Below are 72,089 nucleotides of genomic sequence, written 5' to 3' on the forward strand. Positions count from 1 at the left end.
AAACCAAAAACAAACAAACAAAAAAATTAGAACACAGAATTTAGTCAGTAAAAGTCCCTATAACATCTTTAAACCCACTAAAATGTGTTTATTTGGGATATCAAGCCACCACCATCATTATCAACAAATGTGTAATTTTAACCTTTACACACAGGGAAAGGAATCTTCCCAAAGAAACAAATAGATTTTTGGGCAAATCATTCTGTGTTATAACAGAAAGCCTGGGAGAGTTACGGAAGCATTCTATTTAATAAAAATGATTAAATATAAACAATGGGTCATCGTGGAAGATGTCCAATTTTCAAATATCAGGAAATACCAATTAAGTTAGACCAGTAGGTGACATCTAAACAGGTTCATAATAATAAACAGAGAGGTTAGGCAGAGCCATAAATAGAGAGTGAAAGTGAATAGAGTTTGGAGAAGAGCAGGAAAGCAAAGAATATGTCCAGAACATAATCAAATCACTTGTGTAATAGGAAGAATTAGAGGGGTTAGGTAAATGTATTAATGACAGATGCTGACTTGAATGGAGAATCTAGTCACAGAAAAACATTGCTGGGTATTTTTTTTGGGGGGGGGGATGAGGAGCTAATCTCAGAAACAAAAAAAGGCTATTTTTATAAATTAGATGTTTCATTTAGGACTGTACACAAAACAGAAACACAGAAGTATAACCACTGACTAACACACTTCGTGGCTGCATATGAAAAACACCTGTAAAAATTAAAACATTTTACTTCTTGGTTCAGTGAGTTGAGTACATAATATTTCAGACAGTATATTACACATTGGAAGCCAAGCACATTGCCAACTCCAGCGAAGTCAACCATGAAAACATGCTATTTCAGTAATTAGGTACGAATATTAAATTTGAAGCAAAATTAGTATTTTTGATGGGGAATTATACAAAATGCTAGTCACAGAAGATTTTTTTAAAGTCCTCATCTTTTAGAAACTTAATGCCTCAGCATCTTTTTATGTATAACTTTGCTTTGGAAACAACAAACTTGCCACTGATGGCAGGATTGAGAGTATGCTTAGCATATTAAAACTATTTTAAAGTATGAAGCGATTCCTGAGTTTTATAACTAAAGCTCCTCACTAAAATCTTACATTGAGAATATGGTTCTTATTATGTCTGATGAAGGTGAGGTACTATAAGGTAGAGGTTGTCAAAGCAATCAGCACTTAAAGTGGATTTTATATGTAGTTCTTCCATAAACTGAATGCTCTAAGTGACAATTTTGGAAGACACTGTTAAGAAGGGGACTATAGTTCATGAAGTTCATGCAACTTAGGTCCACAGATTCATCTGGAAATACTGGCTGTGAGGTCAGATGTCTCTTCTGGTGCAAGTGATTTGTCAGTAGACTGGTAGGTCACCCATTGTAGGTCAAAAGAGTTCAGTTCATTTGAGCCAATGACTGTACCCTTGGCTTATTCAATACCAAGCATGACAAAGAGGAATAAAGTGTAGTTTCCTCAAGGGCCAAAAATTTCTCAGAAAAAATTGCCTCACACATAGAAAAATAAAAGATGTAATTATAATTCCAATCTTGTTAACACATAAAGTGAAGGTGCTGTTTTTTAAAAAATAATTAAAGAGCAGTTTATGGAGTTATGTGAAACACAGAGAGGATTTTACAAAACAAAGCCAAACCCAAAAATCTCAAGAGTCTCTAAGTGTTAACCTTGTTGTTCTAGCTTGCCCATATCTTGTGTCATTAGACTGGGCGGGAATAATCCAGTGTGGTCATTTGAAACATTGTTACCTGTACTGGATAGTTTTATGTCAACTTAATAAAAGCTAGAGACATCTGAGAGAAGGAGACCTCTGATGGGGAAATTACTTCTGTGTATGTTATTGATTGTTAAATAAAGTACTTGCTTGGCCAATGAGACAGCAAGTTAGGCAGGACTGGAAGTCAAAGAGGATTCTGGGAAATGTAGTAGAGATATGGTTATCCAGGCAGGAAGTGACATAGCAAAGAGTCTGATATCTAAGCGAGAAAACAGGAAGTTTCTCTCTTTTCCCCTCCCTAGTACAAGTTTCTGTGTATTCATTTGGGCCCTAACTCAGGCAGGTGGCTGGCGTAAAGCTCACACGTGGCAGTGGGGCTCAGCGGCTTTTGGCAGAAAGATTTATCGTAACAGACCTCAATGTAAAATATGCCTCTATAAGATCAGGGTGTGGGGTAGCCTTTTCTTCAATAGTAATTGGTGTGTGTGTGGGGGGGACAAACCCCTTGATGATGATGTCACCCCTGGAATAATAATAGTCCTTGATGCTATGAGAAAGGAGGTGAACAAGCCACACGCAGCAAAACAGTAAAAAGCATCCCTCCCTGGCCTCTGCATCATCCCCTGCATCCTGGCAAGTTTGCCACTCCACATGGTACATCATGAATGCAGGTAGTAAGGCCGTGGGACTTGATTAATTAACCCAGTCTAAAGGTATAAGTAGCCTTCGCTTGGCTTAATGCATGCTCATGATGGGCTGTTATGTTTGGTCTTAACAATAGGGGATCAGCTCTGCTATTTTACAGCTAATAGATCTGTAGGAAAAAAAAAACTTATCTGGTGTTAGTCTATGTGAAGAATACTGTGATGGGGGATTTCCTCTTGTATGCTGTGAATACATGTTTCTCTTATTGGCTGAGGAATAAAGCTATTTTGGCAAATGGACAGGCAGGATGTAGCCAGCAGGAAGTATGGGCAGGCCTACCAGGAGAGGAGAATTCTGGGAAGAGGAATGCAGAGAGTGATTTGCCAGGGAGATGCCATATAGTCCCTAAGAAAGCAAGAAACTCTGGCATCACAGGTAAGCAAGACCATGTGGAGACACACAGATTAATAGAAATGGGTTAATAATTAAGAGAGCCCTAACCAATAAGAAGCCATAGCAATAAGCTGAACAGTTTATAATTTCTATAAGCCTCTATGTGTTTATTTGGGACTGAACAGCTCCATCACCAGTAGGGACAGAAACTTCCATCTACAATGGTGGGAGCTTGAAACCAGGGTTGCTCTGTGTAACCTTGTAATGTGAAAAACAGAAAGTTCTCATTGCCAACAACCATGGATCCTCAAGTAATGTCCACCCTTTTGATACCATGATACACTTTATTATCTTTAAGATGAGAAACTATGCCCATGACAAGATTGTTTTAGGACACAGATACAATGTTAGTCTGGCAGACAAAAAAGAATATAGGATATAGTGAAAAATCAAAAATGCTTTCACTGTTGTTAGCTTTTAGAATAAATAAGTGGGAACGTGGGCCAGGTATGGATTTGCAATTGGAATAATTTTGAGGTGAGGCTTGTTTTCTGTGAGAAGATAGTAGAATAGTTTGATACGTATCTCTATCTATCTATCTATCTATCTATCTATCTTTACTTGTTTGTAATAATGGTGTTTCTAACAAATATATTGAGCCAGTTTAATCTATAAATCTATGTATATCTATAAATTTAATCTATAAATTTAATTATAAATCTATAAATCTATAAAATCTATGTTTAATTTTACCTGTATCTGACTCCCTTACAATACCCTGCATAGGCCATTTAGAAGGAAGTTCTTTTGGTAATTCTGTATGAGGTGAAAGTCATTTCCATATAAATGATACACATTACATGTGCATTTAGTGAGTTAATCCAGGTTGAAACTGTCCACAGGGGTTCGCAATGCTATAAGAAGAACAGATGAACAAAATCTTTGAGTATCAGCTCTCACTTCTCGGAGCTAACATGAAATGAGAAAGTCGATTGCTTCATTTTGATCTCTGTAGAAACCTTTGGCTGAAATGCCCATTTGTGCACTATCTGTGCCCTGTATCTAGCCTACTGAACTGACCCACAAAGCAGGTGTATTCTCAGTGTGATGCCCAGGGGCCCTCAACTTCCATTGTATTGAATTGGGATGCTCCTGGGGTATCTTCACAGTCTCCAAACACTAAACAATGAAAATGAAATCTTTACATGGCCACAAATTTAATAACAATGAAAATAAGAGAGTCTATAGAAAACCACCCATATGATGTCATTCTATGATGTCAGAATTCCCCCAGGCAACTAACCAACAAGAGAGACCCTGATAAATCAATGTAAGACTTGACCATTCTCATAGTTGTGATACATGAAATGTAGATAGCATGGACGAGGATTTCTGACAATATTTCCAAACAATCTAGTCATTGAATGTTAACTCTTCCTTCTCGTAATATATCTCAGAAGACAGAAGCTATAACCTCGATGATAAAAGGGCACACTCAGGATGAAGTGACTCATGACAGTTTCTTGCACTGCTGCAAGGATGACGTGAGTAGGCCCTTCTGTCATGAGAACACTTGCTGTCCAGGTGCTCACATGTGATTCATACTTGAGAACCTCTGCCACCATCCATTTTAGGATGTACATGTTCTTGGCACCTCCAAAATCCATCCCTCTCATGTGTTAGCAGTTCTCATGTATGGCAGTAATGCTGCCATACAAGACCACCAACAGATAATTGACAGCTCAGCTTAGAGGAATATGAAAGCAGGATCTGATGACATCTTAAATGATAAACATTTCTGGAAGTTTCTTAAATGGGTATTTGAACTTTAAAACTAGTCACGGGCTTAGAAGTCATTGTCCCTCAAAGAGTAAATCCTTGTTGAATTATAATTTCCTGTTTACCATGTCTTTTAAAAACTTACAAACTATTTTTAAAAGTTTGTATTCAGTGTCAATGTCTTTTTATTGTTTTGCTCTCTTTTTAGAGCATTGATTTCAAGGACAACTTATGTTACATCAGCAACATATGGAAGTTTGATCCATAACAAATAAAATATAAATATCAATTGACTTTAAGTTACATAAGATATTATCTATAAATTCCATTTGTTGGTGTGTGTGTATGCGAGTGTGCATACTATGTAAAATATGTAGTACATTTTTGTGTGTAGTATATATAAGTACTAAATACATGTAAACAAATGTGACCTTAAGCTTTCACATCTATAAATAAATTCTTAGATATGTCCTTGAGGTCACTTTAAATTGCCTTAGAAGCATGACAGAGACAAGAGGTTCAAATTTTAAAATATGTTTAAAATTAAAAAATTCAAAAGTAAAGTAATTGATAAGGTGACCTCCACAAAAGTTGAGAATATTTCAGGCTTCACTAAGATACCAGAAACTTACTTTCATTCCCACTACAGTAAACCTCAGTAGGAACTCAGTAGCAACTAAGCATGGCATCACAGTTGGGCTTGACCAGTCATAACCACACTGCTACAGAAGAAATTTTCAGAGTGAAAAGCTTTCTTGTCAAGTGAATCAATGTGACTTTTCTTTTCCTCATTACCATGTCACCATCATGGACATTAGCAACTATTGCTTATTGTGAGCTCATTGTGGATACATGAAGGAATGACTTATTTCCCACCATATTTTCTCAACAAAATATCCTCAAGGATGTTAGGAAGCTGTTTTATGCAAGAGCTAAGAGCCATACATAAGCATCTACATTTGATCTTTCACAGAGTATCAATTTATACTCTACCTTGGGTACTCTACATCATACTCTAGGTGACTTGGATTCTAACCTTTCACATGGCCTGACAAAAACATGATTTTTTTTTAACGTCTCATTCATTTAAGTAAATAGTGAAGCCAATATATTGATTCTATTCCTATTCCTTTTGTAAACTGGGAAATAACTAAAAACAATGGTAGCATTCCAAAATTAAAATTAGTAATGTTTCCAGAATTTATAAATATGAGCAAAATGACATCATCATAGCTGACATTATGCTTGCATGTGTAATATTTTCACTGAGTCAGATAAACAGAAATTAGAATAGAAACATACTCTGTTCTCAAATATGTAACAGAAGAGCTTCTTTTAATTGAGCCAGAAGTCTTGGAAGTAAGTTATTTAAAAGTGTGCTCCTATTAACCTAGACTGTTTTCCCTGAATTTGATTTTACACTGCTTAAACTCACAACCTTGATCTACCCATCCTTTATTTATTGTGAACACTCAAAATGTAACACGGATATGATTTTCTGCCTTCTTGTTTAGGTGAATAAAAACAAAATAAAAGTTATATCCAAGGAGAAGGAAGGTATATTTAAGACAAGTTGGGTTTGAATCATAGGCTTGGGCTATTTGGTGGTTTGTGCACCAGGAGAAGGGATGGGAAATGAGTCAGCATACAGAGCAAAAGCTAAATATGTTGATCCCAAGATGCATTTAAGGCAATGCCTTCAGTTATCTGTTTGCTCACTATTTGTGTAATTTTTAAGTAGTGTTGATTTCTATTGATCCCATGAGGTGGTGTGGTCCCTTTTATTTATAGGCTATAAAAGAGTATGAGCAAAAGAATTGTTCTTCTTTAAGGTTGGCATAATGCAGCTGTGAATCCTGTTGATCCTGAGATTTTATTTCCCTGGAAATTCTATAATTGCTCTGATCTCATTGCCTGTCGACAATCTGTTCAATTGTTCTATGTCCTCTTTGCTATGTCTAGAAATTTATTCATTTCTTCCTGGTTTTCTGATTATTGAAATACAGATTTTCCAAACATCTCTTAACCTTTCTTTTCTTTCAATGGAATTGTTTCTGGCACTTTTAAAAACTGATTTTGTTTTATTAACTTTGAATAATTTGGCTAATGATTTGCCACTCTTGTTTTACCCATCCAAAGAATAAAACACTTTCTTCTTCAGGGTTTTATGTCATTCCTCATTAATAATCTGAGGTCTGAATTTTAGCATTTATTTTCTTCCAACAATGTGGAGTCCAGTTTGTTCTCATTTTTCCAAGACAATGAAGTGTAATACATCATTAGGTTATTTGTCATATATGACTTTGTTTTAAGCTGTATTATTCCCCATGCATGAATGTGTTTGCATGTGTGAACTTTTGTATTTGTATAAGCATATGTGCTGCAGGTGTCCACAGAGACCAGAAGAGGGTTCCTGATATCCTGAAGTTGGAATTACATGTTGTAGCAAGTTATCTGAACTGAACCCAGACCCTCTGGAAGTTCATAAAGCATTCTTAACCAATGAGCCATCTCTCCAGCCCATTGTTCTTTTATGCCATAGTCATTCATAGGTATAAACTTTTATGTTATGTATGTCTCCAATGAATCTCTCATAGTCTGGTAAATGGAATTTCTGTTTTCAGTGTATTCTAGAACTTTAAAATGTCTCTCATATGTCTAAAACAATCCACTGATCATTCAAAAGCACTAAAATTTTTCATAGTTTTATATTCTCTTTAGGTGCTCTTACTACTGATTTCTGCTGCAATTTCATTATGGTCAATGCTCCCCCTTTTTCCTTTGAAGAGTTGTTTATGTCCTGAAATACTACCTGTTTTGGAGAAAGTTCCAAGGACAATTTCTCTGAAGGATATAATTCCTACTTAACAACAGAGGTAAGAAAGAAGCAACAGCAGGGCAGAACTAAACCAGATCTCTAAATATAGGAAGGGAAATCTGGAAATAGCAGCTACATCCAATAAGGACTAAAAGAAGATGAGACAGATATGTAGACTAAACAGTGAGTTTATAAATAGAGGGGGAGAAGAAAAAAGGGGCGTAACAAGATATGAGGACAAGCAACATTTTCTGGTAAATCAGTAGAAATATAGGGAGCTATTGTCTCAACTTCATGGTGGCATTCTCCTAGCAAGAAGGAGACTGGGTCCAAGTCTCAGCACTTCAAAAAGTGCCTTGTTCAGTTGTTTGTTGGAAGACACCATTTTCATTTGTTGATTTAAAAAGCAATTTCACCACCAATACTTACTAATTATTGTACATGAGTAAGCAAAGCAGAAAAGAAAATGTTTCAGATTATTCATTGCCAAGTGACTGCTTTTGACTACTGCCAAGAAATTAGTATAAAACAGTATAAAATGGGGGTGGAGTGTGAATACTGTCTCGTTATCTCTACGGCCTTTTCAAACATTTTATAGTGAAAATGCATATATGTATTTCTTTCATAAAAGAACAATGAACATTAGTTTCCAAAGCTGCTACTTTAAAACCTCTGGTCTGCCAGTGACATGAAGACTTTTCAATCTGTAAGTTGCTGAGGTTAAATCTAATATATGGCTGGCATGAGGTTTGCTGACTAAAACCTGATGATGTCTGGATACAGACCAAGACTCATTTATGAAAAGAACAGCTTTCATAAAGATTAGAGAATAGGCTCTAACTTTTCCTTTCTACTGTTGCTAGAAAAAAGAAGTGAATCGGGTAATAGAGAAGTCTTTCAAGAAAATATTTTCAAAGTCATTTTTCCAATTAAGATTTCAGGTGTCAAGTTATCCCACAGCCCCTTCACTCTCCCTTTTTGCCAGTGGAAAGGGAATTGTTCTTTGGTTCCTGTAGCAACGAGTAGATGCCTTCCTTCTCCAAACAGAGACATTTGTCCTTCTGTTGAAAAGATAAAGAGGCATGGCAGTAAGCTAGAGTATGCATTCAAGAGCATTCCATGCAACTTCCTAACTTCAGTATCAGATACCTTACCATTTAATTAAAGGAGAGCATAATGGGTCACAAAATTTGCATTTTCTAGCTCTCAGCAAATATGGAGACAGGCACTGGGAAGGAAATGGGTCATTTTAATTGTCAGGTTCATAGGCAGCCTCACCCCTGGCTCATCAGCGAGGACTATGCAGATCTGTCTGGGTACTTTGGCTCAGGCTTCTACTCTCTTCAGTTGCACAGGGTTTGACTAAAGCTCCGACCTCGCTTGCCAAGACTGAGCTCTCTGTGCCCCATGTAACTTATTTTCCAGCAGAGATACAACTTTTGATTCACTAATATTGTGGAAATGAATTTACTTTTACTTTTACTGAGTAAATGGTATTAAAAAAAAACAACTTCTACTTAGATGTTTTGACATGATTAATGAAATAGGCTCTACTCTACACAACATAGGGAATCTTTCAAATAGTGCCATTAAGGGGAGTGTGTCAAGCCGTGCTACAAGGTGAGTGGTGCTCACGATCCAGAAATAGAGGATAAAAGTAAGCCATGGGTGTGGATATAGGACTGTGCCTTTGCTTCTAAACCACTCAAAAAAAAAAAGCTGCATGTTAGACTAGAAGGGGAAGTAATAGCTCTCTGGAAACTTATGCCAGGCACTTAGAGCACTCAACGGAATGGCTCCGAGTCTCTCAATCTGTCAGGGAAAATAAATAAATAAAATGGCAGTCAAGAGCAGAACCCAAGCCACTCATGGGTAATCCTCTATAAGTGTGGTTAAATTGAAATTAATACCTTCAAAATTCTCATGCCACCTGCCATGATGTCTCATGGCACAGCTTAGAAGTTAAATATTTTTATTATTTTTTTATTTTCCAGCAATAATCCCAACTATGTATCAGAAGGCATCATGAAGATAGATGGGTAAGGACATTGAAAGAGAATGTTTCAGGCTTTCCCTGCCTCCCTGTCCACAGGTTGACTTTCCTGTTCACAGTCTGTCATCCCACAACATATCACACTGGATGCTCCATTTTTTTATATCCTTCTCTCTCTTAAATACTCTGAACACCTCTTCACTGTGGTTCTTTACAACACCTGATTCAAATGATCTGCTCTGCTCATCTGCCTCCCCTGTGGGTCTATAAAACTCCAAACAAGGAGAAAAGGAATTTGATTATCCATTTTCACAAACCGAAGCTAAATATCATAAAATATCTAGAGACACCATCTTCAACATTGTATAAAAATTGTAAAAGATATCTCTGGGCATTGTACATGTAAGTTAGTTTCAACATCTTCTCCGTTCTCCCCATTATCAATTAGAAAAACTAACTAAAATAAATCTTGTTTGCAAAAATGCCCACATTCAGTGGCTGCACACACACTAGTTAGAAGCTATAATCTACCTGCTCTGAAGGTAAAATGCACAAATGGCAATGCTGTGTTTTGGTAAAGGACATCCATTGGTACTACTGGCTGCCTTTGTTATATCAGAGCTTACACAGGAGGCAACTCAAATACCCCTTTCGGTTCACCTGTAGAGTTGAAATGGGAATAGAGTTCTAAGATCCACAAACTCAATGTGTGTGCTTGGTGTTTATTAACTTTCAGATAGATGATAGACAGATGATAGATCCCAAAGTAACAAGAAAAATTCTTTTAAGACCTCTAACACATTATAACTGCTTGAGATGACAAGCTTTATAGTAGAACTTTCCTGGTATTATAGTTACCTAATTTGCCCATATAGAGATGAAAGGAACTATGATAATGTCCCAGGAGAGCGGTGTGTCTTCCCTTGTGCTTGGGTCAAGAAAGTGTGTGGGATGTAATATACATTTCCAAGTAAACATATATCCTATTATGCTTTTTAGAAAAGTCACACAGGACTTGAATTAGAAGTTTGGGAAATATAGAAATCTAAGCAAATTAACAACTTTATTAACTATAAAAGTTAATACATAAATAGAAATGTAGTAATTTGTATAGATAAACCATGAGTTTCTTCAAATAATTTAGAAACTATTTTCCAGATCTCATTCACAGATTACACTAGGGCCTATGAGCTTCCTAGCTGTGAACCTCTGATCTGGTCCTCAGAACCTGACACAGATTCCCTCCCCCTAACCCTGTTAGATCTCATTCTCAGATCTACATAGTAATCAGTTGGTTACCCTATAATCCCCTTGACAGTATTAACACATGGCAAGTTGATTTTTGTAACAAGCAAACTTAAGCTGTTATTTATTTATTTAGTAGTAGTTACTCAAACATTTTACAGTTTATTCATCATATTAACCCTTATTTTTTAGGTAGTCTATCTTTTGACTGATATTTTTAACATTAAAGGTAGCTTACAATTGGGGTATAAATCAAGGAACATACTTGAAAACGTCATCACATGATGGACAGGTATGCTAAATTCATACTCAAAATTGTTCAGGCCACGCAAATAGTGCTACTTTGAATGAACTTCATTGATGCTTTGTGATTGCACATTTTCAGAATAAACTGTGTCCCTCAAGCTCTGATATCCATATGTACTTGTAGGTGTGCTGAACAGTATGTTCTGCCTCAACACTTGGAACAAGGCTGTAGTCTCTAGTTCCCTAATGATATGTGTGAGGTAAATTTCAATACCCAAGTAGGGTGTGAGGTTCAGGGATGTGAAGTCAGAGTTCAAAAAAAAAAAAGTTTGGCAATCCTATGATTCCACAGTTGGCTCTAAATGATTTGTTATTGCTTTTTTGTTTGTTTGATAATCTCATACATGCATATAACATGTGTTGAAAAAAATCCCCTACAAATCTTCCCAAATCCCTTCACTACTCCCTCCAAATTTCATGATCTTTAAAATTTTTTTCTCAGTCTAGATAATGCTGCCACAGTGTAGGGCCGTCTTCTGCAGAATGGGTAGCTTGGCAAGGGACACATCCCTGAAGAAAACTGACTCCCCCTCTTGCAATTGCCATCAATTACAATAGCAGCTCCTTGGTTAAGGGGTGGGTTTTAGTGCCCCCTTTCCCCACTCATGCCAGCATTTTCTCTGGCTTAATCTTGCCCATGTTTTGTGCAAGCTGTCAAATTACAACTGCCTATATTTAGAGGATCTGTAGAGTTGTCCAATTTACATTAGTCCAAAGATTTGCTTGAAAAGACATGTTTTTAAAATCTAGTATCAGGATGCTGCTTGTCTGGTTGAGAATATCATTCAGAACATCTAATCTGTCACAGGACCTGTCATTGCTATTCTCCCTAACTATATAATTCCCTGCATGACTGATAGATACTGCTTTGATTACAGACTGACAATCAATGGACAAGAGAAGAAGATCTCAAAGAGAAGTCTACTTACCACCCAGCAGGTCTTTTCTAAGTTGGTTTATGATGTGTTCCTATGAAACTTTAAATGGTCACAATATCTGAAAGCACAGCTCCTCTTAAAAATAGTCCCATGCTGTGTTGTCTTTTAAAAGAGGGGACTATTCTGAATACTCCTCCATCTGCCCACATTCCTTAGTCTAGGTAAGTTGAAAACATTATGCAATAGGCCTATCAATATTCCTTTAAATGCCAGTATTTCTTTCTTCCTGAATATCCATTCATTCTGAAACATCTCACAGAGGGGAATCCAAAGAATGCAGAAGGAATTGTGAGTGACTGTGAAAATCTGTCCTGTTTTGGTAGAAACTTGGAAAACCAGATATAGACTGCTGAAAATGAATAACCTTCCTGGTCTTGGTAATATGTCTCCAGGCATACTAAGATACAGAAATGGTCAAGGGGAAGTTTAGATGTGATCTGCCTCTCTGAAGCTGCACAATTAACTCCTGAGTTCTCTCTGCCTGCAGGACTGTGTTCTTCTCATTAAGTGAGGTGATTATGACACTACCATGAGTTCTGGTAAGAGATTTGACACCACCTCATAAAAGGTGCCTGAGAGGACAAAACTCAGTATTTTACAGGCAGGAAGCATCTTTCCAGGGCACATCTTTTTTGATGGGATTTGTCAACATCCTCAGCTTCTCTGGTTTTGGTATCCCTAACCACATCTATAGGGGGAGTCACTCATGAGAGTTATCCAGTAGAGATGTCAACTCCATTTTGATTTTTAAAATGAGAGTATTCTATGTGAATGCATTCAAGGAGAGGGCTTCATGTATGGGAGAGAGTGCTCGTAGAAGTTCAGTTACCAACAAGGCAAAGACATTAAGTGCTTTACACACATAAAGTTTATGTCTATATTACTTTAACAGTGTTATTGTTGTATTGATGAACTATCCCTCCAGATCCATAGTATTTTTGTTCTTTAGATCTGATTTTTTTATTTGTCCATGGGCATTATGTGCTGATATAGTGTTAATTTCTGTTCATACAAAAAATGAATGGCTCCTTTAATAAATAAAGAACTGAATGTCAAATAAGATGCTACATTTGTAGATTAAAAACCTCCCAATTTGAATATCTTTAATTTGATGTATTTGTGTGTATGAGGTTTGGAACAACATTTATAAATAGACAAGATGAATTAGAATTCACACAGGACTGGAAAATTAGAATATTAAGGGTGACTTTTTCCACCTTCTTCGGTGTTCATGTGAGTGACCTGTGCCAAGACATTAGAATTCCCGTCAGCTTGAGAAAAACTAGTGTGAGCTCTCCTGATAGCATGGGAGCCTGAGGCAAGCCCACACAGCACTCTAAACACAGACAGCTTCTTTTTGTACTCCATTTAACACTTCATTTATATGCGCAAACTCTTTTTAGTCTGCAGGGCTACCATTCTAGAACTTGCCGTATCTAGACAATGGAATAGGAGTAAATACTCATGAGTGGTAATAACGGGCGAATCTGAGCATCACTGTTTAAGATAGATGTGGGGCATTCTGCCTGTGAAAATTGACTTATTTTAAGAAGTAAGATTAGAGCTTTGCATCCTGAGGCTGTGCAAGTAGAGGCTTTTTAAACTCCAGCAACATCACTCTGAGAGCACCCAAGGTTCACAGACACACCGTCAGATTGATCGGAATGTAAGGTCAGTGGAGAAGAAAGTGTGGGAGTGGCGCGTGCAACCCATGCTGTAGACACAAATTCTCTTCCGTTGAAGGAATCTGACTGGAGTCTTGCATTTCATTGCTGCTGGATAGAACCTTCAGGTGTGGTGGGTTAGTATTCTCACCGTTTCTTAAATTCTCACTTCCAAACTGTGTCTATAACAACCTATGCCGCTAAGTGGGGTTCTTACTTGTAGGGCTTCATGCTTGCTTCCGGGCTCTTAGACTGCCAGCATGAAATTCTGTAGCTAGTGCACTTGCTCTATTTCCTATTCTGGGCTCTTTTGTTTTTGTTTTGTATTTTTTTAAAAGTTGTACAAAAAAATCCATTGAGACACATTGTTCCTTTTAGTTCTGAGTCGAGAGACAAAAGAAAGGAGAGAGGGCAAAACCCTTGAGCAACCATGCTGAGATTCTCCTGATCCTTGAAGTCTCTCCCAGCCCTGTGGCCCAAAGCTATGTTCTTCCTAGTTATTGACCCAAAAGCATGGTTTCTACAAGACCCAATTTTCAATTGAGAGAACACACAGTTTGATGTTCTGCCTACTGCACCATTTTCCAAAAATTAAGGTAAATGCTCATCCACCTCCAAAATTTCAAACAAAATAACAGAATTTGTTTATATGGGTCAGTTAATTATGCTTCATTTCTATTTTTAAAAATTCAAACAAAAGACAGGCAAGGTAGATAAACCCAACAGGAATAATTCATCAGACAATGCCAAGGCTCCATGTTCCAGACAGAACCAATTAGTCTTTTGGGGGGCAGTGGTCAAGATTGGCATGTATGTGGCATCTGATGACTCCTCACCAGGCACATGATGAAAATAATACTGAAGAAGAAGCTGCCAATTCCATCTCTACCAGAGAAGTGGAGGTACAATACTTTTAACAGAATGCTCTTTCTCTCTTGATGAAGTCCAGCAAGGCACACTCACCTAGAGAAACTAAAGCTAAGATTTACTTTATCATTCGGCAGTTAAATTCACATTTATAAATTATCCTTTCAGGACCTCCTCGGGGTTCTGCTTCAATTCAAAATTAAACCATGTCGCATCAAATATTAATGAGAAAAGTTAGATCCATTTATATTTTATGCTGAAATGTAGCCAATTCTTCCACACTGATAACACAATTAGTGAAGTAATTTCGAGGTGCATAATGGATTTTTAAAAGTTAACTTATCTGTAACAGGCTCTGGGCAGATGTTAGGGAAGAAATGGGTGGTGGTTATCCTGTATTGCATTTTTAAAAACTGAATGGAACCCTGAGAGTATAATGCTAACACACACACACACACACACACACACACACACACACACACACACACACAGTTTTTCCAATTTTGAAAATTTCTCTAAAATCTCAACCATAGCTTTATTTCTTGTCCTAAATGACCTGGAAGTTGCTCATGACTTAGAGACTGATTGGTGATGAAAAGAAAATGTTCAACAACAACATCAGGGGGAAAATTAGAATAACCCATTTGGTTATCTTTACTTTTTTCCTATTGCCCTGTGTTGTATATTATGTGTTCACTACAGAAACCACTTTCCATAAAGTGATACTCCTCATTTCAGCTACTCAAACCATGAATCTTTGCTCACCTTTCAGGTCTTTCTGCCCCCACCCCACTCCTTGTACTTCCTCCCTCTAAAACCCACGGACCCTTCATCTATACTCCAAAGAGGTTATAACACCACCCACTCAATTCCATTTAACCTTACACCCCCTCCACCGGACAGCAGCCCGGCAGCATGAAGCAATCACCTTCTTAGACACCAGAATCCTTTCTTATCCTTTCTTTGTTCAGTGTCTCAGCCCATTCCTGCTTGTTATCCACTATGCAGAATACTCTTTTGGCTAAATGAAGAGTTGTTTTTTTTTTTTTTCTGATTTTCCCAACTTACTTTTTTTTTCAGAGACTATCTTTGCCAAACTCTATATTTCACTTATCACTAATATACCCCTTTATAGTTCTTAGTTAATGATCTGGAAGGTAGAATAAAATAAAAGAGGCCTGTTTTAGTTGCTAAGTAGAAAAGAAAATAATTCATACCTATCCTTTTTCAAAGATAGAAAGCAACACAAATATAATTGATATGATCATACCTGATGTGTGTTGCTTCTATATTTGATCAGTTACATATGAAAATCAAGATAAATCTCTTCATAAATTACTTTGTATCATATTTCAGTATTAAGCTGAAGTTTTGGCTCTGAATTCCCATAAAGTTCTCTTGTGACACCCAGAGATACCTAATGATGTTATGTGGGTCATAATAAAATCCCACACATATCTCACTCAGTATAGGGTGTGCTCCATGGCTTTCTGATCAAAACATTTAGCTCTCTCATGACTTCTGTGTTTCACAGTACTTCTCAGACTTGTAATAGAGAGGTGAAAGGTTCCAGAGAATACTTCCAAGGCTTCCAGGTGAGCAGTTCAAGAGAGTCATGCCATGGTCCATTGGACTATGGACAGACAGGACACTCGATTTCCTTTTGAGAGGAACTATACTGAGAGTGAATTCTCCACAGGAAATAAAGACAAATTTTACCATGAGTAGTGACCATTCCCAGTTTATTATATTTCAAAGACATTCATGGAGAAAGAGAGAGAGGGTGGGAGGGAGAGAGAGAGAGAGAGAGAGAGAGAGAGAGAGAGAGAGAGAGAAAGAGAGAGAGAGAGAGAGAGAGAAGGACATCATTCAGAATCCCTGATGTTCCCTTCAAAGGAATGAGATGTGATCCTGAGGGTAGAGTTTGCACAGGAAATGCATAATGGGATTCTTTGCTTTTGACCTCTGCAAGGCTCTTCTACCTATTGTTTTTTCTATTTCTCATGATATACCAGTAGTCCAAGCCCACCAGTCACCCATTTCCATCTTTACCATAGGAAAACACTTAGGTCATTCACCTGGAGTATTTTCACCTCTGAAATGCCTTTTAATTTTAGACTTTACTGCTCCTATTTTGCTTTGCATATCCCAAGTCAATTAGCTGCCTTTTGGTCAGGAAAGCAAGACAGATTATTATCATGGGCAGGCAAAGCAGCTTAGAAATGGATGCTAAAAGACAGGTGATATTTCTTTAGGCACACTGTGTGGTTCAACGTTTGGGTTTTCCTTAATATTCACTGAGAATCAGCATTTAGAAAACAGAACAGAAATGGTCAGTAGATGGTGCAGACAACAAGAAAAGTTGGAATTGGATAACATAGAGGAAGGGTGGTTCCTTCAAACACTAATACAGAATAAGTTAAGCATCACATACTATCCAGTGTTTCCCTAATATCTCAGCAATTTATACACCTTTCCTATACTTAGTTATTTACCATAGGTACACATTTGTAGTGACCAAACTAAACAAGCTAACAAAAAGGGGATTAAACAGTATTTTAATATACACATATCACATAATGCTTTTTTTTTCTAAGCTATTCTTCGACATGCATGTATTTTTATTCTAGACATTGTGGAGACAGTTTATGCTAGTAAACAATTTTACAACATCATTTTCATGCTATTGTTTATCTGAAAGTGTGCCACCATATTTAAATCTAATTCCCCTTTGTTATTGCAGTATGTCCTTGGTCAACTCACTTCCTAAACTTATACACACCACTTTGTACTCAATTTTGCATGCTAATTGCTATATATTCCCTGATACATGTGTGTAGCAGAGATTCCTGGGTAAAATGGAATGTGATGTGACATATAGTAAATATTTACTGAAGACATTTTTTTTAATGAGCAAACCAATAAGGGAGTAATTGATCTGCTGCCTCCAAGGATATCAACTCCAACCTCTAAATCGCAACAATAGTGTGGCGCAGCCACAAAGCAGGCATTATTTCAGGATGGTAGGAGTCTGGGGCAGAAGTGTTAGCCATGCAGCCTGGTGAACTATGACTCATTATCTTTATGTCTGAGCCAAATATCTTCATTGACTGAGAGGCTTTGGTGAAGCACATACTGACACTTAGCCTAACCTTCTGTACCACACAGATGTGGGGCTGGGGTGGTTCTTTCATGTATTGTCTCCATTTCTGCATTATCCAAAGCTATAAAGACAACAGCAGTGGAGAAGAATTCTGCAGTATAAACTTGAAAATCTGAAGAGCCACAGGAAGCTCTTAAACAGACATCTTGATTTAATTTTTAACTCTCACTCTTGGTTTATTTATTAAAACTGTACTGAAATGAAGTTCTATGTGGAAAATGATTATAGAAAAGCCATATCATGGCATGACTACATCTTCCAAAAGAACATGTTTCTTAAGTAATTGCTTGGTCCAGTAATTGTTATCGTCTGTTCTTTTTCACAGTATTTGAACAGGGGGAAATGATGCTATTTGTTAGTTTATGTATTTATGCTTGCTTGTACATAGTTAACTTTCAAAAGTAAAGAGAGACTTGTTGATTTCTGAAATGATCATCTATGAGGTTCTCTCTCTGTATAATTTTGGCGTTCATTAGATATTTATTACGTGAAAACTATGTTGGTATTTCTGCAGTCACCAAGAGAGCAACGATAAATTAAGAAGGGAAGTTTGAAAGCTTATGCTTACAGAGTAGAACTTGAAAACCTTACCTAGGCAAGCTTCCCTTTGTCCTCTGATGAACTGAGCCATCAGTCACAGTTCAGATCTTTCACACTCACTCTTTATATGGAAAAGTTTGATGCAGCCCATTTCCCCATCTATGATGAAGAATAGTTCTCCCTGCCTCCTTCCACTATCCCAAGTTTCATTACATATTTCTTATCATGCATTTGTATGAACCAAGTGCAGATTTAATAGGCTTACTATTTTAGGACCCATTTGTTAAACCTTCAATTTTCTTTTAAGGTCTCAAATCATTCCCACGATTTAAAACTAGCCCTATCATTACTCCCTTAGTATTTGCCTAAAATAGTACATTCATTTATTTCATATTTGGAACTGGAAGGCATTTTTGTCCTCCATTAGTAGAGATGCATGGTGGTAATATATAAAAGCTATTGATTAGAACATTTTATTTCACAGTGTGAAATAAGAGAGGGTCTTCTTGGAGAAAGGAGGCTTCACTTACCATCTGTTCCAAGTTGACTCAGCAAGTCTATGCTCCACTGGCCTCATAGACAAGCAACGTAAAATGTGTTTGCACATGTATGAGAACTCTTTTGTGTGTCTGTCTATGTATACATATTAATATTTACTAAATATTTCATGCTGGATGATGATGGAAGAAGCAATTATATCAACAGATCCACAGTGTTTGGTATATGAACTAATAAATAGTACCTCCAAAATAAAATGTTTGTATTCTGGATAACGGTTTAAGGAAACAAATGTGTCAAGACTATCTAGGGGTAAGGGGAATACTCAATTCAGTGAAGTACTTAAGTTGTAACTATGTGAACCTGAGTTAAGCCTTTAGAATCTACGTGGAAGCTTCTAGAATAATAGAATATACTTATAATCATTGCTCTGAGGATATGGAGGCAGTAGATTCCTTGAGTTCACTGGCTACCCAGCCTAGCCTACTAGGTGGGCTAGAGTCCAGTGAGTGTTGATGTTTCAAAATAGATGTAGAGAGAACTTCAGGAATGACAATCTATGTTGATCTCTGTGCTTCACATGTACTCACATGCATATATCTTCACATAAGTGTGTACCACAGAAAAACACATACATACCATTATATTTGAAGAATTAGAAAATATGCAAGAAATATTGAGTTTTAAATAGAAGGTGGAAATGACAATCCTAGCTAGCTATCTTTTTATGTTATTATAGAGAATACTAAGTTTGGAGTTTGTCAAAAGCTGAAGTGATATTCCTTTGGAATTTTTATTAAAAAAATTGTCCTTAGGAGAGGGGAGCAGGTCTGTGGAAAACACATGCCCTGCATATGGGGGGTTCCTGCAGTCCAATCGGAGCATTAAACAAAAAAATTATAATAAAACAGCAATGTTAGACCTTTCTCCCTTTCAAATAAATCTATCTTTAAGTATTGGGGGTTTTATGTAAGCTGCTATCTTGAAGTCTAGAGGCTGGCAATCCTCACGCTTCTATTATGTAGGACAGGAGTGAGGATAACTCTGAATCAGAGTTACCTGAAAGACACCCATCTCTAACATGCCTCTCCCTTTTACATGAATAAACATGTAGCTGGTATTTTCCAGGACACGGATCCCTTTCAGTTTGCTGAGTAAAACCAGAGATGTGATAAATGGAATCACTGAAGAAATATAGTAAGACTAGGTGCATAGAAATGTTACAAAAATGTTCAGTCCTTTCATTTTGCCACGGGGCAGGCCAGTGACAAGCATGTTACTTAAACATAGTTTGAATGTATTGGTTCTCTCTTATTTTTGTCAGACTGGTGTTGAAATGCCCATTCTTACCTACTTAAGTATTCTCTCCACAGAATACTTATTATTTTAAGTAAAATGGAAAATTGAAACTCTTTTTAAAAGAAGCACACAATACTTATTATGACACATTTGTAAGTGTTTTTTCCCCACATTCTCACCCCAGACACCAACAGTGCACCTCCTACTTTTTAATGCTAATGAGTGAGAGAATCCATACAGTGATGTGCAGAAATTTAGGGCAGGTTCCTCCAGATCTACCTTGGGAAGCAATCAAAGCCCAGATTGTCGCCCCAGGTTCTGATCAACCCATCTATGTCTGCGTTCCCCATACCCGGTTGCTCTAGCCTCAGAGTTAACCACAGCAGCTCACAAACTCTAGGAATTACTTTAGATGGTTAGTTCTTACAGTATAGCAGGACATCAGTGAGAGGAAAGGGGAACACATGACAGAATAGGGTGAGGACCACAGACAATGTGGGGGTGACCGGTCCATTCAGGGGTGTCCCAAATACCCACTCTGCACTATCATACACCCACCAGCCCTCATCACATAGGGGCTTATGAAGGTTTTATTACATTGTAAAATTGGTCAACTCATTGACCCCTGGTGACTGATACCCAGGCTTCAGCACCCCCACCACCTCCCTTCTGAAAGCCAGAACTCTCTTATCACATAGTTGGTCATTTTGTTCCCTATCCTCCACTCTGCAGGGTTTCTCTCAACAGTCAATTCAGAAATGGCTAAACGGGGGCTTACTGTGAACAGAAAATTGTATTACTTTTACTGTATTTGTTCAGAAATGAAAAGGCATTGAAAAAATATTGTATCAGGAACCACAAACTAATATAAAGAAAAATGTGTGCTGTCAGTCTGATTGTTCAGCAAAGTACAATATTTGGAAAGTCTTCTCACAGGACGTGAGGTTAGAGACCACACATATCTTCATTGCCTCACAAAAGCGTCCACACATTTGTTTTCAATATTTTTTTTCAGAAATGGACCTGAGTTTTAATGTAGTGTTCAAAATTAATATATATTCGTATTTACGTAGAGTTCCATGAATTTTGAGCAAACATCCTACTGAAATGAGTTAGTCATTTATCATCCTCAAGACTCATCAAGACTGTCTCCTGGGAATGCTCTGAGATCATGTGCTCTGAGCACATCCTCAAATAACCAACGATTCTTAGTGTGGTGGGAAAAGACGAACAGATCTGGGCTGGGGGCCCCTACACGCTAAAAATGGAAAAGAAATACCTTCATTTATAAGGTGTCATGGAGGGACAGTTTTGGTAGGACCATGGGTGGTGCAGAATGCCAGGAAACTCAGCACCCACTGTACACTTAAGTGTAAACTCTGACACCAGTTTAAGTGGTTTCAATGTACAACCAATCTTTAGTCTAGGTTGGACATTTTATAATTTATTCCTATGTTTAAAATAGACAGTTGTTTCTTCCTGATGATCTAAGCTGTGTAGTAACCTCTTCAGGTCTTAGCAAAATGGAAGCAACATGGGAACCCTCAGTCTCCTTGGTGATGAATAAATTGATAGCCTGAAACACAATTAATGCACCCTACCACAGTAGCTTTAACTCACAGTTTTTACCTATCAGTGTGCAGGTTAGTGAGGCAATTCCAACCAACCTCTCCCTTATGTCTTTTTCCTCAAATTACACCCATTATAAATGGTGTCCTTCTTCAGGTGAATCAATGAGCTGAGTTCCTGGCTAGCAAGACAGTGGGTGGGCAAGTAATTGGAGGTAGTACAGAAATGAATCCTGGAGTTCTGCACTTGCTGGTCCAATCTTTATCTGGCAGTAATTGGAATTTCATTAGCAGATTTCAAGCCTTTGTCAAATCTCTGAGATTCCTTATTATTCTAAAGGAAAGAAGCTATCACCCTGGTGGCCTTAGCTCAACAATAGAGCTCAGATGTAGAACCCTGTGGAGGCAAACAGGTCTGCAGATGCTCCATCATCTAGGCAAGCCTTCAATTTAGAGCAGACTGACTAGCAATAGGTAAGGACGCTATCAAGCCTTTCACACAAAGAATCATCTGCACAGAATGTACCCTGGGAACATAAGTCATGATATTGAAAAGTTAAAGATACCTCCCAGGCAGAATGTGAAGTCGTGAAATTCAGTTACAATGTAACAATATTTTGTACCCAAATGCATGCATGCTAACCCATTACCTATCAACAAACTCCATAGCTATGATTCTCACTAACTTGACACAAACATTCTTACTACATTGAAAAATTCTCCTGTGTTAACTTGCTATGGAAAAGTCTGAGATTATATTTTAAATACTTTGGCTTTCTAGTCACAATTTGACTTCCAGTTGTCTCTGAAATATTTTGTTATAGCCACTGAAATGGCAGCCCAGACTGAACACTTTTCTACCCCAAAGTGTGTCTTCTTAGCATACACAGCACAATCCAAGGAGTCTTGCAGATAAATTCAGCCTTTTCCAGAGAACAATGATACCTGATGAGTAAGGAGAATTGAAGCAATAAGAGTGCAGGGTTGAAACACTGAGCCCTTCATTAACAACAGCCTGATAGTGGCTTAAGTTTATCGTCAAACTGCCCAAACTTAGTCTAGGGTCCTCGTGCCCATCCGTTCGAGTTAAATACTAGAGTGGTTCATAAACTTTGCTCTCTCACTGTTGCCCCATTGTTCAGCAGAGCCACCCACAGACACACTGGGCAAGATGCACTCATTAAAGGAAAGCATCCGGAACACACTGTTAAAATCCAGCAGAGCAGGGAACACATGTGTCTTGTTTTCTGTCTGGCAACACACCTAGTGCAAGTCACAGAGACAGCTGACACTATGGGGATTCAAAATCTAATTTTGTAATAAAGTAGCCAGTGGTTTTCCAGGATGGCAGCATGGTTTGATATTCCCCAAAGCCACCTTTAAGCAAGTTACCTTCTCTGCATTCTTGCCTGCGTTCAGGGTTCATTGCTACTCATCTCAGGCATCCTTACAGGGATGGCAGTATCATCACAAATTTAACTATATTTATTACCTTTTAAAATATCAGTGGAGTTCAACATCTTCCACCTGCGCAGTAGCCTAGCTTTTCAGTAAAGTGCCTGTTTCCTGTCTTTCTCCCATGTTATAACACAATTTTATTTTTTGACATTATTTAAAGCCTTTTCCCATATGATATATTTTACCAGATTCCTTTCCTTAACCTGGCATCTCCCAGATCTTTCCCAATTTCCCTACAACACCATTTTTTATATTTCTGAAGAATCAGTCAAACCAAACCAAAAATATAAAGCAATAAAACCAAAAAAATCAAAACCAAGACAAAACTAAAATAACAGAAAGCATACATGCTACTGGAGGAGGAAAGAAATAATCTATATCAAAGTAGGCATGAATCTTCAGGATATACTGGTGTAATAGTGGCACATATGTTACAGGAGTAACCCACCAATTTCTGATTAGACTAAGGTCCATTTGATGAAATGGAACCCATGCCTGACTCTGCTAAAGTGGGCAAGGATCTGAGACTAGATAGGTCATAGGCTTAGGGGAAAGTGTAATACTATTATTCTGTTAAAAGAACAGAGCAATAAAATAACCTCTAATGATAGATCACTATACCTATCATCAGAGAAGTTTCTCCTGATAAGAGACTAATGCAGATGGGAACTGACACAGAGACACAACAGCTGGACAGTGTTCAGAAAGTGGGAGGTTGAGAACTCAGTTCTAAATGTAATGCCTGGATACTATGTAGAAGAGAAGGCAGAAACTATGTAAGAGCCAGAAATACTAAATGGAACCAAGGACTTTTTCACTGTTTTGTGTTCAGAAATATTTTATTAGATGACAGCATTCTGGAGATGCTGAGATTCAGAAATATTTTCTCATAATCTGTAGGGTTTTTCTTCTTTCCTTCATTTCTGCAGGATCTTTTGTATAGCAAAGACTTTTATTTCATTTATTTAATTCATGTGTATGAGTTTTGCCTGAACGTTTGTATGCGCATCACATTTATACAGTACCAGAGGCGGTCAGAAGAGGGCGTGGGATCTTCTGGGACTGGAGTTGCTAAAAGTTGTGAGCTGCCATGTGGGTGCTGGTAACAACTGAATGTGAGTCCCATAGACAGAGAAACCCGTTTTCTTAAGTGCTGATTAATCTCTTCAGCCCCCCGTGCAAAGACTTTTAATCTTGGTGAAGTCCAATAATCAACATTCCTTTGGTAACTTTATCTTAAACAAATTAACTACATTTACTTCATGTGTATGGGTGTTTTGCCTACATGTATGTCTGTGATCTTGTACACAGTGTCCTTGGAGGCAAGAAGATGGCACCAAATACAGAGGGACTAGAATTGGAGTTGTATGCTGCCATGGGGGTGTTGCATACTGAACCTGGCTCCTCTGGAAGAGGAACCAATAATGCTCTTAACTGGGAGCCATCTCTCCATCCCGACCATAGATTCAGCTTTTGATGTGTGATTCAGCTTTTTTGATGTTGCTGTGTGATGTGTAAGATCCAGGAGACTCTTTTTTTTCTTCTTTTTTATATTATATTTACACATTTTAGTCTATAATCAATTTTTCATTTTTGAATAATGTATGGTCTTGCTAAATTTTTGTGTTGTTTAAACCCATCATGAGTTTATGACAGACTATATTTCTCCACTGAGTTCCTCTTATACTTTTTCTCCAAAGCAGTTTGTAAGGCTATGTGGAAATGTTTGAGCTCCTTATTCTGTTTCATTGATCCAAGCTTCTGTCCTTCTGCCAAAGCTACTGTATCGATCATTGTAACTGGACAACTAGCCTTGAAGCCAGGTGGACTGGCATCTCGTATTTTATTCTCTTTCAAAGTTCTGCAAGCTTTTGTGCTTTCATTGACATTCCACATCAATTTTAGGAGGGGACTGCCTAGAATTTGCTCGAAATTTAATTGAACCTGAATATACATTTGTTTTTTCATGAGAATTATGTTAATGATTTAATCAATTGTGGAACATTAACCTAATCACAATGCTGACCTTTCCAGTCTGTGTTCACAGTGTGTCCCTCTATTTAGGATTTATATAATTTCTTTTATCAAATGTGTACAATTTATTCTTCTTGATTCCTATTGCCCTCCCTTGAAATCTCCCCATCTCCACCACTAGCTTCCTGGCTTTTATGAGCACTCAACGTAAGTAAACATATCTGAAGATTCAAAGCTCACAAGCCATAGATGAGAGAAAAGGAAGAGACAAATAATAATTTGGGCTTGAAGCCAGAGAAGAAGATGGAGTATGGGAAAGGATAATTCAAAATATCAATTTATGAAAATGTCATATGGAAACCTACTATAGTAGAAGCTTCAGAAAATGCATATCCATATATAAAAAGGGGGTTTAAATTTAGTTACCCTATAACAGGGACATTGCCATCTGTAGGCACCATACACCGTCAAGTAAAAAGTTCAGGGTTAGTATGAGTTACCTCACATTGATTTGTTGGTCAGTGTGGTTTTACAGATGACTCCCCACCAAATACCATCATAGACTATTGCCGTTGTTCTTGGTTATCTCACAGAATTTGGCAATAAGACCTTTTGATATAGATACAATATGCATATGTCACTGAACATGGAGCTCTTCAGTTGTCACTCACCCTAAAGCTTCACCCCAACGGGCTAACTTCCATTTGACTGGTATGTTCTATGTATAGGAGAAGGGATTAAAAAAAATCACCGAAAGCCTCTTGACCCCTGAGAGCTACAATAATGACTGGCCTGGCAAGATATGCTCATTGATTTAATTGTGGCACAAATGTTATGGCAGCAAACAATAACTTTCTAAATATATGTAAAGCCTACTCCACAAGATGGGAACCAAGCTTGGTACCATTATCTGAGCCAAGAACCTGTAGCTGCCTAGGACATAGGTTCTATAGGAGAACCTAGTGCTATTATTCTGCAAAACACAGTAAAAACTGCTTTCCATGTTCTTAGCTTTCTCTCCATAAATTAGTAAAGTTCTCAGTCCTCCTCAGAGTTGATTCATTTTACAGCAGGTGAAGATCACTTGGAGAAGAGCAATCAGTCAGTGTGTAGAGGAAAAGAGACCCTGCAGTGCTAAAGTCTAAATGAGACATTTACATTACACTCATTTTTCCAGGCCCAGAAGCGGGGGGGGGGGGGGCTGTATAATAGCATTTGTCATGTGGAGGGGACATCCTGAGACACATCTAAGAGATGAAATCTCAAAGCAAACTTCCTGATCCTCTTACTTTTCAATGATATTGCTCCCTCTCTGCTAGGATCCCTGAGACTTAGTTCAAGGAGTTGTATTGTAGATGTATCAGTTGTGTTTGAACACCAAGTGGTCACTTGTCTGTATTTACACCAAGAAATATGCTAACAAGGAATGGGAATGTAGTCTCAACTTTAGACAAGAAATTACAAGTAACTAAGGAATGTTGAGAGTAGGATATCTCCTCTCCAGGGAAGAGCCCCATATTGGTTATTCAATACCAAATGGTTAGTCCTGAAAACCTTCACATACAAATAACATGATACAAGTGAATAAGATCACATTTATGTTTTTAGGAATAATATATATATATATATATGCATATATATTTTGTGTATGTATATATTACAATTAAAGGAATAGAAACAATTTGAGAGATCAAGAAAGGGTTCATGGGGAATGTCAAAGGGAAGAAAAAATGGTGTCATTCTACTTCAAAAATTAAAAATACATATTTTTAAAATGATAATTTAAAAAAATTCATATCCATAGTCATCGCAGCATAGTTGCACACTTGACGTCACAGTGGCTGTGACTACATACACAGGAGCTGCACAAAATCACGTCAGCTCAAATCCCAACATGGATTCACTAAAAAGGGCTCACCTCTGTCTGAGGAGGTATCAACAGTTCATGGACACTAGAAGAGGGAGATCAGCTTTCTTTAAGGATGTAGGCCCTGAGAAAATATTCATGTTGGATGGCCACACAGTCACTCACATAGAGGCAACACTAAAGTGGACTCAGTGGGCATTAAGTAGACAAGCAGAGAGAAAGAAACAGAAGCAGAGATACACACAGAGAGAGACACAGGGACAGAGAGAGACAAAGAGAGAGTACATGAAGTTGGGAGGGAGAAGTTGCTGAAGATGTATGGGAGAAATTGAAGCAGGTGTGAATTTGACTAAAATATATTGATTATATACATGTATAAAAATTTGATATTTTTAAAATCAAAGCAATAAGAACTAAATAAAATTGCAGTTTTAATATAAGATGTTTTATTATATATACAAGAACTCAATAAGTGCTGTGCCTTGCACCAGAAGAGGGTGTGATGCTTCTTTCTATTCTAATAATTTACTTGTGTAGCACAGAGCATAGCCTCTATGATAAAAGTCTAGATATGTTCTCTATTTTCATTTGTAAGGCTCTTTGGTATCTTACTTTATGGCTATAGACCATTAATGTTAAATTCTGCAAGACAATATAATGTACACATTCAACTGTTTTTCTTCAAATATTCCACATTTTGATAAAGTCCTGAATATAAATTTGTAACATCCTAAGCAAGAGGGAGGGGTTTTTCATTGAGTCACAGGCCTGGTCAGGAAATTATAGGCAACTGCTGGCTGCTAAAAGAATTAGCCTCTCCTAAAGATGAGCAGCACTGTCATTGTCAATGCAGTGTAGTCCATCCTGAAAACCATACCCACATAAACAACAAAAGTGGACTAGCAGATTTTAACCATAATAATGAAGGAAGAAGACTTAAGAGTAGAGGGGTGTGAGAAGAATTGGATACAGGGGACTTGGGAGGAGCTGGATGGATGGAAGTGGAGGAGGAAGTGATATAATTATACTTTAATTAAAATGTACAATAAATAGAATTTTAAAAGTAAAACGAGTGTAAAAGTTGAGATCTGATTTCGGGTTATTTTAAAAACAAAGTCTCCCTAACTTCTTCCACAAGCCTAAAGAATGTAGAGCAGCATCAAAGTCTCTCCACTTCCAGCAGCCACTCTGAGCTGCTCCTGGGCTCATTCAGTGAGCACAGCAACACAGAGGTTTTGTGTTAGATTGCCATAGCCTGAGCTAGTGTGGATGAATACCTTGCTCACTGCTCAAATCCACACAATTCGCTCTCCTTTTCTCCATATTTGATTTCAATTGCAACGTTTTGGATTAAGCGAAGCATGGGTACTGAGGGTCTACCAACAGAGGTAGTGAAGAATTGCCTCAGACCAACTGATACATTCCTTCAAGGCAGGGACATCTGCTGGGAAAGACAGTGAAAGGCAGAATACTACTACCCTCATCCAAGAGTGAGGATCTGAAGCCAACTATGGCCTCTGGGCACAGGAATCCTTTGTGGCATTATAAAAGAGAGACAAAAGAAGCAAAATTAGTGGACTGCATGAGATGAATTCCTGCCTCCCAAGGGTCCAACAAAATGTCTGGTTCGAGAGCCGCAATGAGCATGAACCGGGGTGAACCAGTTCCGTTCCCTGCAGACCAGCTTTGAGTAAGGCACGGCACTCTCAGAACACCAATACCCGGTTCACAGAGTAATGAAACACATTCAGGGATAAGCTTTTGGCAGCCCTACAAATGTACTTTGAGAATTTAAAATGCTGTGGGAATTTAAAAGGAATGAGACTACCTGTCATGTCCACGTTATTCCTTTAGATGAACACTCCCATGGGCAAAAGCACTATACATGTAATTCCCAATAGAAGGCACAATAAGGGTTATCTTTCAATACAAAAATTATTTAGCCTTCTGATAATATTTTTGAAATACTGTTAAGTTTATGAGCAACTTTACAAACTTAAATAATGTTAAATATAAATGATAGATCAAACTATTGAGAGAATAGTGGAAACAAAATTTATCGGTGTCCAAGACCAGATGGGAATTTCCCAACATAATAAATCTAAATCAAAGATCAACCCTTCCCCTCCCTCACTGTCATATTTCACCTGAACTTGACAGGATAATATATTTTGTGTTAAAGTACCATTTTTTCAAAAAATATTGTTAGCGATTTTTACATTCATTATAATTCTAGATTTTTTTTTAAGAAATTAGGGTATGCTTGACCAATCACACTTGGTATGTTCCTCCTGAGAAATAGACTCTAAAAATAAATGCAATGTCAATAAAAACTTGAATTGCCAAGTTCAGCAATAGTTATAGCATCGAGATCTAAGAAAAGAGATCTTACCACTTAATTACAGTTAATAAAATATCAAGCATCTCAGTACAGAAGTAGACAGAAACCTCAGCACACAAGTAGAATCACATGTGTAGATACTTTCTGGGGCATTTTCAAGGAGGAGTGGCAGGAAGCAAAGAGGCTGCAGGAACACAGTGGTTAAAAACTACTATAAAATGAAGGAAAACACTTCTGAAAGGTGGAGAAGATGAAGATTATGGAATACATGCCAGAGAAACAGTGGGATGCAAGGAGAAATATTCAGTGTGCACAGTTAGAAACTTATTTACCTTTTAGCATCCTAAAGCAAAAAGTGAAAGACTGTGAATATTGGGAATTAAGGATGTTTTATTCCTTTAATTAAAAATATAGTGGTACACTCAAAATTGCATATATTCAATGTTTGTGTGTAAATCAAACATGAAAACCCAGTCTTCAAATAGCTGTGGCTTGTAGTATAAAGTTTATTTTTAGATTTTTTACATTCTTACTGAAACATCAGATACTTATGAATTTGTAGACAGGCTGTTTCATATTTTATATCCCTTGTTTACTCTCAGAGAATCATTTTTTTCTTTCCCCAAATCAAAGTTAATTTTGATACATGCTTTCAAAATAATAGATTGATTTCGTTTCTGCTTCAATTTATTACTTTGTAACTTTTTAAAAATCATGATGTTACTGGGGATTTTCCATTTCTCCTGTGAGCACTTGTTTCTTAATCTATTCTGTACTGTCAACTAAATGAATATCAGTTTATTTTTCTCAGAGACTATAGAATTCCGAGTATTAATTGTAGTAAATGTTGCCATTTTACTCTATAGTAATGAAAATACAAAAAATAAAGAAAAATTAGCAATGTTGTGAGTTCAAAAATATCAATTTGTTTCTAAATAACTCAGTCAAAAAAGAGTGTTTTAAATTATTTATAAAATTTTATTTAATATCTTGTGTTACCTGCTCTGAGTTATGATTTAATATTAGTCCCTGTTTGATGAAGTGCATTAGAAGGAACGATTATTTTAAGCAACTAAGATTATCTCCGTGAGTCAGGACACAGTAAACACTTGGCCATATCAAATTAATTTCAATAAATAAACCATAATTGAGCAGATAATACTGAGTATTATTCTAGCTCAATGTATAAGGAATAAAGCAACTATCTCCTGTTTGTGTCTTTGTTTAATGATGTTTTGCTGAGTTTTGAGATGGGATCTCATACAGTCCAGCCTGTCCTTGAGCTTGCTCTATAGCTGAGCAAGACCTTCAAATTATTATCCATCTACCTCTGCTTCCTTTGAGTTAGGATTTCAAGAGTGCACTAAAAAAAACACTTGTTTTTTATATGATTCTGGGGTTTGAACTCAGGGCCTCATGCATGCTAGACAATTATTCTACCAACATGCCTCCACTTCCTTGATGGTACCTATGTAAACATTGTGTTTGATGAGAAATATCTCCTATAGACTCTTATATTTGGACACATGATCCACAGTTGGTTGGACTGTTGAGGAAGTTCTTAAAGCTTCAGGAGGTGGATACTTGCCAGAGTAAGTACATCATGGTGACGGAGGCAGTATGAGTTTATAGCCTCATTCCACTTCCTGTTTGCCTGTTCTGGATCTATGTGGATAAAAATATGACCACCTAGTTTCCTGTTCTTATTGCCATACCTTCCTCACTGTGTTGAACTATATCTCTCTGGGACCATAAACTAAAATCCTTTCTGAGATAAGTTGCTTTTGGTCATGGTATTGTATCATAGTAACAGAAAAATAACTAATACAGAAGTTGTTAACAGGAAAAAGAGATTTTTCCATGAAAAAAAATGACCATATTGGGCATTATTTTTGTTGTTGTTGTTTTATTTTGTTTTTTGAGAAATCTTGATGTCTTTGGAACTTAGAAAAACCATTGATTACTATAATAAGCACTTAGCCGTTTGTTCTGGTAGGAACAAAGCAATACAAACAGTGAAGACCTGGTTCAAGACATTGCAGAGGCGAATACAGACTCTGTTAACAGGTAGGCTGCAATCCATTCATCTGATGATTTTGAATATGATCTCGCTATAGCCTGCCCACATCCTGGTAATTTATGTGAGGCTAACTTTGAAAGACATGAATTAATTTATTTGGTAGAATGATCAAGTATTTTCTTCATGAAACATGACTCGGGTTCCATGAGTGGATAACAGTTGAGCATAAAAGGAGACTTATGGAGCAATCAAAGTGCAATCTCTATCATGGAGCCCTGACATCATTCCTACTACTATAACTGCTTTGCAGAGGGTTGGGCATGAGGCGAAAAAAAGTTGTGAAAGCAATGATTCTGAGGAAGGAAGAGGATGACGTGTAAACACATTCTATGTGTGGGTCTGTATCAGAATAAGGATCACAGTGTCAAAATTTGATAAGGCTCTTTTATTATATCAAATAATTATAGGTTAGGTATCTCAATTTCCCTTCAACCTCAAACACTGGTACATTCTTCCCTACACTAAATATTCCAGTTTTCAGTACTTCTCCCTCGATGACAAAAGAAACAACGTTCTCTAGAATAACAAGATATAATCATATTTAATTTTAAACTATATTGCCTTTTGGAAAACTTGAACAGTAAAGGCACAATGATGAAGGTTTCTGTGGATATTTGTATTATATTAAAATATAATTACAAATGATCAAAGCATTTAAAAACTTGTTCTGAATATTTTTTTTGAGACAGGGTTTCTCTGTGTAGCTTTGGAGCCTATCCTGGCACTCACTCTGTAGACCAGGCTGGCCTCAAACTCACAGAGATCCGTCTGTCTCTGCCTCCCAAGTGCTGGGATTAAAGGCATGCTCCACTAACACCCGGCTGTTCTTAATATTTTGAACTCAGTGAAATGTTCGACTTGCAAGTCAGTTTACATGATAAGCAATATTTTTTTTCTATCTCAGGGAGTGAATGAAAGTCACAAAGCAATTTAGATGGGACCATAAGCATCAACCTAGATAAAAAAAAAACTGCTTAAGTTTGAGAGGAACAGAAGGAGCTGTATATTTCACACTCAAGTGTATCTACCTTTTTTTTTTTTAAGAACCCAATGAGTGATCACAGGTTAAATACTCACTTTTAGAAATGGGTGCACTTTTAGATATTTCTTTGTAAATAATCAATTTTAATGTAGTCCAGTTTCATAATACCTTCAGGCTATAATGGTAAACAAAAACTTATTCAAGATTTTATATATGCTCATGTTAAGAGTCAAATTGCCATAGTTGGTAAAGACATACCATGGAACAAGACCTTATTACAATGGGGGGAATAAATTTAAGAGTCAATGTTTTGGAGGAAATCATTAGGGTGAAAAGGCTTATGTCCTTTGCCTGGTGGTGCTTTTTCTCTGCGAGAATGCTCCTGTTCACTCTAGAGCATCATCATGAGCACACAGTGATTTGCTCAGCCTTTCAGAGAACTAGCTTCTCTTGCAGGAGGCCTAGGGTCAGTCCCCAACAACCCCTGATCCTCTGGCTCATACAATCTTTACACTCCCTTGTCTGCAACGACCTCTTAGCCTTTGTTGTGGGAGTTGTATTGTAGCTATATTGTCTGTGACTGGGTTCAAAAACTTTGCATTTTCATTGGCTGTGGTTTTCTGTAATGGAGTCTATCTGTTGCGAGCAGTAGTTTCTTTGATAAGAAAAACTTATTTCTGGGTATAGAGACAAATACAGAATTAGTTAAGAGTTATAGAGGTTTAGTAAAGTGTTGTTTGTAGGTTCTCTTCCAGTGTTCATGACTTCACTAAGTCTGAATAATTGGCTTGGTCTCCAGTACCAGGCATGATTTCCCTCTTGTTGAATAGGTCTTAGTTCAATTACAGAGCTGCTGGTCACTGCCAAGGTATATGTACCACTACTGATCCCTTAAGGTTATCCTGCTGTGCTGCTCATTGTGGCCCTTTGGTGTCATAAATGGTAGGACTCTTGGTTGTTTATCTCCTTTGGAACATCCCATGTTCCCTTATGGTGCCATGAAAATTATTCCCCAGGTAGGAGGATTTCAGGTCAGTTTCAGCGCAAGGGTCTCTGGGCCCTCCCTGTGTCTGAAATGCCTGGTGTCTTTGGCTTACCTTTAAACTTTGGGAGACAAACAAGGATAACAGGGCTTGTCATGTTTTGCTACATAAAGAAGTCAGATAACCCCCCCCCACATGCACGCACACACCAAGTTTGGTTTTCAAACAACTTTATAAGGTAAAAAATCAAAGTTGTACACTAACTGGTGAATGACGAAAGTAAACCATTAATTTATGTAATTCCATTTTCAACACACTTTGGTCTGTGTTCTGCTCAATTCCAATCTAATAGCACAAGGCTAGTCTTATCTTAAGGTGCTCTTGAGAAGAAGTCTCCCAGAGACTGGTCACATCAGTGTATTTATGACAATGGTTCCACCTTGCAGGGCTTTGTTATGTGTTGCTTAGTAACATAAATGTAACCCACTTCCTGCTTTGATTCTAAAATTAATTCTAGGGTATTCTAATGGACAGCTTCTCAAGGCATTTGCCTCATGAGGACAGAAGTTCAAGGTGAGCTATTGAGTCTTAATCTGTCATCCTGGTTAACACACACATACACACACACACACACACACACACACACACACACACACACACTAGCATGCACACATGAACACATACGTCCTACATACAGTTCAGCATGAAGAAAGATGAGTGGCTATATATCTTCAGTACCTAACACACAGTGATATTATTTATCTCTTGTATTATTTTTATTTTATATGTGTGGGTATTTTGTGACACATATGTGCCTAGTGCCCTCAAAGACTAGAAGAAAGCATTAGATTCCCTAGGACTAGAGTCAGGGGTAGTTGCAAGCCACCAGTTAGGTACTAGGAATTGAACCTGTGTCCCACCCCCCCACCAAAAAAATAAAACCCAGAAAGTGTTATTATCTGCTGATCCACCTTTCCAGCCCCAACATTGAACATTTTGAGTAAATGAAATGTATCAGATTTATTTTCTATCCTTCTTGTCACTCAACCCTATATACGAGTCTAAGCTTTGAACGTCATTTGACAAAAATGTCCAATATATTAGGTGGCACATGATGATACAGAATAACTTACTGCCTCTGGGGAAATAGAACCCTATTCAGAGAAAAGCAATGCTGCTTCTTATACTTCATGAACAGGGGAGCAACAGACCATTACACACGGTGTAATTTGTTCATTGTGAGATGCATCTGTTGTCAGCCCCTATTAGAGGAAACTTTTGTATTAATTGTGTTTTTCATGTTGCTCTAGGGCAAGCTGTTGAAAAGAAGTGACTATAAATAAGGCATTAGTAAAAAACCTATTTGTATCATACTTTAAAATACCAAAGGAAGCTGTTAGTTGCCTTTCCAGCTAGCAACTAAATGCATGTCTCCCAGTGTTTCCATGTTGTAGTTAAAGGTAAGAATTTCTTATATGCCCAATAGTAGAGGACATTAGTTATATAAAGCAAGGAAGACCTATTCCAGGTTTTAAAATTTTTATTACATGTATGCATGTGTGTACTTATGTATGTGTGCCTGTGTGTGTAGACATGTGCAAGTGTGCAAGCATGTACATGCCTTGGCACATATGTAGAGGTCAGAAGACAACTTTTGGGAGTCAGTTTTATTCTACCACATACATGACAGGGATTGAACTTAGATCTTCAGGCTTAGTGGCAAGTGGCTTTACCAACTAAGATATCACACTACCCACCATAAATGCTGTCCTTACAAAGAAAGAAAAGGTTTGTCTAAGAAACTCTAGAACCTTGAGAAGAACAGTGAATTCTCCCAATCACCTGGCATGTCTCCAGCCCATCCAGATATCCCTACATCTGCATTTCCTGGCTTAGTCAGTGTATCTCTTGTTACTTTTTATATCGCAGAGTTCTTTGGGGGATTACCACTTACCACCCATGTGAAATAGGTTTTCTCCTTGACTTCAGTATAGGTATTACTGCCACATATCAAACTCTCATTAATATTTGCTAAAAACCAGAGATGATAATGCAATGCTAGAGAAACCACACAGAGTCCTGTCTCATTATTCATTTGCTGTCTACCTTTAGTGACTGTCAAAAAAAACACAGAAGTTATGTATTTAACTGTATACACCCCTAAATCTTACTCAGTGACATTAAAAGTAAAATTACCACAACATTGGAATATGGTTTCCTGAAATGATTTCAATAATTGGGCATGATAGCATAAAGTATAGGTGCTTCTTCTGTAAAATTCTGTAATTTATGAGGAATATTTATAAACTATTACATATATTTGGATATTTATAAATCATTACATGTATTAGATTTTATTTATAGATCAGAAAATGAATATGGTTGTGTAGTCAATAGCTTTTGACATTCATACACATATAATCCAATTAGAATATGTATATTTACAGATATGTAAGTGATCTGACATACATATTACAATTTTTAAAGTTTATGATTATCTGTCAATACATAAGGTTACATCTAAGTTTCTAAAGCTTTCTCAGACAAAATTAGAAATAAATATTTTTCATATAATCAAGGAATATTATTTTATTAGTAATTGGTTGATCTTGTTCAGCATACTGTGGGTTGAAAATTATGAAATTAAGTCAGTCTTGTTACTTTTAATGTAGCGAACCTCAAGTCTTTGCCGAGCCTACCATGGATATATTCCAGACACTCATTAGCCTACAACTAAGAAAACGACCTAGCACAGAACTATTCTTATTATATGATTTTAGCTATATTCTGTGATTTTATTAAATATAGGATATTTTAATACAATAGAGATGACAGAGATCATGATAGACAAACATACTAAGAGATGTCACTTGCTGTCAAGGTAGCCATTTCTTTCCAGGGAATATCACATAGCACTTTACTAGGCTAGACAAGGGCAGAATGCAAACTTTGATGTTGAGTTCTTATAAATGTTGTATAGCATTATCCTATAAATTGAAAATGTGAATCCTGAGGGAAGGCTCCTTAAGATCTAGAAAGTCAATAACTCACAAGTTGCAGAAAGTCCCTGAAACTTACAGGATTCATAAATTGCCTCTCTTCCTAAGGTTATATTAGCAGTGATGACTGCTGAGAAAATGAATCTCTGACCTACTAATCCATTGGTAAGTAGTGAAGTCAGCTCTAGGAGTGTAGCTTTCATAAATAGATACCATTGTAGGTGTTTTAGGGATGTAACTACTTTTGAGTCATCCATGCACCTGTAAATAATCCTTCATTCACATTCATGGAAGTAACCCTAATATATTTATTGGTCCACCAAGCTGGACATCCTTGTAATCCTTATTTGGTTTGTCGTTGTGGCTCTGTCTGACTTATGTAGACATTTGGTCAAGTCTCTCCAAGAAAAGTTAATCCAACACGAATGCATTTGACTTTCTAATCACCATAAAAGCAGTTTGAGCAACTACTATAAGTTCAATTTATCTCCATAAATCAAAGACTTGGCTACTTCAAAAAAAATTCCAATTTGGGTCAAAACATAACAACTTTTGTAAAATTGCTGCAAGTACAAAAGCATAAAATATAACAATCACAAAACTAATCAGATATGATATTTTAAAGACTTTGATTTTTAAAATTTATTTGTTTAATTTAGAAGCATCTTATTTTACATATCAATCCCAGTTTCCTCTCCCTTCCATCCTCACATGCCCTCCACCGACCCCCTATCCTACCCCCCATCCACTCCCCAGGGCGAGTGAGGCCTTCCATGGGATATCATGATGAAATACTTGGATTTCAAAAATCTTAACAAATATGTGAAACTACACAAATCTGAGGTACCATGTGATGTACAGGATATGTCATGTTTAAACCAGCCTGCCTCCTCAAATATTTATCATTGATTTATGAAGAAGATTTTCCAAAAATATGTTTCTAGTAAAAAGCTATTATATTTATATTAAATGTTCTCAAGAGGGAGGCTTAACAATGTGATAGATAGGCAATGTCACACTAATCCTAAGTAGGCCATGCAGTGGTGGATCGCCAGCCTCCTGGCAACCACACCCCTTAGGATCCCAGTGTTCATTCCTTCTGGATTTTGGCCTTCATGCCTGGCTTCATATGCACAAACCTATTCACCAAACTTGCCATTTCAGAACAGCAATTTACGGAGAAGAAAAACATCTAGACTTACAAATGTAGTACTTCTCCGTAGGAAGGGACCCAGCAAAATGTGCATGGAGAGATGATGTTTGTAATTAGCACCACTCACACAGCACCCCAAACTGAAGTGCACTCCGTAAAAGAGCATGTGCTGGGAACAACTGACCTTTCTCCGGAACTTGAAAGTTGTGCAAGAATAGAGCACTTGGAGAAATAAGCACACGCTGTAAATAAATAAGGTTGCTATGGTGATTGCCAAAATGCTAAATAAAATCTAGGGCACTTATCTAATTCAACGAAGAGTACTTGTCAAATAAGCCAACAGAGCCTGTGATGCAGAGACTGATCATCTCAACAGAGTGGAAATGTAGAATCATGCCGAAATTATTTTCATACTGCTATAAAACACATAAATCATAAATCTCTCAATAAAAATTCTAGATCCACAGATATTTATGACTGTACTTTTCTTGTTCATTACAGCATCATGGATTCTAATGTCAGTTACAGAATATTAGGAATACTCTATGGATCTTTAAATGCTAGTATAGGAGGAGAAAACATTCAAAAATCTAGGACAGCTTTTCTTCAGCCTATTCACACTTTGACTCTGTGTTTTGGTTCCCATAGGAAGGAGACACATGTGGAGTCAGAAATTGGAGATGGGTTTATATTTTTGGTTCCTACAGGACAGAGATGTACTTGGAATACAGGGAAATAGGATCTGTTTTGTTGCTTCAGTTTAAATGTCTAATAGATTTCCCTGAATTTTGGTTTATTTCTCTGTAGTAAAGAGACATTGATATGTTGATCATAACAATAATTAAAAAACTGAAAAAGTTACAAATATACTTTTAAATATCTCTAAGCTGTATATTTGCAATTCTGGCAACATTCAAGAAATAATAACTACTTATGCTATTATTTACATGTTTATATTCTCTTGCTGGTCTTTTCCTAAGCATTAAAATCAAACACAAATCTCACTACCTTCTAAATTTCCTTCCTTGACACACAAACTGGCTGTCTTCAAAACTGCCCTAGCTTTTCTTATGATACGACAGCCAAACCCATCAAGATCTTCCTCAAAGAGGAACCCCACTGACAGGTAGTTATAAAAACACAGGAAAATGAAGAGAGGAAGAAATCAAAGAGGTTCTCCCTAATTTCAACATCTTTGAAGGAAGAATCCTTTTTTAAGAGTAAGTATTTTAGAAATTAAAGCTCTATGATATGTTCTTGTGGCTCTGCAAAGAAATGTTAACGCACCATGATCAACACAAGCAATGGTTCAACAGATGCAATGAAGAGAGACTCACTATTTAACATGGATTTTCTATTCTCCTTTGGGTTATTTCATATCAGTTATCTGCAATCACTACCATACCTTTACAAAAGCTCTAAATAATTTAACTTTGAAGCTCTTCATAATTTATGCATGCCTGTTTTCTTATAAAATGCGGTGGTAGCTGTTTGGGGAGACATCACTTGTACTTGCAACTGTCTAGAAGTGGGAACTGCAATAAGGATATATTGTGGGAACATGCACAGGGCCTGCACAGGTCTGTGTCACACAGCACTTAACAGAAGTGAATACAAGTCCCCATTCCTAACCCAGAAGCTATCTCCAGTTGATAACAGCTCATAAAGGGGAAGGTATTTTTCTCCATTAGAGTCTCACAGAGTATACAAACCCCAAGTCCAGCAGTAGATGACCAACACAAAATTATCTCAATTGTACTGTGAAAGTTTGTTTTGTTTTGTTTTCTTGTGTTTCATCTTTCTCACATGGTGTTTTGTGTGAGCATTTTTCCGCTAATCTTTTGCTTATATAACATGGTCTCTGATTTTGTTTTATGGACATGTTGTATGTGTGTCTCAGCATCTATAGGTATTTCTTGTGCTTCTTCTTTGGTTCTTTTTATTTTCTATTTGTTTGCTGGCTTGTTTTGACCTATTCTTGCTTGCTAGTTTTTATTTTATCTTATTTTAATTATTATTATTTTTATATTTTATATTCTAATGAGAGAAAAAGAGTGTGTGTTGGATGGGCTTGGGAGGTAGGAAGAATCTGGAAAGAGTGTAGAAGAGGATACCATCATCAGAATATATTGTCTGAAACAAAAAACGATTTTCAGTGACATAGGGAGACACTGTAGCCCTGCCTCCTAGTAGCCCAGATAGGTGTGCCAAAACATGCCCATGAGGGCGTGATGAGGGTAAGTCTAAGGTAACGTAGGAAGGCTTCTTAAGGGACCACGGACACATGGGCCTTCCCTTCTTCTTGCCCTTCTCCCTCCTCCCTCCTCTCTCCTCCTCGCTCTGGCCTGGCTGCCTTGCTGCCCTGGCACGTTTTGGCCTGCACTTGGCTGGTGTATCCAAATAAAGAAACCTTGGCCCTATTGACTGCTGATTGGTCACTCCAGACATGGCGCCCAACGTGGGGCACGAACCCACGACCCTGAGATTAAGAGTCTCATGCTCTACTGACTGAGCTAGCCGGGCTACTCCACACAGTGAAAAAGAAAAGAAAATGTGCATGAACTAAAAATATACTTCATTTCACATGGGTATTTAAAAATTATAAAGATAAGCATGTAAAGAAAACTTACTCAGTATTTTTCCAATGAAATTGAGGGAAGGAACATTTACTGAAATCCCTACAACGTACATGCAGAAAAATAACTTTAAATTAGGAAAATTATTTAGAGTTTGGTATTAGTAGTATATGGTATTTGGGCATATACACAAACACCAAAGCAATCATCAAAAATTTAAATGAAATCAACAACTTTGATGTGTCAGGTTACAGAGGTAATTATAATCACCCATGCCACATCCAACATCTATAAAACACAAATCACTGAAGATAATGTATGTGGGAAAGATATCCTAACCCCATCCTAGGGCCTTTTGGCATCTAATGGCTGATGAGGGAAGGAAAGGAAATTTACTCTGGAAATATGACTATTGGTAGATGGTCAGTAGATGGTCCCACATTTTACACATATAATTAGCACTGATAATAAGAAAAACAGTGGGGACATGAAGTTGGAGGGGACATGAGTTGCTGGTATCAGATCAGAGTTTTACCAAGGTGGTGCTGAGTGTGTAAGATTAAAAATATATTGTATATTTGTTGAAATTTTTAAAGAATAAACATTTATTGAACTGAGGTGAAATCCAGTTGCAGAGAAGTAGGACTGATGAGCAAAGGGGTCCAGACCAGGCGGGCGAAACCCACAGAAACAGCTGACCTCAACAAGGGAGAGCTCTTGTTCCACAGACTGATAGCTGGGAAACCAGGATGGGACTGATCCAGACCCCCTGAATGTGGGTGTCAGTGAGGTGACCTTGGAAATCTATGGGGCCTCTTGTAGTCGATCAGTACTTATCGCTAGCATAGGGACAGACTTTAGGAGCCCATCCCACATGGAGGGATACTCCCTGAGCCTAGACACAAGGGGGTGGGCCTAGGCCCTGTCCCAAAGGATAAGATATATTCTGAAGACCCCTACAGAAGGCCTCACCATCCCTGGGGAGCAGAAAGGGTATGGGATAGGTAGGGTGTCAATCGGGGGACAGGGGAGGAGGGGAGGGAGAGGGACCTGGGACTGACATGTAAAATGATCTTCTTTCTAATTAAAATAAAAATAAAATAAATATAACCAATTAAAAAGCTCTATAAAGCCAAAAGAATAAACATGAATTGAAATATAACATGAACAAATTTAAATGCAAAACCTTTTACAATAAAGATAATTTTATGAATAAATACAAAATAATAATATGGAGTAATGATTCTAATTAAAGTTTTCCAGACCACTATTTGGACACCTAGCAAATCTTCATGGAAGAGAACTAAAGCAATCAAAAATAAACACAAAGATTCATCAAGTTCAAGGATTTGGAAGATGTTGTATTGACATTAAATATGAGCATAAGACATAAGGAAACTATTGATCAAGTTGGCAAAACTATTAGTTTGGAAAAGAGGCAAAGCTGAAGCTAAAATATACATGAAAATCTAATTACATGAGGATCCCAAAGTATCTTACAGTTAGACAAGGAACACAAAACTGCTATTTGTAAAATGTAGGTAAATACTTTTGCATGTGTTGTACACATGTGAAAAAAGTATATAAGAAACGATGGAAACAAAGAATTATTTTAAACACCAATTTATAGGTACTGATTAGGGCAAGGTTTGGATTAGAGAGAAGGTGATGGAAAACATTTTTTTAAAGTTTATGCTAGGTCAAATTAATTCATACTGTAGAAACTTAACTGCCCTTGATCTAAAACTATGAACATAAACCCACCTGCGATGGACTGAGTTACTAAATGTAGAATACAAAGTAATGTAGGTTTTAAAGTTATTCTATGATATATAGTTTGACCTTAGAGCAGAAAAATAATTTTTAAACAGCTTGAATAAACCTACTATCCATAAAATATTACATTTAGAGCCAAGCCTATTATTTTTCAAATGATGAAAAAATTAAGAGCAAAAATGAATGCACAAGGTTCAAAGGGAAGACATGTAACACACAGGTGCCTGGCAGATCCATATTTCAAGAAAATTAAGATTCTTCAGATCAATAAGAACAGCAAAGAAAATTGAAAAGAGTCAAGTTAATTGGTAAAGCATTTCACGGATAGAGTGTGTGAATCTTCAATAATAAATATATTAAATGTGACTCACCTCATTAATAGCCAATGAAATAAAACTGTGACCATAATTAAATGCCACCACACATGAAAAGTCTAAAATTGGTTCATCAGTATAGACGTGACGATTGTATGACTAAATTCTCAGATGAGCCTGGGGACAGTGTTACATGATTACAGCCACTTCATAAAATGGCCAATCACTTACCAGGGAAGTTGAACATATACACTAACCAAGACCTAGTAATCTGTACTTCCAGATATATGTCCAACAAAGTCATGTGCTAATGATGACCAAAAATATGAATGATGCAAGTCTCCAAACTGAGACAACTCAACTACCAACAGAAGTACGAGGATTAAATTAAGTGGAGCACTGTTATATAATTTAAAGACATGTTGGGATACACTTAAAGAAAGATAGAATTGTAAATACTAGGAGGCTAAATATGACAAGCATGATAGAATAGGCAATATGTAAAATAGAATGTTCTATATGCTTCTGTATATGGTTTGTGGGAGGAAAAAATACTAAGAAGGCATGTTCAGTTTCTACATGGAAAAATATAAACCAGGATCTGTTTTCCTTGGAAGTGAAGGCACCTGTGTTCTGTAGATAAAGAGACAATGATGGAGAGATAGAGGGAGGGGCTTGGAGAGCAAGGCACTGCCAGGTCATCATGCTTTTTCTAGAAGAGTAGTCAGTGCTCTTAAACCACTGAGCCATTTCTCCAGCCCCATGGCTCAACATTTAATGGTACTTGATTCACTTACAAAGGACCTGGGTTTGGTTCCCAGCACCCAAAAAGGCAGCTAACAGACATCTGAAACTCCAGTTCCAGGAGATCTGATGCCTTCTTTTATTCTCTTTGGGTGCTAAGTGTTTGTAACACAAACAGAAAACACACACACACACACACACACACACACACACACACACACACACACACACATATTCAGGAAAAACAATTATATATATATATATATATATATATATATATATATATATAATTATTTAAGCAATATATTTATATGTTTTATATATATATTTAAGCAATATATCTATAAAAATTTTTAAGCAACTTGAAGTATATATATATATATATATATATATATATATATATACTTCAAAAAGAAAAAGAAGAAAAAGAAAAGCATGAAATAATGCATTTTATCTGATGTGTGATTTCAAGAGTGACACAAAGTAATTAGTTGGTATTTCCTACGAAGAAATTTTATTATCTTATTCAATTCCTGTCATAATTAATTTTGTGCTTAGAGATCACAGTGATCCAGGAATATACGGAGCATTTTTAAATTTCAAGGACATTTAGTTCCTTCAATGTATCAAAAGATGGTATTCATTAGTGAGGTGGGGAGTTGCTGAGATGGCTCTGTGAGTAAGAATTTGCTGCATACTCATTAGATAAAAACCAGGAATGTTGCAAGCCCACTCTGTATGAGGCTGAGACAGAAGCATCTTCAGGGATTGGTGGTCATCAGCCTAGCTCCAGATTCAGTGAGAGACACTTTGCCAATGAAATACTGGGGAGAGTGATAGAGCAGGAGACCAACCTACTCTATCTGGAGTCTGGAGTCTGTGCATGTACAGAGGTGAACACCCAAACACACTCACACACACACACACACACACACACACACACACACACACACACACACACACACACACACACACACACTGGGAATGCATAACTAGGTCAACAAAACATGAATGTCAAGTGCATGGTTTACAATGAAGGCAGAATAAAGTGCAAGTTTTATCTTCCACCAAGGTCTTAGTAAAAGAAGAATTAAAGGAAGTGAGTGAGCATTTTGGTTTGGATACAACCTGTTATAGGCACACGGCAGAATTCCTGGGTCTCGGTGCAGCCGAAATCATAGTAGGACTCTTTTCAATACTGAAATACTCCTTGATCCCTTCAAGAATTTTTTTTAGGAATATAGGCATGTATAAAAACACAAAAAGGTATGAATGATACCTTGAATAGCCAAGACATTCACTCTATCTAAAGAGGGGGAGGGGAAGGCATTTAGAGAAATAATTAGCTGCAAAACTGCATTGTGTTTAGGAAGCAAATAGAGAGGCTAGTAAGTAATTTGCTTCGAAAAGTTCTTTTGCTCTATTCATATTTGTTACTCTCCAATGACATGAAAAACTGGAGAACATGAAGGTCTCACAGAGTTTTACAATAATTAGGAATGTATCATTCCACAAATCAATTGCAAAGAATATATAATTAAATAGGAATATGTACTAATCACATATATGTCTGTTAGACATAAAGAGAGAGGGGGTAAGGAAGAGAGAGAGGGGGAGGGAGGGAATGAGAATCTGAAAGCATTATAACTTAGAGTAACTTAATACATGGGCCCTCCATAATGCAGTTTCTATATTATGTTTCTTTTCAAGGCATCACACCTCTTTATTTCTCTATAATGAGACCTCTCAACTATTCTAAACTAGAACTCTGCACCCTTGTTAAACAACATCTGATTCCCTTATTCATTCACATGTAAGTTATTGTACTTATTAAACTCCAAGAGTTAACAATAAAAGGCCCTTTGACTTGATATTAGCATTCAAGGTTCCTCAGAGAGCCAAAATGTTAAAAATAAGCTTTTGTTTGCTTAAGAAACAGTGGGTGTCCGCCTCACCTCTGGCATTATTACAAGGCTTCTCTGATGAAATCTGCATACACAAAGCTGCTTTAACAAATAGAACAGTGCCCACAAAACACTTGACTGTCACAAGGGAGGACTGGGTTTTCTGGCAGTACTAACTGATCTTATTCTTTTCTTGATGAGATAAATGATCTACTTGCCTTTTATACCTCTTGCATGCATTTTCACTAAGTGCTAAAGAGATTCAAGATGGTTAAATACTAACACATTATTTAGAAATTGTAGTTGTTAGCCCTGGATAATGACACACACTGCAGTACCAGCATCCAGATAACTGAGGCAGAAAAATCAAGAGTTCAATTTTATCTCCAGCTACAAAAGGAGTTTCAGGCCAACCAGAAATACATGAGACCCCTGACTCAAAAATTTAAAAAGCCTCAAATGAAACAAAAAGGGAGTAATTACAGCTATTGTGTTACATGGAAATTGGATAGTTCCATCTAATTACAGTAGAAATTGCAGTATTTCCCTGAAAATAATCTCAGAAGAGCATTCTAGAAATTGCACATATGTGTCTCATGCATACAGTGTGCCAAAAGAGGACAAGGAGACTTCTATTTTGGACCAGATGATCAAGTCTTTTATAGAGTGAATTAACAAGTGAGGATGTCTAAGTAGTTTTGTAAATTCAATCTGACAATTTCCTCAATTTCAGCCTTGTTGGTTTTTGAAATGTTGGACATTCTGTATGGACTCGGGAGGTTTGAAGGAAGAAAACTCTCTCCATCCTGTTATGCCCTTCAGTGTTAATTATGCCTTCAGTGTTCCCCATCACTTTAGGACAGTTAGGGGTGTTTGAGAAATCCCTCTTCAGCTATGATAAAGACTGATGTGAAGACATTTGCAGGGAACTGCATGCAACTGGGAGTGTAATGGTGAGTGAGGTAAGCCACACTCTGAAAGATGATTAAATAGCACACATTCTGTCTCATAAGTGGAATCTGAATTTCACTGTGTCACTATGTTGACTCCTCATGGGAGCCCTTACCCATGAGGAGGAGTGGACTAGGGGTGGGCTGGGGGGAAGGAGGCATGGGAGAGAGAACTGTGGTTGGAACATAAAATGAAATCAAAAATTAAAAAACAAAAAAAAGAAAGAACAGGTAAAATCAAATAAATTTTAATGTGTTTATATGATTAACTCCACATTCATAGGTATATTTTCATGAACATGTATATATGGTGTGTGTGTGTGTGTGTGTGTGTGCATCATGCAGTTAAATAGGAGACCATGACCATGGAACAACAGATTTTAAGGAAGGAGGTATAAGAGGATAATAAAAAAACATGAGAAATGAAAGCAGAATGGGGAGCCTATGGTGGAGGCACTTGGCAATCACAGAGAAGGGGGCATGTAAGGGGGGTGCAGTGGAAATGGGGACTGGCACCTGGGAAGGGGAACAAATGAGTGAAATGTATAGTGGAACTGACTTATGCAATAATGTAATAATCTGCAGGTTTTTATCATGCAAGCTAATAAGGCAAAGATTCTTTGCTCAAAGGGAAAATGGTAGCAGTGGCCAGACATTTCTACATCTGTTGTCTGTCTCTGCATCTTCCACAAAATTAGTTTTTTAAACTTCCTTTGGCTGGATCAAGACATCATTATTAGCATCTTCAAACAGTAATTTGCCAAAATACAGCATACATGATTCAGAGTAACATTTTGGGCTATTTCCTACTACTGATAAATTTAGGCTCTGCACATAGCATGAACCACCTGCCATGGATCTTTCTCAGCCATAACTTTCTTTTCTGAAGGAGACCAACCCTTATCCTAACCAGTTCACTTGAATAATCAAACATTTCACAAGTTACTATAATGTTACTGAAGAAATGACAAATACATTTTTTTAAGAAAAGGAAAAATGTATATATTTGCACATGGACAAAAACTCCTTTCCTTTTGTAGCTCCTCAAATTAAGAAGACAGCTTTGGAACTCCTGACAGGGGACATGTGGCCAGAAATAAGAATCAGTAAAGGTGGAGACTGCTGCACAAGGGGCCCACTGACAAGTCCCCGAGGTGGATGACGTCACTGACAAATTAACATTAGAGGTCTGCAGAAAGAAGATGCAGTTACACAATCTCCTTCATTCTACAGTACACCTACCCTCAAAGAGTGGGATTTGCAAAGATGTCATAACCTCTTGATACTCATCATAACATTTTTTTAAAATCAGAGGCATTATTGGGTTAACATGATAATCTCCAGTTCTGTTCATTTTCTCATACATGTCACAATTTCATGTTTTGTGATGGCTAAACAAAATTCAATTCTATATATATTATATTTTCTTTATCCATTCATCAGTTGAATGATCTCTACATAGGGCTCCATTTCCTGGCTATTGAGAATAGTGAAGAGATAAACATGGATGCAAAGGCATCTCTGGTGTACAATGATTAAGAGTCCAGTAGGTATATACTCAGACTCAGAAAACCAAGCAATCTCAGCCTTTCCTGTTATACATAACTAAGAATGGAATGTATATATTTGTGTGAGAGGAGAGGATGAAGGGAACATACAGTTAGATGGTCAATGAGGTGGGAAGAATATTGGGCAAGGGGATGGATAAGAACAATGTAATACAGATATTCGGGAAACTGCTATAAGGAAACTCAATAATTTGGATACTAACTACTATTTGAGAAAAACAAAAGAAAAATTTAGAGTCGATATTATTAGTAAGATGAAAGATGCGGCCAGGCATTGGTGGCACACGCCTTTAATCCCAGCACTCAGAAGACAGAGGCAGGTGGATCTCTGTGAGTTTGAGACCAGCCTGGTCTACAAGAGCTAGTTCCAGGACAGCCTCCACAGCCACAGAGAAACCCTGTCTCAAAAAACAAACAAACAAAAACAACAAAAAAGATGAAAGATGAGAAATCACACACGGTTATCAGCACAGCTTTATTTACATGGATTTTTTAAGTGATCGATACTAATGGTTGGAGAATATAAGAAGAAAATGGAAACTCATAGGTAAATGAATTTTACTATGTGAACCCTGAGAAGGATTGCACTATATCTGGCTGCCATTCAGTTTCTGTGGGGAAGATGAACTTTCAAAGTTTCATGTAATTGTAAATGAAATGAAGCCGGGTTACTGGTGGATACCCTTAATCCCATCACTTAGGAGGCAGAGGCAGGCTGATGCTTGTGAGTTCGAGGCCATGCTGGGTCTACAGTGAGCTCCAGGACAGGGAGGGCTACAATGAAAGATACAAGAGAAAAACAGAAGGAAAGAAAAAATAAACAGATTGAAAAGATAGGCAGTGCTTGTCCTCACATACTGTCAATCATTTGTAAATAGCAGTAGGGTTTGTAGGTTATTTAGGAGACTTGACCATTACACTTGCTGCTCATCTAACTAACATGGGGTTTTGATTAATGGGAGCAGTAATAATGAAAAGACGTAGGTGTTTTATTTCAAAAGCAAGCATCCTGATTATGCTGTTCATTAAATAATATTTTCTCCTCACTTATTAAGACTAAAATTAGACCCTTGTTACTTTAATAATTAAGCCAAATCCAGACAGCAAATAAAACTCTTTGATTTTTAGGGTAAAATGGAAAGGCTCACAAGGTTAATGCAGGGAAATGGTAGGTGTCAATCCCAGTGAGGAACACAGTGGACTGATGCCAAACACACTGATGCTGCAACCACAGATCCTTAATGCACTGACAGGATAGAGGATGAGAGAGACAGGAGATATTTTTAATGAACCAATAAACACAGACAAAGAAGAAAATAATTACCCTGCATTTTCTATATAGTACTCTGCATAGTGGTTGTTAGTAGAACTCACTTATTAAAAACCATGTGCTCACTAATTATTCAATAACTAAGGCAATTAGAACATTGTGAACTTTCGCTTGTCAAGGAACAACTTCATGACAACACACGACATGGGAATGATGCAGACGTTTGGAAGGAATATAGGCTACAGACAATGTCTGAACCCAGTTTTACTTTTTCCAGGGTAAGAGACAGTCAATAGATTCTGAGTCTCCCAGGACCAATAACAAGCACCATAGAAATAGGCTTTCAGGAAATAATTAAACAAGAACCACAAGCCAAATCAGAACCTCACACATTTCAACAACATTCACAATGGCAGAAACTAAATATGAAGAAGCATCTAGGTTCTTTTTTTTTTTTTTTGGCAAATAAGCAATGTGATAAATCTGTGGTATATACTATAAAGAAGTGACAGAAAAGGGACAACCAACGGAAACACGTAGGATTTTGCTTTGAAGGAAAACATACAAAATAATCAGGAATTGGGAGGAATCTTCAGATTTGAGTTGGCTAGTTTGGCTCTCTGATGCTATGGAGAAACAATAACCATTTCCTAAATTCATGTTATCATTGTTTCTCTCTTTCCATGCACATGTATGTTATGTAATGGTTTTAAAATACGAGAAAATAACCAGGCGTTGGTGGCACACGCCTTTAATCCCAGCACTCGGGAGGCAGAGGCAGGTGGATCTCTGTGAGTTCAAGGCCAGCCTTGTTTACAGAGTGAGTTCCAAGACAGGCTCCAAAACAATAGAGAGAAACCCTGTTGAGAACACCCCCCCCCAGAAAAAAAATAAAGAGGAAATAATACTGTTATCTAGATGAGGATGAAGCCAGAGTGGTCTAGAACTGTGACTCTTAAAGCAACAGAGTTGGAAAAGCATATTATATTTTTTTCGAGTATTCCATTTCTTGGAAAGTTACATATTCTTTTTTTTTTAAAGAAACAAAACTAAAAAAAAAAAAATCACAAAGGGAACTTAATGACAAGGCTTCTCCAGCTTTCCAACAGAGGCATTCTTAAAGGTAAATAAAGGTAAAAAGCTTGGGTTTCTCAGGGAGTGTTCAAGGCAGTCCCTTTCAGCATGAGAATTGGTTGTCTTTAACACTGTAATTTTACTTTGATCTTTTTATTGTTTAAATTTTCTTTTTTGCAAATTAATACTCATGTCTCTGGACTATCTGATATGTTCATCTCAAAGAATAGGCTCTTTCACAGCACAGGAATGTGGTGAGCGTGTGACCTTGTAACTACTATTGTTTTCCTCTTGCTAATGGATGGCGGAGGTTGGGAGAGGTAATGGGAGAGAGAAATGAATAAGAAGAAAATATGGTGACACACCTGTAAGAAAAATGCCATGAGGAAACTCGGTAATTTGTATGCTAATTTAAAAAACTTATTAGAAAGAGAAAAACCAAAGGAAATTTGAACAACACTAGCTGGTGATTGGAGCTGTAATTACTCTATCAATATCATACTTAATGCTTTATTTTGGAAAAGAACAGGGAGTCTCAACACAGGGTTTTGAATTTTTAATTGTCCCCAGATCTTTGAAACCCTTGATATGCCAACACCTAAAAGAATCTAAATGACTTATTTACTTTCACTTAATCATACCTCAGAGTGGAGCCATCTAAAGAAAAGTTTTACAGGGAAAACATCTTTGGCACAAAAAGTTGTAGAGGATAATTTCAGTGTGCATGAAGCAATTTTGAATATAAGTTCTCATGAGAGCCCCTAGACTCCTGAAGTGCAAACCAAACATTGCTCAAGCCCTGTAACCTGCAGAAGTAGAGCAGAGTAGCAGTCCCAGAAACTCAAGAAACTGCAACCATAGGCATCCTGAGCAATGGAACTTGATCCCAGAATTCTTGAAAGAATCCACCCACTCAGGTGGTTGTGATTTGGGAACTGAGAAAGGAATCTGGGAGTGAGAGCCCAAAGAGGGAATCAAAAATGAACACCTTAATTTTCACTCCACACCCTGCCTTACTAAGATCTTGGATCCTCAAGTCACCAGATTTTGCATTGAAGAACAAAAGAGATGAGGAAAACTGTGAGAAGAGCTCAAGATGTGTGAGCCACATTCCACATGCCCTGTAACCCTCCCACTTCAGAGGCAAGAAAAGTGGAGTGGCCGGGCGGTGGTGGCACATACCTTTAATCCCAGCACATGGGAGGTGGAGGCAGGGGGATCTCTGTGAGTTCCAGGGCAGCTTGGTCTACAGAGCGAGTGCCAGGACAGCAGGAGTTAAAAACCCTGTCTGGAAAAGCAAAAAACAAACAAACAAACAAACAAACAAACCAGCAAAAACAGTGAAAGTGTCCTTTCTCCTTTGATTCTCAAAGAAGACAAAGGTCAGTTGCAGACCAAGAAAACAGAAATACAAAAAGGGGAAGTTGCCCAGTTTCAAGGCAACCATGTCCCCCAATGCCCCATTTAAAAATGATTACCCGGCTTATCCGCTGGAGGAAAAGGTTATGGTTATGAGTCAAGGTTAGACTGACAAAAGTGCTATCCACAGGCACCAGTGGGGATCAGAGCTGTAGCTAGAGGAAGAACTGAAACAGAAGGAAGAGGAACAGTAGCTGAAAATACTTCTGGCTCTCCAGATAAGGCCATTTCAGCTGTCTCCCTAGAAGAGAGGCAAGGAGTGGCAGGAATGGGGCAAGGGAAGGGCTACATGGAAGCCTGGAAAATGTTGTGCTTGCAGGAAGCCAGGCAATGTGAAGGGGAGCAAGAGGAGGACCTCGCCAGGCTACAGGAAAATGTGGAACACAAGGCAAATCTAAACGGGCAAGTAAGCAGCCAGTGTGAAGAGGAAATCAGGAGACTTGCACTGGACCCTTGCCTCCGAAGTTCTATACAGGGTTACTCTGCTTAACCCAGCTATGAGCTGCAGGTCCCACTTGGCAGTAGAAGCTTCTCTCTAGATCACACCAGGCACAAAGTGAACCCTCTGTCCAGACTCACCCACCTATGTGTGGCCATGGACCCAATAGCTTCAGATGCCTTTTTCTGAAGATCTTTCATCATACTTTTTTTTTTTTTAAAAAAAACCTAATAATGAGATAACTCATTTAGGGCTCAATTAGACTTCTTGTAGTTATTTCTTCCAAACATCAATTGACCCTTTTCTACTGGCCTTACCTGTGTCTAGAATTTCAAGTGCTTATTCTAGCACAATCTAATTCTACTTCGCCTTACTCCTTCCCCTTTTTCCATATCTATTTTAAGTAGAAAATCAAGGTAGTTAAATCCTGGGATCAGGGCAAAGGTGTGCATATTATTAGCTACATGCCATCATACATTGACAATGATCACTGACCAGTGTTGATCACTAATACGTTCATTTGTAGTATCTTGAGCTATATGACTGATCAGAAGTCCATTTAGGTCATTTTACCTCTTAGGATGTGGATTTCATCTACTGTCTCATACTGAGTTGCTCTTGCAGTTAATTTTCTATTGGCCCTTCTTAATATTTTCTGATTCCCAACAAGGACAGACCTGGAGGAATCACTCTATTAATTTCTTCCTGATTCCAACTTGTACATCGTATAGTCCATGCCCTCCATTAGATCTGATGCTCATGCTGTCAAATGCTGCATTGTCATGGAGAAGGGATAGGAAGGGTAAGGCTTAGGAGCTGGGACGAGGAGAGGCAGAGAGTGCGTAATGACACACTGTGGAGCATCTGCACATGAGTGTATTAGTTATTCTCCTCATATCTATGACAGAAAAGAAAATTAAAAAGCCAGAGATGCTTTTGCTTGAAGCTTGGGGGTAGAGTACTCATTGCAGGAAACACACTGAAGGTGGTTGGTCACAGTGTGTCTGCTCTCAAAAAGGAGGGAGAGACGTGGTGTTCAATGCAGTTTCTCCTTTATAGTTAGTTAATGTTCTAAAGCCTATGAAGTAGTGCACCTACATTTAGGGTAAGTCTTCCTTTATTAGTTACACCTTTCTGGAAGAGGTCTCCCAGATACACCCATTTCCTGGGTCATTCTAAATTGAGTTAAGTTGACAAGGTTAACCACCACAAATCCACTCCTTGTCAGCCTGACACCCACTTCTTGTCACTATGATACCCAAGTACATTTCTTTTAAACCATTACAGTAAGACTCCCAAACACTGGAAGCAGAAAATATATTTGGAAAACATATGATTTTTTTCTGACTATAAGAACTTGCAGGAAATAAAAGAAAAACACCAAGAAGTGAACCCCATTCCACAGAACCTATCTCTCCTTAGTGACACATACTCATGGCTAGGTGATGTTGGACATAACACAGTGATAACTGCTGGCAATTACTTGTGATCATCAGAAATTTTAGAGAGATATTTCTAGGTAAATCAAAGGGAAACCTTTATAAGCTATACAAGTCTGGTGAGAGACAAAGAAACAAAAAAAAATAGTTTCTTATAGTTATCCAGGTCAATTACTGAAGAAAATTAGTAAGCTTACATATTTCATCTTTAATAGTAAATGTAAAGACTTTTAGAATGCATCTGTATTGCAGAGGTAATCTCTTACACCTGCAAGTTGGAAGTACTTCATAACCCAGTTCTGGTAAGTTTATATCCATATAAGTAAGAGTCACGTGAGAAGCTTAATTATAACAAGTTTCCAGACCCTCACACCCAAGCTGAATTTGGGTCTCAACTTTGGAGTGAGAACTATTTTAGTTGACACAGGTATCAAAAATTTGGAGTCATTTTGCTTCTCTGGAATAGAGGTTTTCAATCTCAGCACTACATGATTCTGGTGAATAGAATTCTTTACTGTGGAGAACCAGCTTGTGAATTGACCCTGAGAAGAGGCTGCATATAGCAGGCACGACTACACCAAGGCATCTTAGCCTTCTGGGAAACAACAGAAGAATTCTCTTATCCCAGAGTGGACCCACTATTTCTAAACCTGAGGACATCCTTACCCTTGAAGATAAACACATGAGTATGCAGACACAGGACATTAAATTTAGCACAGTGTGCTACCCGGATCTTTTCCTTTTCCTGGCATGGCACTACAGTGTGGCTGGCTGTGAGAGTTTCTCCTGCCTTAGTGTTTCCTTCACAACAGATCCTTTCATGTCACGGAGCACTTGTGTAAATGCAGGTGATCTTCTACTGATCTCTCTTTAGTTCTAGGGATCTCAGCAACTCAGTGCTGGAAGAGAATATGTCTCCCTTCCTGCTGCTTAGCTGCAAATCTAAGCCTGGGTTCTCATGGTGTTAAAAACAGTCCAATAGCAGTGTCCAAAGGGACATCTCCATAATGTCAGCACCGGTGAGGAAAAACTCAATTGATATCATGTGGTTTGTGATAAAATATGTCATTTCTCATAACCAATATAACAAACACCAAGTGTCACAGAATAAAAATGATGATGATGGAGCTGGAGAGATGGCTCAGAGGTTAAGACTACTGCCTGTTCTTCCAGAGGTCCTGAGTTCAATTCTCAGCAACCACATGGTGGCTCACAACCATCTGTAATGAGATCTGGTGCCCTTTTCTGGTCTGCAGGGATACATGTGGGCAGAACACTGTATATGTCATAAATAAATAATTCTTTTAAAAAGTGATGATGATGATGATGATGATGATGATGATGATGATGATCTTTTAGGGTGATAAAATGAAAAGTAGAACAGACAAAGACATGAGTTAAGGAAGAAATGATGCCTCAGATGGAGTCAGATGGCAAACATGTTGTCAGGAGGCTCATCCTTAACTCTAGAGTGTGCAACAAGCTGAGAGGATCCACACCAAAGTCAGGAAAAGAAAGCTCTTCTCTTCTGAGTTCAAGAAATGAGAATTCATTTTCTTTCTTTTTTTATTGTGTTATGTATGCTTTTTGAGATAGGGTTTCTCGGTATAGCCTTGGTTGTCCTGGAACTCACCTTATAGATCAGGTTGGCCTCAGACAAACACTAGGTAGCTGAGACTATAGAAAGAAAGACCTTGATAAGGGGCTACTGCTGTATATTCCAAGAGTGGAACATAAATAAACCCCATGAAAGGGAGGCTCTGTTGTTTTTTGCACTGCTGTGTCTGAAGAACCTAAACTGGTGCCTGGTACATGGCAGAGAGTCCCCAATTATTGACTGAATTTATGAGTGAATATAAGTAAACATACACATACTAAGCATTTATCATAAAAAAATAGAAGGGAAAGGAAAACCTCTACTCTAACTTCGGATTTCACCTGTGTGTCAGAGACACTCTTCCCTTTCCTGAAAACCATGCCAAACCTTCCTCTTCCCTCCTCCTTTCAATCCATCCTTCTGCCCCTTCCTTCTTCCCTTCGTTTGACTCTTTTTCTTAGATGAAAAGGAAAAATCTAAGCATAGTTCCCCACCACTGAAATGGTAGCATGCAAAGTTAAGAAGCATAGAGGAGGAACAAGCAGAGTTTTCTTAGATTCTCCCCTTGTGCATGACTTAATCTAAAGATGTAGAGGACTCTTGAGTGCATGAAGAAGGCATAAGGAGAAAGAAGTATCAAAGCAGGTACAATCTAGTTTCACTTTTTCTAGTTCATCTATGGAGATCCAGGACAGTCTAGGAACATTGGGGCTTATCATTCTTCACCTTCCATTTCTTTAATGAAATAAAATTTTATTAGTTAGCCAACAAATACTTCAGATTCATCATTTAAGATACCCAAGGGGATGTCACACACTTAGTATAAAGCTATCCTTTTATGTTGTTGTTTAAAGACCTTATATTGTATATTAAAGGCTACCTCACCTCTCAACTGCCTTGACCACCAACACTATTTACCTAATGAACAAACTCAGAGTATGTAAAAATAGTTTTAGGAACTAAATAATCTAAAGAACTTGTATAAAGTCAAAAAGATATGACATGTGGGTTTTAAGGGGAATGTTAGCCAAACAAAGCACGATAACAGCTTTTGTTACATTCTGTGTTCATGAATAAGGTTTCATACACAACCTTAAGTGATTTTCACAGTCAGATATGGTAGATGTACATACCATCATTGCTCATGTTTTCAAGATGAGGTAGCTCTTTTGTATTGAGAAATGGTAAAGTCTGGATTATCAGTAGGATCTGAACAGGAAAGGAAGATGAGGAGTTCTGATACCAGGTCAGAGTCAGTAAGAAAATAAATACCCCAAACTCAGTTTTCTACTTCATTTGAAATGTACCTGTTTATCCCGATGCCAAAATATTTTCTCCAATTTAGTTTTTATCATTTTATGCATGAAATTTTCCCTTCTTGTCATGTACCCTTTATAAGACTTATAGGCCATTGTACAATATTTCAAAGTTATTTGGAAATATCATAGGATTAGAAAATAGGGAATATGGTGTCTTCTGCAGATGAAATGGCCATTGTCATGACTGCTGTACTCATGAAATCGCTGCAATATGGTTACGGGAATAAAACTCAAGATGAAGCCACCGAGTGTGCAGCAGTATTTGGACTTAGTAGATTACATTAAAATTTAAAAATGAGAAAGAAATGGACACAGCATGAAGGTAAGAAGTAAATACAATGGAAGATGTTCTGGGAAAGCTGGAAGGGAGGCAGATACGACAAAATACATTGTATGCCTTTCAGACAATGTCCTAGGTACTCTGGAAAAATTGCTGAGAGAAAAAGGGATAGTATCAACTCATGAGGCTTCAGAAGGGAATGACAGGTCGACCAGGAACTAGCCTGAGTCATTTATGTGATATTTTGGCCTAAAATCTGGCTTTATCCTCTCCATGTTCTAAGAATCTTACGAGATTAACAAAAGCAAAATGTTGGGCAGAAAGATATTAAAATGTACCCTGTGCTGAGTAGAAAATGAGGTGACACAATTTAAATTCAGCATAGGCACACATGGAATTAAATGCTGGGGCAACTGAAGAGAAATATCTTCACTTCACTGGGGCAACAGGAAACATGTCCTGATGTTAAGTTCCCCTCATCGAAGGCAGGCTCTAAGTTATAAAATTGAAAACTCATTTGCAAAGAGGAAGCCTGAACTGAGAATAACTTCTATTCCATAAAAGCAACTGCCTAGATCATTTCGCAATGTTAAGGCACAGAAGCTAATAAAACTTGATCAAAGCGGGGCAGGCTACACCTCCAATTTCCATCAGAACTCCTGACGATGTTCGAATGTCACTTGTCTTGCACACATGAAAGATGAAGACTTGAGGGAGGCATGGAAACTAGCACCATGTTTCCTGAAAGCCTGAGGCCAGGTGATGTGCAATAGGGTCAGAGTCCCTGTAAGGAAGTCCTTATACTGTGTGAAGTTGAGAAAATGAAGCGTGGAGTCCCCCTTGATGCTAGAGATACCAGGAATGCGCAACATGGCTGCTATGGAGTGAGCATGCCTAAAAGAGAAGGCATGTGTAATACTGGTATTAGAGCTAGAGGGATGAGGTTATTCAAGTCCATTGGAGCCCAGATGAGATCAACATGAGTTCCAGATGCCAGACATGGTGCTGCAGAGTTTGGTGGTTTTGCTATGTTGAATTTGGTCTGATTATTCTTTTGCCATAACCCTAATCTTCCCATTTGGAATGGGGGAAGATTACTTTGTGCCACTATATGTTACAGGTCCATAATTAGCTTTGTCACTGTAACTGGGGATCTGTGTTAGAAGGCTCTGTCTGGGAAGCCAGAACGGGACTGATGCAGACCCCTGAATGTGGATGTCAATGAGGAGGCCTCGGCACTCTATGGGGTCCCTGGTAGTGGATCATTATTTGTCCCTGGTGTATGAAGGAATTTTGAGAGCCCATCCCACATGGAGGGATGCTCACTCAGCCTGGACACCTGGGGGAGGGCCTAGGTCCTGCCAAGGATGATAAGACAGACTTTGAGAAACCCCCATGGAGAGCCTTACCCTCCCTGAGTAGCAGAGGGGTAATGAGGTGGGGTGCTGGTGGGGGTTTGGGGGGAAGGGAGGGAGAAGGAGAAGGGATTGACATGTGAAGCAAGCTTGTTTCTAATTTGAACTAATGAAAAATAAAATAAAATAAAAATAGAAGTCAGAAGATACTTTGGACTTCTCAGTGGCATTTGGAAATGTTAAATGATATAGGGACTTTGGAAGTTGTACAGAACTATGAGATGTCTACTATTCTACAGGAACAAATGACAGAAATTATTAGAACTTGTAAGTCTAGATGTGAACAAAGGAACCTTCCGTCAAGCCTGATGGCCCGAGTCTTGTTCAAAAGACTCATTGTGTCAGGAGAGAGCCAACTCCCTAACACTGACCTCTGACCTCCATACATACACTGTGGCATGTACATGCTTACAACTCCCCCACACGAACACGAAACAAATGAATAAATAAATATGTAATTAAAATGAATAAAACATGTGTTTTGGTGTCAATTTGACAAGGTGTTATATTTGATTTCTCATTTTCTTTTCAGTTTGACTGGATCTAAACTTACAAGGGACATGCATCTAGGCATGCCTGCTAGTTATTATCTGGATTAGGTTATTCAAGTGGGAGTAACCACCCTAAATGTGTACAATATGCCCATGTCTTGGGTCCTAAAAATTATAAGCAAGATAAAGCTAGAAAATTGGGAAGTACTTATTTTAATTGCACAAATAATTTCACATTGCATAAAGACATATAAAGTGCTTTCAATGATTTATTTGTTAATTCCAGTATCCCACAAATTTGAGAAATCATATTGCTGGAAATACTTAACTGTGAAAAGACACAGGATCTCTGTAAATAAGACTTATGTGTACAATAATGGTCATTTATGATTGCTTTTTTATTTATATTACATCAGGTATCAAGTGTTTCTGTTTCATGAGTATGTATCACTTGTCCTTTTAAATTTTAGTTTTAAATTAGCATACACTGTGTGAGTTATCAATGGGTCCTTTTCTAGCACAAACTCATTTGTAGGCCACCCTCCTTCCTCCCCCTTTCCCATACTCTTCCTCCCAGTGTTTCCTCCCATTCTCTCTCTTCCCCTTTTTGTTTCATGTACAACCTAATGCCTTGCAATCTGCGTGGCTACATCTATAAAAAACCTTGTTTGAATAAGTAGTACCATAGGACCTAGCTGTATTACTTTTGTCACACACCCAAAAGATGTTGCATTCTATCCCATAAGCACCTTCCTTCGCATCCTATGGGAGTCCAGATCTATGACTCCTACAGTGAAGGCTGTAGCAACAGCCTTCCGTATCTTTCTTTTAGGAAAAGTGCCTTTGAGATGAAATCAGCTGTGGATATAAGGGTTTGATGGTTGGGGATGCAAAGGCAGCTTTCTTTCTATTCATGGTACTGCAAAGACCTGGGTTTCTATACTAGGCCAGTATTGGAGAAGAACTGAGAAGGTCAGATCTGTTTCTAGGAAGCTGTAGCCTCTGTAGCTTAGGTCTGGGCTCACAATATGATTCCCAAACCTCCAGTTAGGAATATGAAAAATAAATCCACAGGATGCCTGGGTTCAAGGAGGAGGGATCAAAGTAATTCCCCATGCTGGGCAGCAAGCTCTCTAACAAAGGGGTGTCCAAGCATCTTCTTGGAACATTCCTCATTCTAAGCAGTCAAAGTGGGCAGGTCAATAATGGAATTTGACATCAGAGCCAGCCTGGAAGAAGACATTTTTGAAAATAAATTTAATGTAGACTATAGAATTTAAAGATATTTCTAGTTAAGTCAGGTGAAAATGTATGACTTCTACAACTCTGAAAAACAGGCATGTACTTATCTTATCCAACCTAAAATGTTACTACTCAGTTCATTGACTTTTCTTCACAGAGTGGTTTTTGTGTGTGTGTGTTTTGTGGGGTGGTTTTTTATGTGTGTGCGCATGCACATGCACATACATGCATGATGTAGTTGATGTGATCCTGGGAACTGAAACTAGAGCTTTATGCATGCCAAGTAAGGTCTGTACCACCTGAGCTGCATCCCTGCAGTGGAGATACAACATCATGTTTTGTGTTTACAGAAGCTTCAGTCTGCTCTAGCCATCAGTGTTTTCACACCACTTCTCTCCTCACTCTCATGATAGAATGACATTTCTGGTTTACTTTCCAAACATATCTGTCAAGATTGTTGCAGTTGTCAGTTCAAAAATGCTGAAAAGAGGACTGGCTTGGTTCATCTAATATATTTTGAGAGAAATCACATTCTTCAAGTTGTGGGTCATTAAACAGCATGTCAATTGGCAGGTGTTGTGACAAGTAACCAACCCTGATCAACTTACATTGGCAGAAGACAGAAGTCGGGCATTTACATGGATAAAACATCACTCCTTCGTGCAATTTAGAAAACAATCATTGAACCTACTAGATTTATCCAGTGTGTTCTAGGTACAATTGCCAAAAAAAAAGAAAGAAAAAGGCAACAATTCATGGATTTTACATGGGAAACTAAATAAAAAAGCATACACTCAATGGACTAAATATATTGAATTTTGTATGTTGGTGGTTATAAAGAAAAATGTAATGCATGGAGACTAAGGTAGGTTGGGAATTTTAAATGGAGTGGATGGGTGAATATATCATTAAAGTCATATTCGAACATTTTCAAGAAGCAAGCAAGCAAGCCACATTGAAACCAAACAGGAAGGGCTTCCAGAGAGAGAAAAGATGAATCAGATTTGCATCACTATAGGTCTGTCAGTGTTCTGGGAACATCACACAGTCCATTGAGGGCAGAGAGAGAAGAGCCTGGAGATAATGGCAAATGATCCAGGTTTTGTATCCACTGTGTTGATTGTGGCCTTTAATCAGTGGCATGGTTATCCACTGAAGGGTTTCCTCCAGAAAAAATGTATAATTTAATTCATTTCATAGCTTATGCTTCTACTCTAGATAATATGTTATGAATAAAAATATCAGGGGAAAGATAAAGAAAATAATTAGGTTATCATTCTAAACTGAATGGGTGGTTACAGCAACTAGGAATACAGAATGAGAGAGGCCACTGTATTGTGAAATCAGAGTTGGTGTGTTTTGTTGATAGAGTATATGTACTATGTACAAGGGGAAAGATATTCAAGGATCCATCAGGAAGATTATGGCTTCTACAACTACCTGAAAATAATTGCTTTAAACCATGGTGACAAAAATGTAAGATAAGTATCTAGAAAGATCTGTCAATGAGCATCTAAGACCTGGTGAAACCGTGTTTATGATGTTCAAGACGAAGTTGGGAAGTGATGATAAATGTTATACAATGCGTATGCTGGTAAGAAGATTTAAGAATAATTAGAGACTGAATTATATTGTATGTGATGGAAATAGATCATAAAGGGAAAATTCACAAAAGACAAGAGTACAAATTCTCCTTGGTGTTCTGGAGCAGAGGGTGAGAGTGTGGTGGTTCATCTCAAAGGTTGGGAGGCAGTGCATTCCTGGTGATGTCACAAGGGTAACATTAGCACTGAAGTCATCACACCATCATTCTATTAACATTCTTTTCTCCTTTGGAAGATTTATATAAAACCTCTAGATCAGCATTTAGCTCACACTAAAAGCCTGGAAAAGAGATTGGGGATTCCCTTAATACATCTGTCCATTACATTTTACCCTAGTGGCCCATCTTTGGGCATCATTTATCTACAGTCTCTTAGTAATATCTATGGAAATATCATCCAATTGCCCTTATTCCTCTTTTGTATGCTACCCGAAAAGGACTGCGAATTCACCTTTCTTTTATGAGCCTAGTCTTTTTATTCTCAGTGTCTTCATTGTTATTGTACAACACTTCCTTAATTTTTCCCTACTGGTTTTGTAATCAAGACCTGCTGAGGTACTCCTTTTCTTTCATGAATAATGGCCCCCTCAAGAAGATTGAACTCCCTCTTTCCCACTTTCACCTTTGTTCCTCATTTTTCTCCTTGTGATGGGTAAGATATAATGGGTGATTATGGACTTCTTGGCACTCACTTTTGTGATGAGAAATTTAGTTAGTTTTTTCTGTTGCTGTGATAAATATCTGACAAAACAACTTAAGGAAGAAAAGTGTTATTCTGGCTTAGAATTCAAGTGAATTCTACCATGGTGGGGAACTCTCAGCATCAGGAGTTTGAGCATCAGGAGTTTGATGAGCCTAGACTCATTGTATCCACAATGAAGTCAAAAGATATTCAATGAATGCTGGTGTTTGGCTCACTTTCTCCTTTTTATTTAACCAATGAGGTGGTGATGCCCACATATAGGGTAGATCTTCCCTCCTCTATTAGCCTAACCTATAAACTCACAGCCATATTCAGAGATTTGTTTCCATGGAGATTCTGAACTCTGTCAAGTTGACAATCTACATTAACCATCAGATGTCACTTCTATCTGACTTCTCTTGATGCTCAGTCACTATCTACATACATGGACATGGCTGCCATGTGTGTCAGCAGAAGGAGGAACTGATCAAGTGTAGTTCACTATGTGCAAGTCATGCTTGAATTCTCACTTGATCCCAATCCCCAGGCTCTCTCAGTATAGAAAGTTCTCTACACTATCTGCACTCCCTGCAGCTTGTCTAGGATACATATCTTATTAACTTGCCATTTCTGCATTTGACTTCTTCAGAGAACCAACCCTCAAACCATATTTTGAAAAATGCTAGAAATTTTTAATATTTTGAAAGGTCTATAAATGTCTTATGAAGCAGAGATGGGAATTACATATTCAAAACCTTTCTTATAAAAGATCTTGAAATTGGGGCCAGGTGTGGTGGCAAGTGCTTTTAATCCCAGCACTTGGGAGGCAGACGCAGGTGGGTCTCTGTGACTTCAAGGCCAGCCTGGTCTACAAAAGGAGTCCAGGACAGCCATATCCCTTACACAAAGAAACCTGGTCTTGAAAAACAAAACAAACAACACCAACAAAAAGTTGCTGAAATTAAAAGATGCATATTGTACTTTCATTCTACCTAATTGCTTAGAGTATCTATTTTGAACTAGAATTGTCATCTGTAGTAATAGTTCCTCAATATTTTCTAGGAGGCAGGATTCTAGAACACTGGGCAAACACTGGTGATGATGACCTGAACATGGCAATGTTCCCAAAACATAATCCCTTACATATAGCTAAATGTTGAATTATAAATAAATGGTCTTAAGTAGCATTTCCTATGCTGTGTTTTTGGGGATAACTTTTGTACAATAAGGTAGGTAACAGTTCAATAAGGCTCAGAGACACATTACCTTTCAGGAAATTCATATGATCCATCAGATATTAGTTCTAAAGGCTCTGTCCACAGAAACTTATTTTAAGCCTTATAATTACAGAGTTTTTAAAATTAGCATTATTGTCATCCTTGAGGCCTACCACTTTACCTCCAACATTTGCTAAGACCAAAGTGGTCATAGGGCAAAACACTACCTTGTTTTGTTTTGCTAGTGTGATGCTTGCTGATTTTAAACTGTGATATCTTTTTTGTAACATTCCTGGCATGTTCTACACATCCAATTAAGTTTATGTATAAATGCCATGTTCTCATATTATATTGTAAAGAAATATAAGAAACTACCCAGATAATATATTTATCATTTCTAACACTGTACACTTTAACCGTGATTATCTTTCCTATATTTTAGTTGTAAGGAACATCACACAAAGTGTTGATTGTCTCACTATTTACAAACGAATGAACAATATAAGTCAATATTTTATCATTTTCAAAACTGTTGGAGTTTTTTTTTAACAAGCAAATTTCACTCATTTTGCCCTAAAGTGGCATGTACACACAAGGGGCTTACATTTTCTTGACAAACTTCATTAGTAATGATGTTTTAATACAATACTGGGTTAATATATATATTAACCCAGGACCTTGTTTAAGCTAAGCAATTGGTCTACAATTAAGCTATGTCTTCAGCTATTTTTGGTTTGGTTTGCATTTGTTTTATTTAGATATGGTCTACATTTCCCAGGTTTGTCACTAACTTATTCTATATCTTAGACTGACCTTGAAATTTGCAAACCTTTAACTTTACCCTTCTAAGTAGCTGGGATTACATGATTGAATATCAAGGCCTGGCTACAATGTATTTTAAAACATTAAATCTTTGCCTACAAGCATAATTTATCCATACCTTTGGGAAGCTTACAAATGAATGACAGGTACAAGATATATGTATTTATATTTGAGATTATTATAGAGTTTCAGCTACACAAGAACAGATGCATGGTCTCCCTTAGAGGAAAATACATCAAAGGAAGGTTTAAGATGAATATGGATTATTTAGGTGGCTAAAAAAGGAGTGCAGGAAACAGCTTGTGAAATTCCCCCAGGCAGGAAACTAAGTTACACATGCAGGGATCAGCTCTTCCATTGCTTATTGCTGATTTAGAGATTCTATTCATGCTTGCTCCATTTTCAGGCAGCCGGGGAACACAGGGTTAAAATTTTGAGATGATATTAAGTACCTAGCACTATGGTTGGTATTGGAAAACCAGTACCAGCTGTGTGGGGCTTCTGTTCAAGAAACATCAATCTAGGTCTTATTTAACAGTCTCGAGGGTAGACTAGTTAGAAGCAAAATCTGCCAGAGTATAATAAGTTGAAGGTTCATATAGGGCTATAGTCAGAATAGAATTATGAACATAAATGAAATACAATATGCACTGTTCAGTATTGTTTAAACACAAAAAGTTATAAACTGCAGTGATTAGACCAGATTCTATAGCTTTTGGGGGCGTTTCTTTCACTTAGTGTTAGTGACTTTTGGAAAGAGCTGTGGATATTATATCAATATGTGTCAGAGGTAAAGAAAGCTGAAGAATTATGTAGAGGGTTGTATTTATGTGAAGGACAATTTTAATTGAAATGGCCACCAGAAAATTATGGGAAAGTCCACAAAAATGACTTTAAACAAAACAGAAGTCGATATAATCACCCATGAAGGATTAAATGTAGCAATGAGAAAAAAATTAAGAATAGTCATTTAGGGGCTGGAGAGATGGCTCAGGAGTTAAGAGTGTTGACTGCTCTCACAGATGACCTGGGTTTAGTTCCTAGGACCCACACCACAGCTCACAGCCTTCTGTAATTTCAGTTCCAGGAGACCTACTATGCCCATCTGGACTCTGAAGGCTCCAGACACATATGTGATTTACATGCCTACAGCAGGTAAACATTCATACACATAAAACAAAAACAAATGGGAACCAGTATTTATCCGCAGTGCATGAACTGGCTTTGTGGAGCCCATTCTCTATGAAGGGATACTCTCTCAGCCTAGATACAGGGGGTAAGGCTTAGGTCCTGCCCCAAATGACAGACTTTGATGATCCCCATGGGAGGCCTCACTCTCTCTGAAGAATGGATGGGAGGTGGGATGGGGAGAGGATGGGGGGGATGGGAGGACAGGAGGGAGAGGGAATTGAGATTGGTATGCAAAGTAAGATTGTTTTTATTTTAAATAAAAAATAAGGAAAAATAGAAATGTATAGAAAATGACATTTAAGGACAGGATAAAAGTGATCAAGAGAAAACACTGGGGGGAGGAATCACAATAGAGTAAAATGAACATAGAAATGAGTTTCCATATATTCTAAGAGTATAACATTTTTGTTGAACTAAAAGCACAAAGATGGATGACTAAGAGAGCAGAAAATTTTATATACATTTTGGGAAAGTCTAAGATGATATAATTTTCTTTTTCATAATGCAATTTTTGTTGTGTAATTAAAAGGAAAATGTTCCCCTATTCCATTCCATATTCAAAACGTGGTATTATATATTAGATGAATTCACTTTCAACAAACAAGTTGATTAACGTGTCCAGGTAGATTCAATTTGCTTGCACGGAATAATTAACTTGAATCAAAGTCAAGTGACCATCCTAGAGGCTAGTGGTCGGCTGCTCCCTACACACAATCAACGCACCTCACCATTCTGAAAAGCACATTCTGTTCAAGGCTCTCAGCCTGCCATCCATCACTCTGCTCTATAAAATGAAGGTGAGCCACTCCACAACAGGAATAACTATATAATACCTCTTTAAAGCCCAAAGTCAGAGTTGAACTATGGCAATCTCCACACCCTGTTGTCAGTCTTGAACTCTATAAATCAGAGCCATATCATTGTAGACAGATTTAAGCTGTAATTCATACTAACTTCAAAACTCAGGGTTGAAAGACATCAACTGAATCCAATATTTTTTCCCAGTGGTGAATTGTGTGTGGTTTTTCTGGTTCTGGTATGAAGACATTGCATTTTCTACAATAGTTTATTTTGCCTGTGTATGTGTTTTATAATTGTTTTCTAATGTCTGGCAGAGAAACATTAAGTCTTACAAGAAGACTTCTTTAAAGCTATATATAAATTCATATCAAAATAATTGGTTTTTATTATACGGGATAACATATTAATATGCTAAATAGTTTACCATTACATTTGGTTATTGTTAATTGTGGTAGATGCTACATCATCTACCACAATTAACATACAAATAGATGCTAATAAGGGTGCCATGAAATATATGACTCACACAGTATATCTGGATGATGTCAATAACATCATTCAATGGGTAACCCCACTGACAGCCACGCCTGATGACCTGAGTTAGGTCCCTGGAACCCACAAGGTGGAATGCAGTTGATGAAGCCAAATGTATCTTTGGGTCTCTTGCAAAGTCCAGAAGTTGCATCTTTTTTTTTTTTTTTTGTATTTCTCAGAGTGAGGATGAGATGGGCATAATCTCCATTGTAGATAGGAGCATATACATGTAGGCATAGCCTGGTGTTTTTGCTGACTCTGAGATGAGGGTATAAAGCAGAGGACCCAGGAAAAGCTGGCATATCATAGAAACAACTGCTCTCAGAGCTGAGGGGACAGTGGGAGTACACAGTGGGAGTATGGTTCAATGAAAGGGAGGGAGGCGTTACAAAATCCAGAACTATGCTGTATGATGTGCTGAACCTTTAAAGGTCCACTGTTAGATTGCTCTTCAAGCTGAGAGAAACCACCTTAATGATTGTCATCATTATTATGGTTACAGTCCTTCAAACACATAAACTAATGACATAAAATATTTTTGATGGTTTAGATGATTGTGTTGTCCATATCTGCATGCATAATTCTTCAATATTATTTTTTAAGATTTATTTATTGATCATGTATACATGGTTCTGCCACCACGTATGCCTTCAGGCCAAAAGAGGGCACCAGATCTCATTATAGATGGTTGTGAGCCATCATGTGGTTGGTTGCTGGGAATTGAACTCAGAACCTCTGAAAAAGCAGGCAGTGCTTTTAAACTCTGATCCATCTGTCCAGCCAGTAAAATTCTTCAATATTCTATCTGCATATTTTTTCAGAGCCAATTTAGTGTTTTACTTCAGCAATGCTGCTGTTGGTGTTAGACGGTCAAACATCTAACCACCTAAAACTACTGGCTGAATGAAAAGGTATTGTATACAAAAGGCAATTAATTTGCACCTCATTACTACATTTGTAAAATTCTATTCATACTATTGAAATAACTCAATTTCTCACTGGAATTATTTAAAGACATACATCCAAACTTCTGCCACCTTTGGAAGTGTGTCACCTTTGGAAGTGTGTGTGTGTGTGTGTGTGTGTGTGTGTGTGTGTGTGTGTGTGTGTGTGTGTGTAGTGCATTTGCAAATATATACATGCCTGTTCACTGGATCCCTTAGAACTGAATTACAGATAGTGTTAAGCTGTCATGTAGATACTGAGAATCAAACCTAGGTGCTCTGCAAGTGCAACCAGTGCTGCTAACTACTGATATGTTTTTCTTCTCCATTCTTTCATTCATTCCAATAGAAAAAAATGACCAAGACCCCCATGCAAACTTGACACTGTACTTTGCATTTAATGGATGGATGGAAACACATTAACACACATATAGTATTATAGAATATACCTGCATTAAAAACTAAAATAGTAAATGGATATTAAATATGGTAAGAAACACACAAGACAGAAAGTGTGATAAAATATGAAAAGCTTATAATGGAAGTAGAGAGCTAAGTTAAAAGAAAGGAAATCCCTTAAGAAAAATCTAGAAAAATCACCATTTTATGGGGATGGAGAAAGATATTCCACATTTGAATAAAAGCAAATCCCCAGGCAAGCTGCATCAGGTACCAGATTATATACTATCTCTAAATTGGAATGTTAGAGACTGAAATGGGAAGTTCTGGGTGTTGTGGGTGTGACTTCATGTCACATATATGCTAAGAATATCAATTAGATGCCTGTGAAGACATTAGAAGATGGTGGGTGCAGCAATGGAGACAAGAAACTTCACAGCTTCCTAGGCAAATATGTAGGTGAGAAACCATGGTCATTTAGGTCCTTATGGCAGCCATGAAAGAGAAAGATTAGAAAGAGGCATCATTATCATGTCAGTGTGTCTCTTTGTCATATGTGCAGGGTTCATGCACTAACATAATGTCCCAAGATTGATGCTAGCGTGAACTGTATACTTTGTTGATGTCTGATATCCCAGGCCCTTTGAGAGTTGGTGAGGCTCCTCAGGACTGATCGTTCATTGTAAAGCCTGTGTTCACAGCTAAAAATTAACAACTGAAAGAAAACTAAAGAGGGCATTTCATGCCTTTCCTCATCAAAATATTGTCTAGCTCCATAGATAAAAGGCCACCTTACATGCTTTGGCTAATAACCATTTTTCTTTTGTCAACTGGTACATGATGCTCTCTGGTGCTCTTGTTTTTAAAGATATACTCAACTAGATTTATCAGTTTCTTCCAACATTTAGCATCTCTCTCTCTCCCTTTCCCCCTCTCCGTCTGTCTCTCTCTCCCCCTCTCCATCTCTCTCTTCTCTCTCTCTCTCTCTCTCTCTCTCTCTCTCTCTCTCTCTCTCTCTCTCTCTCGTGTGTGTGTGTGTGTGTGTGTGTGTGTGTGTGTGTGTGTGTGTGTGTGTGTGTTGAAAACTTACAGATGCTAAATATTGAGGGATGTGGATAAATAAAAAAAAACATGGAGTTAGTTAGCAAAGTGAGAAAATATACGTGAGGAAGAAGAATAAGAGACAGATAGAATAAAAGAACCAGAAGATGGGGAACAGTGCTGTGAACTGCTGTCTTCTGTACATGACATGGCTGTTACACACTCAGAACTACAATAATAGTGGTTACCGGCACAAAATCAAGCCAGTTAAAAATTCCAGCAAGGATAGGAGATGGGATACCAAAGTCACATCCCTGACCGAGGAGTGCTTGGCAGTTGATAATTGTTTGCTGGAGAATGGAGAGTTATTTTTCTTTTGGGTAGTGGATGGCTCCACACTCAGGCACAACTGGACAGCACAAATTGTACTCATTGGTTCATGAAAACACACACACACACACACACACACACACACTTGTGTACACACAAAACACAAATATAAAGTTGGACAAGAGATGTGTTGTTCCAGGGAGAACTGAAGGGGGTATCTGGGATGCATATGATTAGATACATTGTATAATGAATGATATTTTTAAAGAATTAATAAAAATTTTATTTAAGTAAAAGAAAGAAGAGCTGGAGAAATGAGTCAGTAGTGAGGAGCACTGGTTGCACTTGCAGAGAACCTAGGTTTGATTCGCAGTGTCCACATGACAGCTTAACACTATCTCTAATCCAATTCTAAGGGATGTAACGGACACTTTTGGACTCTCTTGGCACCAGGTATACAGGGGATACACAGATACACAAGCATGCAAAACACCCACACACACAAAATAAAAAATACATTTTTTATAAGGGACAGAAATTGGGCTTTGGGGTGACAAGTCACCTCAGTTTTTCTTCACTGTCCTGGAGTTAGCATTGAAGTTTCTGAATTTCAGAAAACATTGCACACCTACAGGATTCCAGAGGGCTTCTTACCCTTTGCCTATCAAAGAAACAACATGAAAATCTAAGATCCAAGAATGAAATAGTAAACTCTGTTTCCAGTGTTTGTAAATTAATTCCATTAATCAATCATCTTCATTCAAGCAACACACTGAAAATTGGTCAGTATATTTAAAAGACATTTTAATAAATTATTGCACAGTTGATCTTGAAGTCAATAAATATGTCCAATGGCATTTATTATAAGAGAAATGCTAATTAAGTCCCTCATAGAATGCTACTGTGAAACACTAATATTACTTTATAATACTGATCGTAATAAATTTTGGTGCCAATAAAAAATTGAATGAAGGAAGAAAATTGGTGTCAGGAGTATAAAATGGCATGACTGCTTCCCAGTTTCCTATAAAATTAAAACTTGTCTGTGGCAAAGCAATTTTTCTCAAGAGATGTAACAGTGAGATAGCAACATTAGTACAGAGGAGGGAAACCCCCTAAACTGATATGAGCAACCACCAAACTACTCGATACAAATCCCCTTTAACTGGCTAATAAATGGAAAGACAAGGCACGTTTATATGATGAAATACCCTCGTGAAATGTGGAGCCGATTAAATACTGATGTGCCCTATCAGGAACAAATTATAAAACCTCACAATCCAAATAAAGAACCTCCATGTCCATTCCAGTTAAAGCCACCACTGTAATGAGAATCCACAAGAGTGGTGTCTGGTTTTAGAAGAAAGGACAAGAAAAGAAAACACAGTGGCAATCTTCTTCATTTGCCTGTCCACCTCTTATTACAAGTATATAAACACATGATTAAGTAAAATCACCATGCACCTAAGTCATATGCAGTCACCACTCTGTTAATTTCACCTAATGATCGGGTACAATTTCACCCATGTAAAACACATAACTGTGCTTTCCACCATTTAACCTGGTTTTATAAATGATTGACTGGTCATAATTTATGCTAAACCCCAATAATAACTAGAATAGATTGGTGTGATGTTACAACAAGACATCATTAGAGAACAGAGGTTTCTTGCCTCAGATAAACAGTATCACACCAAGTTCAAGAAAGGACTTAGAAATAGAAGCGCTCTAGGTGTTGAACATCAGGTTTCTAATGGTGCTGGTTTGCTGGTCAATGGTTGTTAATTTACACTTCATTACTGGAGGAAAAAACCTGCAGCTTCAAATCCTGAGGTCCATGAACCCCTTTGCTTCCTTTTCTCCCTTCAGCATTGCTTATTTGTGTAATAGTTAAATAATCTTTCCATGAACACTTTGTAACTTCTAAAGAGCTCATGGAGGATACAAATAGATCAATTATTTCAAAATATTTTCCAAACAGAAGACTTGTTGAAAAAAATCAAAGCAAATTTGACAAAATTTAGCCACTTTTCTGTGCTATAAACTTAAGTTTAAGATAATGTCTGTATGTATGACAAATAGGCTCAATTTGTTCATTTTAACTAAGAATATGTAACCATGGAAACTGTCAGGCTTTAGTAGTGCGCCAAACTTTCTCAGTAGCTTCTTAAATTACTTAAGTGGGCTTCATAAAAATAGAGAACCTGTGTTTACCGTCAATAATATTTTCCTGTCTTTCAGTATGCGTATTTGGCTGTGCATCTTTTAATTTTAGTGACATTTCAATGTATTTCACAGCTGGGTCTAGCAGGGAGGGTGAATTTTGGTATTTCCTGTTTTTAAATTCAAATGTGTATTTGTCAAGAGATAATTACATGGTATTATGTCCAGTTTAGCTAATCAGATTATAGCCTCCCAACCTCAATCTATATATAGCAAATGAAATAACTGCTTAGAAAGCTATTCATAACCATTTCTGTTCAAACTAATCAATGCTAAGACAGCACCCTGGTGAAAGCAGAAGTGGTCCATTATACTCAAGTCTTATTGCTTTCTGGTATTTTGCCTTGAATTCCACAAAGCTGTGCAGGCTAAGCAAAGAATAAACTGTAAACCCAAAGCTAATAATTCATATTTTCATTGCCTACCTCTTCAAATTCTTCTCTCTTTACCAAAATATTAAAAAAATAAAAGGAACACTTCTCAAGTGCAGAATACATGGTAGTAAACGCAAAAGAGGAGGCCAGTGGAATCAATTAATAATGAGATAGTTAATAGAATTAATAACAGAACATTTAATATGAAAACAAATGAAAATAACATATCTTCATGGCTACAGAGAAGTTGATGAAGAAAATAACGAAGTAAGGTTAGAAAAGACACACATATATGCTAACCCCTCTACTCTCTACACACATATATATCTGGACACTCATGCAAACATACACACATATAAACAAATTTACATGCATATGCAAATAATCACAATAAAACATACATATACATATAAACAAATGCATACATACTCATACCCACATGTTCAAACACACGCATGCACACACACATGCACACTTATCACATAAGATAGACAGTTTGGTAAAAGAAAATGTAATTACATCAATTTAATATGTAATATTGGGCTAGAAAGATGGCCTGATAAGGTTGACACGACTTAATTCCATGGAACTCACAGGGTAGAAGGAGAAAACAATGTCCTGCCAGCATATGTCATAGACACAGACATACACATACACAAATAAATGTATTTTTTTAATTCCAAAGAACTGTTTAGAATGTGCACATTCCTATTTTTCTTTCATATTAAGCGACTGGTTATTCTTAAATTGTAATATTCACTAATGCCTTTTAAAAGACTTCCAGGAATTGGATCTGCAATTCCACTTTTAGAGT

General features: G+C 37.5%; 1 long non-coding RNA gene and 1 other non-coding gene across 8 annotated transcripts; one reads left to right on the forward strand and one right to left on the reverse strand.

The window, feature by feature from the left end:
- Positions 1-3,509: 3,509 nt before the first annotated feature.
- Positions 3,510-47,000, forward strand: LOC103162948. Of its 7 annotated transcripts, none has more exons than XR_004771716.1 (6): positions 3,510-7,437; positions 9,374-9,418; positions 11,802-12,022; positions 31,097-31,167; positions 33,663-33,718; positions 46,602-47,000. It is a non-coding gene; the product is annotated as an uncharacterized LOC103162948 (long non-coding RNA). The 7 variants fall into 7 exon arrangements; XR_004771717.1 differs by lacking the exon at positions 46,602-47,000 and adding an exon at positions 34,456-34,470; XR_003480980.2 differs by lacking the exons at positions 31,097-31,167; positions 33,663-33,718; positions 46,602-47,000 and adding an exon at positions 18,580-18,850 and having other exon boundaries at positions 11,802-14,121.
- Trnak-cuu lies at positions 39,748-39,820 on the reverse strand. The gene has a single exon. It is a non-coding gene; the product is annotated as a tRNA-Lys (tRNA).
- Positions 47,001-72,089: the final 25,089 nt, after the last annotated feature.

The sequence above is a fragment of the Cricetulus griseus genome (genome assembly GCF_003668045.3).
Source record: "Cricetulus griseus strain 17A/GY chromosome 1 unlocalized genomic scaffold, alternate assembly CriGri-PICRH-1.0 chr1_0, whole genome shotgun sequence".
In the NCBI taxonomy this organism is placed as follows: domain Eukaryota; kingdom Metazoa; phylum Chordata; class Mammalia; order Rodentia; family Cricetidae; genus Cricetulus; species Cricetulus griseus.